The sequence below is a fragment of the Mustelus asterias genome, chromosome 9, assembly GCF_964213995.1.
Source record: "Mustelus asterias chromosome 9, sMusAst1.hap1.1, whole genome shotgun sequence".
Classification (NCBI taxonomy): Eukaryota; Metazoa; Chordata; class Chondrichthyes; order Carcharhiniformes; family Triakidae; genus Mustelus; species Mustelus asterias.
The window spans coordinates 69681244-69753332 of record NC_135809.1 but is presented as its reverse complement, the minus strand read 5'-3'; the positions used below and the strand labels follow the sequence as shown (position 1 = coordinate 69753332).

The 72089-nt window shown below is 45.8% G+C and overlaps 1 protein-coding gene across 4 annotated transcripts; it reads left to right on the top strand.

Annotated features, from left to right (window-relative positions):
• The first annotated feature begins 12817 nt into the window (after positions 1-12817).
• Positions 12818-69216, top strand: spi1b (Spi-1 proto-oncogene b). 4 transcript variants are annotated; one of them, XM_078220342.1, is made up of 6 exons: positions 12818-13069; positions 13179-13272; positions 14113-14193; positions 20991-21229; positions 64492-64648; positions 66959-69216. In XM_078220342.1, exons 1-6 carry the CDS (start codon positions 13046-13048, stop codon positions 67267-67269), a joined length of 906 nt encoding a protein of 301 aa, XP_078076468.1. In that variant the 5' UTR covers positions 12818-13045; the 3' UTR covers positions 67270-69216. The 4 variants fall into 4 exon arrangements, with proteins under 4 accessions (XP_078076468.1, XP_078076471.1, XP_078076470.1 ...); XM_078220345.1 differs by having other exon boundaries at positions 66956-69216; XM_078220344.1 differs by lacking the exon at positions 14113-14193.
• The last annotated feature ends 2873 nt before the right edge of the window (positions 69217-72089 follow it).

Sequence of the window (72089 nt, the reverse complement as noted above, 5' to 3'; positions counted from 1 at the left end):
GGATTATAGATTGAAGTGCCAGTGCAGGAAGACCAAGGATGGGAAAAGCTCTGTGGTTCTAAAAAGGCAATTTATTCTGATCAGAGAAGGGTGAGATTCCAGGCAGTATCCGGCATACTTAAGAAGAAGGGATGCTTTCTTGTATGGCTGGGTCATTTGGAAAAAAAATTAAGTCAACCATCTCTAGGGTGAAAAGAGGAGTACTGGGAAGACAGTAAAAATAATATACTGAGCAGTCTCGAGTTCCTAGTGCCTGCAAGAGAAATGATGGGTTAATTAGGATCCATGGGGCCTTGCAATGAAGAAAATGAATCTTGATGTTTTTATGCTGAGTGGTTTCAGTGCTTTGTACAAGGATATAAAATTGCAAACGAGTTGTTTGTACCAGTTTTTCTCAGTACAATAGGAAGTCATAGAATCATACAGTGCAGAAGAGGCCATTCAGCCCATCAAGTCTGCACCAACTTTCAATTTGCTCCAGAACTTGATTCATTCAGCAAAGTACGAAGTCTCACAACACCAGGTTAAAGTCCAACAGGTTTATTTGGTAGCAGATACCATAAGCTTTCGGAGCGCTGCTCCTTCGTCAGATGGACACTTGCTCCGAAAGCTTATGGTATTTGCTACCAAATAAACCTGTTGGACTGCTCAGCGACTCTGCGCTGTCGTGTGTCGCGAAGGCCGCCTTGGAGAACGCTTACTCGAATATCAGAGGACGAATGCCCGTGAAAACTACCACAGGTCACGGGCATTCGGCCTCTGATATTCGAGTAAGCGTTCTCCAAGGCGGCCTTCGCGACACACGACAGCGCAGAGTCGCTGAGCAGAAACTGATAGCCAAGTTCCGCACACACGAGGACGGCCTCAACCGGGATATTGGGTTCATGTCACACTATTTGTAACTCCCACAGTTGTGTGGACCTGCAGAGTTTCACTGGCTGTCTTGTCTGGAGACAATACACATCTTTTTAGCCTGTCTTGATGCTCTCTCCACTCACATTGTTTCGTTTCTTAAAGACTTGATTAGTTGTAAGTATTCGCATTCCAACCATTATTCATGTAAATTGAGTCTGTGTCTTTATAAGCTCTGTTTGTGAACAGAATTCCCACTCACCTGAAGAAGGGGCTAAGAGCTCCAAAAGCTTGTGTGGCTTTTGCTACCAAATAAACCTGTTGGACTTTAACCTGGTGTTGTTAAACTTCTTACTGTGTTTACCCCAGTCCAACTCCGGCATCTCCACATCATGGAGGGTATTAGTCATGAGGAGAGATTGAATAAACTGGGATTGTTCTCCCTGGAAAGATGGAGGCTGAGGGGCGACATAATAGAAGTTTAAAAAATTGAGGGGTGATGATAGGGTAAACAGTTGGAAGCTTTTTCCCAGGGTAGAAATGACAATTACAAGGGGGCACAAGTTCAAGGTAAGGGGGGAAAGTTTCAATAGAGTTGATTGGGGGAAGTGTTTTACGCAGAGGGTGGTGGGGGCCTGGAGTGCACTGCCAAGTGAGATGGTTGAGGCAGATACTTTAGTGACATTTAAGACACATGAGCAGACGGGGAATAGAGGAATACAAGCGGTTGGTCTAGCTAGGACGACATGATCGGCACAGGCTTGGAGGGCCGAAGGGCCTGGTCCTGTGCTGTACTGTTCTTTGTGGGTGCTGCTTTATCTTTAATTCCTTAGACTACATACTAACAAAAGCTGAACCATCGTCCTTTAAAACCAGCTGATGTGATTTTAAGGACATACACAGAAGAAATCATGCCGTTACATGGTTACATCATGGTCAAAGTAAAATTGAGTGGACAAACAGTGGGGTTGCCTCTCTATTTGGTCCGTGGTAGTTTTCCAGCATGGTTGGAGAAGATAAAACTTAACTGGAGTGCTGTCAACAGATTGGTCATGATGTGGAGATGCCGGCGTTGGACTGGGGTAAACACAGTAAGAAGTTTAACAACACCAGGTTAAAGTCCAACAGGTTTATTTGGTAGCAAAAGCCACACAAGCTTTCGGAGCTCCAAGCCCCTTCTTCAGGTGAGAGGGAATTCTGTTCACAAACAGCATATAAAGACACAAACTCAATTTACATGAATAATGGTTGGAATGCGAATACTTACAACTAATCAAGTCTTTAAGAAACAAAACAACGTGAGTGGTCGACAGCACCTTGATAAATACCAGACTGTATTTATTTATGCAAATTTGCCCAGTTAAAAGGCTTCATTTTAAGGTGTGATAAGTGTCAACAGTGCATTGACAATGGAGCAATGAATGAGTGTCCATTACCTCCAGTGGGCTATAGTTTTATAAATATCTGAATTCTTGGATCTCTGAAGTTGAAGCAGGAGTAACACAATTTCCTTCAATGTACCAAGAAGTGGGAAGCGGAAGATCTGGTGTCAAGGAGTGGTAAGCCCAAAACACTACATTAGTGTGTTTCTGTCCCTCCTCCTCTGACCAAAAAAAAAAGGCCACAGTGAGGAGGTAAAAGTGAAGATAAGAGTTTTATAAATTTTCTCAAATAATTGGTGCTCGAAATGTCGGTCAGTGGGGAAAGTAGAAAGAAAATTAAGCAAGGAGTAAGAAGGGCTAAAAGGGGTCACGAAAAAGCATTGGCCAGCAGGATTAAGGAAAATCCAAAGAGCAAGACGGTAGCCAGGGAGAGGGTTGGCCCACTCAAGGACAAGGGAGGGAATCTATGCGTGGAGCCAGAGGAAATGGGCAAGGTATTAAATGAGTACTTTGCATCAGTATTCACCAAAGAGAAGGACTTGGTGGATGAGGAGTCTGGGAAAGGATGTGTAGATAGTTTGAGTCATGTTGAAATCAAAAAGGAGGAGATATTGCGGTTTTTGAGAAACATTAAGGTGGACAAGTCCCCAGGGCCTGATGAGATATGCCCCAGAATACTGAGAGAGGCAAGGGAGTAAATTGCTGGGGCCTTGACAGAAATCTTTGTATCCTCACTGGCTACAGGGGAGATCCCAGAGGATTGGAGAATAGCCAATGTTGTTCCTTTGTTTAAGAAGGGTAGCAAGAATAATCCAGGTAATTACAGGCCGGTGAGCCTTACATCAGTGGTAGGGAAATTACTGGAGGGAATTCTTCGAGACAGGATTTACTCCCACTTGGAAATAAGTGGACGTATTAGTGAGAGGCAACATGGTTTTGTGAAGTGGAGGTCGTGTCTCACTAACCTGATTGAGTTTTTCGAGGAAGTGACAAAGATGATTGATGTGGGTAGGGCAGTGGATGTTGTCTACATGGACTTCAGTAAGGCCTTTGACAAGGTCCCTCATGGCAGACTGGTGCAGAAGGTGAAATCGCATGGGATCAGAGGTGAGCTGGCAAGGTGGATATAAAACTGGCTCAGTCAAAGAAGACAGAGGGTAGCAGTGGAAGGTGCATTTCTGAATGGAGGGCTGTGACAAGTGGCGTTCCTCAGGGATCAGTGCTGGGACCTTTGCTGTTTGTAATATATATAAATGATTTGGAGGAAAATGTAACTGGTTTGATTAGTAAGTTTGCGGACGACACAAAAGTTGGTGGATTTGCAGATAGCGATGAGGACCATCAGAGGATACAGCAGGATATAGGTCGGTTGGAGATTTGGGCGGAGAGATGGCAGATGGAGTTTAATCCGGACAAATGTGAGGTAATGCATTTTGGAAGGTCTAATACAGATGGGAAATATACAGTAAATGGCAGAACCCTTAATAGTATTGATAGGCAAAGGGATCTGGGTGTACGGGTACACAGGTCACTGAAAGTGTCAATGCAGGTGGAGAAGGTAGTCAAGAAGGCATATGGCACGCTTGCCTTCATCAGCCGGGGCACTGAGTTTAAAAATTGGCAAGTCATGCTGCAGCTTTATAGAACCATAGTTAGGTCGCACTTGGAATATAGTGTTCAATTCTGGTCGCAACGCTACCAGAAGGATGTGGAGGCTTTAGAGAGGGTGCAGAAAAGATTTACCAGGATGTTGCCTGGTATGGAGGGCATTAGCTATGAGGAGAGGTTGGAGAAACTTGGTTTGTTCTCACTGGAACGACGGAGGTTGAGGGGCGACCTGATAGAAGTCTACAAGGTTATGAGAGGCATGGACAGAGTAGATAGTCAGAAGCTTTTTCCCAGGGTGGAAGAGTCAATTACTAGGGGGCACAGCTTTAAGGTGCGAGGGGCAAGGTTTGAAGAAGATGTACGAGGCAGATTTTTTAGACAGACGGTGGTGGGTGCCTGGAACTCATTGCCGGGGGAGTAGTGGAAGCGGATACGGTTGTGACTTTTAAGGGGCATCTTGACAAATACATGAGTAGGATGGGAATAGAGGGATATGGTCCCCAGAAGGGTAGGGGGTTTTAGTTCAGTTGGGCAGCATGGTCGGTGCAGGCTTGGAGGGCTGAAGGGTCTGTTCCTGTGCTGTAATTTTCTTTGTTCTTTGTATTTGAAGAGACACATGGCTCAGTGAAGAGAGTTCAAGTAAAACTCAAGATAAATAGCTATATAAAACCCTCGTCAGACCCCACTTGGAGTACTATGCTCAGTTCTGGTCGCCTCATTACAGGAAGGATGTGGAAAAGGTTGAAAGGGTGCAGAGGCGATTTACAAGGATGTTGCCTGGATTGAGTGGCATGCCTTATGAGGATAGGCTGAGGGAGCTCGGTCTTTTCTCCTTGGAGAGACGTAGGATGAGAGGAGACCTAATAGAGGTATATAAGATGTTGAGAGGCATAGATCGGGTGGACTCTCAGAGGCTTTTTCCCAGGGTGGAAATGGCTGCTATGAGAGGACACAGGTTTAAGGTGCTGGGGTGTAGGTACAGGGGAAATGTTAGGGGGAAGTTTTTCCACACAGAGGGTGGTGGGTGAGTGGAATCGGCTGCCATCAGTGGTGGTGGAGGCGAACTCAATAGGGTCTTTTAGAGACTCCTGGATGAGTACATGGGACTTAATAGGATGGAGGGTTATATGTAGGCCTAAAAGGTAGGGATATGTTCGGCACAACTTGTGGGGCCGAAGGGCCTGTTTTGTGCTGTAGGTTTCTATGTTTCTATGTTTCTATAAAGCCTAATAATTAACCAAATGTCTCAAAGCAAAAACAGTGCCATTTGCAATTTGTCCCTAGGTTGAAGAAAAATTAGTATGATTTTGTTAACACTAGTGTGTTGGAGCCAGTTACAGTGAATGACTGCGCTACCCCCGTTGTACCTCTCATGAAATCAGATGTTTTAGTTCATATGTGGTGATTTTAAAACAACCATAAATCCTGTGTTGTGTGCTGATCAATATCTGCTTTCTTTAATTGAAGATTTGTATACTGTGTAATCAGGTGGGCACAAATTTTTCAAGATTTATCTTTCACAAACAGATTTACAGATGAATGTAGTTGCTTAATCTCAACCATTGCTTACCATTGTTACTCATAAAGGTCTTTTTTGTAATAAAAGATTGCCTTATGGAATGACATCTGCACCAGCCCCATTCCAAAGATCCATGGATCAGATTTTAAGTAGTTTCTCTGGTGTACAATGTTACCTGAATGATATTCTAATTACAGGATCCAGTGAACAGGGATACTTGAATAACTTAGAAACAACATTAGTAGGTCTTCAAGAACATAGTCTGCATATCAAGAAATAAAGTGTGACTTTCTCCAGCAGTCAGTCCAGTATTTGGGTCAATATTGATAGTAAAGCATCTAAAAAGATGGAAGCTATTTTAGAAGCACCACGTCCGATGATTGTGCTGCAATTCACATCCTTTCTAAGATAAGTAAATGATTCTGGCAAATTGGTTTCTAATGTAGCTACATTATGAAACAATTGTATAATTTACCATGTGTGAAACAGTCATGGGACTGAACAACAGACTGTGAGAAAGCATACAAGGATGCTTTGCAGAAGTATGAAGTTATGGTTCATTTTAATTCGAAGTTACCATTACTGCTTGCTTGTGATATACTTCACCTTATGGAGTAGGGGCAGTAGTTTCACATATTATGCCTTTGGGAGAAGAATGACCAATAAATTTTGATTTGCATACTCTGGTGCTGAATCTAACTATACCCGGCTAGAAAAAGAAACTTTGAGTATAATTTTTGGCGTTTCATCATTATTTATATGGTTGGCATTTCACATTATTGTCTGATCATCAACCCCTAACTACTTTTGGGCTGTATAAAGGAATTCCATTGTTAGCTGCTAGTCAATTGCAAAGATCATCACTGACCTTATCTGCACATTCTTATAAAGTATCATCAATTAGAGTGCATGCACGGTAGCGCAGTGGTTAGCACTGCTGCTTCACAGCTCAAGGGTCCTGGGTTCGATTCCTGGCTCGGGTCACTGTCTGTGTGGAGTTTGCACATTCTCCTCGTGTCTGCGTGGGTTTCCTCCGGGTGCTCCGGTTTCCTCCCACAGTCCAAAGATGTGCGGGTTAGGTTGATTGGCCAGGTTAAAAATTGCCCCTTAGAATCCTGAGATGCGTAGGTTAGAGGGATTAGCGGGTAAATATGTGGGTGTAGGGCCTGGGTGGGATTGTGGTCGGTGCAGACTCGATGGGCCGAATGACCTCCTTCTGCATTGTAGGGTTTCTATGATTTCTAATGCTGATGCATTATCATGCTTACCTTAACCTATTGAGCAGATGCCACTGTGGAAATTAGGTTACAACGATTGTGAAAATTGAAGTTCTATAATTGTCAAAAAAAAATCTATCAAGTAATAGAAAATGATTATTAGCCAAACACGGCCTTTAGTCAGGCCGTCAGTAAGGCCAACACTGACGTACGCAGGATAAGCGAGTATATCTAAAACCTTGTTCCGTAAAAACTGCATTCCAGGTTAGGACAGCAGGATGAAAACAAAGAACAAGTTACCATGGCGATTACCAAATAGCAAGATATGGGGACATATTATGTTAATGAAGGATTGGTTTTCTATTGGATAAGAAAGGGCAAAAGGCTTTGCTATGATTGGTGGAGTATGTATGTCAATGAAAGATGTGAAAAAATCTCTTGTTCCTGATTTGCTGTACTTGACTATAACTGCTGAGCTGTTTTTCTGTAACCTCAGAACTGCTCTGGCCATTCCATGTTGTGACGTGGAGATGCCGGCGTTGGACTGGGGTAAACACAGTAAGGAGTCTAACAACATCAGGTTAAAGTCCAACAGGTTTATTTGGTAGCAAACGCCACTAGCTTTCGGAGCGCTGTTCCTTCGTCAGGTGAGTGGGAGATCCATTGTGACGAGGAGTGCTCCTGGTTCAACTGCTCCATGTGTGCTGAGTTTCTGTAGGAAGTCCGTAGTGGACAATGGGTTTCAGGATGCCCTCGACATAGCCGGAGAGGTTCTCGCACAGGGTCCCACTGCCCGATACAATATGTCGAGGGCATCCTGAAACCCATTGTACAAAGAACCCCCAGCTTTTGTCGCGACACTACGGACTTCCTACAGAAACTCAGCACACATGGAGCAGTTGAACCAGGAGCACTCCTCGTAACAATGGATGTCTCGGCACTCTACACCAACACCCCCCATGATGATGGCATTTCTGCAACTGCCTCAGTGCTCAGCGCCAACAACTGCCAGTTTCCAGATGCAATTTTACAACTCATCCGCTTCATCCTGGACCACAATGTCTTCACCTTCAACAACCAGTTCTTCATCCAGACACACGGAACAGCCATGGGGACCAAATTCGCACCTCAATATGCCAACATCTTCATGCACAGGTTCGAACCAAGACTTCTTCACCGCACAGGACCTTCAACCGATGCTGTACACTAGATACATCGATGACATTTTGTTCCTTTGGACTCATGGCGAACAATCACTGAAACAACTATATGATGACATCAACAAGTTCCATCCCACCATCAGACTCACCATGGACTACTCTCCGGAATCGGTTGCATTCTTGGACACACGCATCTCCATTAAGGACGGTCACCTCAGCACCTCACTGTACAGCAAGCCCATGGATAACCTCATGATGCTCCACTTCTCCAGCTTCCACCTTAAACACGTTAAAGAAGCCATCCCCTACGGACGAGCCCTCCGTATACACTGGATCTGCTCGGATGAGGAGGATCGCAACAGACACCTCCAGACGCTGAAAGATGCCCTCATAAGAACAGGATATGGCGCTCGACTCATCGATCGACAGTTCCGACGCGCCACAGCGAAAAACCGCACCGTCCTCCTCAGAAGACAAACACGGGACATGGTGGACAGAGTACCCTTCGTTGTCCAGTACTTCCTCGGAGCGGAGAAGTTACGACATCTCCTCCGGAGTCTTCAACATGTCATTGATGAAGACGAACATCTCGCCAAGGCCATCCCCACACCTCCACTTCTTGCCTTCAAACAACCGCACAACCTCAAACAGACCATTGTCCACAGCAAACTACCCAGCCTTCAGGAGAACAGTGACCACAACACCACACAACCCTGCCACAGCAACCGTTGCAAGACATGCTGGATCATCGACACGGATGCCATCATCTCACGTGAGAACACCATCCACCAGGTACATGGTACATACTCTTGCAACTCGGCCAACATTGTCTACCTGATACGCTACAGGAAAGGATGTCCCGAGGCATGGTACATTGGAGAAACCATGCAGACGCTACAACAATGGATGAATGAACACCGCTTGACAATCACCAGGCAAGACTGTTCTCTTCCTGTTGGGGAGCACTTCAGCGGTCACAGGCATTCGGCCTCTGATATTTGGGTAAGCGTTCTCCAAGGCGGCCTTCACGACACACGACAGCGCAGAGTCGTTGAGCAGAGACTGATAGCCAGGTTCCGCACACATGAGGACAGCCTCAACTGGGATCTTGGGTTCATGTCACACTAGCTGTAACTCCCACAACTTGCCTGGACTTGCAAAGTCTCACTGGCTGTCCTGTCTGGAGACAATACACATCTCTTTAACCTGTGCTAATGCTCCCTCCATTCACATTGTCTGTACCTTTAAGACTTGATTAGCTGTAAAGATTCGCATTCCAATCATTATTTCATTGTTCTGTAAATTGAGTTTGTGTCTTTATATGCCCTGTTTGCTGTGTATGAGCAGATCTCCCACTCACCTGGCGAAGGAGCAGTGCTCCTAAAGCTAGTGGCGTTTGCTACCAAATAAACCTGTTGGACTTTAACCTGGTGTTGTTAGACCCCTTACTGCATTCCATGTTGGCCATAGAGAGTTCTCCTTATGCACAAGTAATTAAAGACCTTGCATTGGATGCATGGTACCCAGCGCTGTTTGTGTTAAGAGTCGACTGAGTATGCCTTTAGATTGCTGTTACCCAAGAGAACTCTAACAGTTTTTGGAGTTTCTGCCAAGATTGCAAACCCCTGGAGTGTCGACATGGGAAGGAAGTGTGGTGCCTCACTGACCAAGGGCTTGGAGACCGTGGCTGCCTGATTTTTGGGTATTGAGCCAACTTGACCAGGGGAATGCACATGCTGTCCTGTGTGGACAACTTGTTTAGCTAATAATCTTTATTTTTTGTCGTAGAATATTTGTCTGTGAGAGCTGTTCGAGTTCAGAGACATACAGAAACAATCCTGTGATGGAGAAGGTGATGGGTGTGGTATTGAAAGGAATGATAGCTGGAATGCATCGTATGCATCCTGATTTGAAATGTGGCAGGAAAGCTTGAGTTGACCATGGGAAATCTGAGTGATCATTCCTCCAAGTCTGCATGAATGAGTTCTTGATCAACTACATGAAGGACATCCTGGTATAGTCTAGATGAAGGAATTAGGGCAGGTAGTTATTTTTGAGGCCGGGTTTGGATGCCCAGATTAACAAAAAGGTGGGAGAGCATCAATCCTGTGCACAAATAAAAAATACATCACTGTTGTCTCCTTTACACCCTTAGGCAACAATTGCATGTAAATTTTGCAGCTCTATTTAAGGGTTACATATTCTTGGTCATAGTTGATGCACACTCAAAGTGGTGGCCAGAAGTAGTTATCATGAGGTCTGGACAAACCATTGAAAAGCTTGATGAATTATTTTGCAAACTTGGTACCCAGACAGATTGTTAACAACAATGATTCAGAGTTTACTTCAAGAGTTTAAGGATTATCTCAAAGTGAATGATTTTCAGTATATAAAATCCATACTTTATCATCCATCAACCAATGGATTAGCTAAATGTTTCAAGGATTGTATGAATCCTTCTTTAAAAGCTTCAAGAGAGCAAGGTTCATTATCAAATTGTTTGAATAGTTTGTTGCCATCTTATAGAAATACTACTACCCAAAGTTCACCTGCATTACTACTCTTAGAGAAAGTTGAGAACACTGTTTTATTTGTTATTTCCTCCAGAAACTTCAGAGATAGTAGAGCGCCAACAATAATCTCAACTTGCTAGATGAGAAATGAAGGCAAAACAATGCTCATTTCAACAAGGAGATTGAGTGTTAGCATGTAATTCTGTCACAAGTGAGAAATGGGTACCTGCCATCGTTTTAGGTCCAATTTCTTACATGGTTCAAACCAAAGATGAACTAGTTTGGTGAAGCTTTGCTAACCAATTATTGTTATCACAAAATGATTTCTCCGAATTATGTCCAGAAGTGCCAACTCCTTTAGTCCCTAGCGTTGTGAACACTCCTACAGAAAACTTTGTTGAATCTGAATTGCCTGATGATTGAGTCTTTGCTGCTATACCACAGGAGAATGATGCAGAATTGGTTCGAAAAGAAGAAATGTCTACTGAAGTAGCAAATCATACTTCTAGGGTCAGGACAGCTAAATTACAAAACGTCGTATACCAAAGATGAATAGATGACCTCCTGATCAACTTTCTTATTGACTGTGTATAATCAATAATGATGTATTGTACTGTGTCTAGAGTATTATTGATCCAATGTAAAACATTGTAATTTATTGTCATGACAACAAGGGGAGGGATGTTGTATATATAACACCTGGACTAGCCCAACAAGCTTTTGCAATGTGACCCTTTTTGCCACAATTCTAAAGTGTCACAAGTTCGCTTACATTAACACTGCAATGAAGTTACTGTGAAAATCCCCTAGTCGCCTGGTGCCTGTTCGGGTACATTGAGGGAGTGATCCAAGCCAGGAATCAAAGCTGGATCCCTGGCACTGTGAGGCAGCAGTGCTAACCACTGTGTCACTGTGCAAAATTGTCGGTAGTAACAGGTGTGTAATAATGAGGGGACTGTGAAACTGTAATAACAGATGTGTAATAACAGGAGGAGCGTATGAAATTGTCTGTAATAATGTGTAATCATGATGTGGAGATGCCGGCATTGGACTGGGGTGAACACAGTAAGAAGTCTCACAACACCAGGTTAAAGTCCAACAGTCCTGGGCTTGCAAAATCTCACTAACTGTCTTGGCTGGAGACAATACACATCTCCTTACCCTGTGCTTAACCCTCTCTCCACTCACATTGTCTGTACCTTTAAGACTTGATTACCTGTAAAGACTCGCATTCCAACCATTATTTTGTAAATTGAGTTTGTGTCTTTATATGCCCTGTTTGTGAACAGAACTCCCACTCACCCGATGAAGGGGCAGCGCTCCGAAAGTTAGTGGCTTGTGCTACCAAATAAACCTGTTGGACTTTAACCTGGTGTTGTGAGACTTCTTATAATGTGTAATAACAGCAGGAGCAATTGCTGAGGTCCTTCAAAAACCTGTGGCACCCAAGAGTGGGTCAGAATACAGACAATATGACAGCTCCCTGAGAACTGAGCACAAACATGCAGGATTTATCTTCTGTGACCATGTATCAACTGAGTGTTCAAAGAATAGAGACCTTTCCTATTGATGAATGTGACTGGCTGTTTCCAGGGAGCTTTTGAGGCCACAGGTGTAGTCAATAGCACCTTATACTTGTGGGAAACCTGTGTTTGACCAAAACCAAATGTTCTAGCAACCTGGCTTTCAGCATCCAAGTGGAATTTGAAAAATTGGTATGCTTTCCTGAACAGGACATGTATTACCTGCCAGGTACATTGACTGGGAGATGCCACAGAGGTCCCCTGTGGAACCTTGGCAGGAACCACTGGTAATGATGTTTAAGGCAGTAGCAATGTTTAATGCTACAAACATGGGGTTGCTTCTAATTCCTTGCTGTTTGTCATGGAGAAGCTGCAGATGTGAGCAACCACATTCTGGCGCATTTTAAGTTGGAGCGGGACAAGTTGAGTTGTGCCTGCAGACAGCTAGCACAAACACAATGGTCGGAACGCTACCACCTCGCCCGCCACGGAATCGGCGTTGGCGAGGCTCCAACAACAGAAATCTCTGTTGACCTCGGGTGGGGAATTTCCACTCTCTCCCGAGCGAGGCCATAAAATCTCGTCCATTAATCGGTTGAATGGTCTCCTACTTTGCTGGATCTGCCATCCTCTCTCTGGCGCACCCTTTGGGCAATGGAATAACAGGTGACAATGGTGTCATTTTCGAAAAGCAACTCTCCCTGGAAACCATCCAGGAAGGGACATCTGCTCCTTTCTCTCTCCCACCCTTAGCCCAGGGGAAAGAGCTATGGGAAGGGTATCTATCTGACCAAGCTTTGAGAAAGAAGCTGCTGGTGAAGAAACATGGTCCCCAGCCTGACAAACTAGCTGGAATAGCATCCATAGATACCCCTGACACTCAGGTCCCTGGCCAGGCTGTTTGGGGCTGGCTGCTGCCTCCCCTGTGCAGGAGTGAAGTACACTCCGAGAGAGAGGTGGAGTCTGATGACACCAACCCTGATCTCAAGAGGTTCCTGTTTCTCTGCTGGCTGGCTACTAGCACTTTAAGGCAGCGGGTTCCAGCTAATGTGACAGAGGCGCGCCCAACACTTCCAAAGTAAACTTAACTCCTCACTATTTGTGCAGCAAATCCCTCATCCAGATCTACAGTGGAAACATTGGAATAGCAATTGGAACAGGTGTGGCCGCCTTTTCTGCTGCTGGGGAACTCTTGGGGATAAAAAAGTATGTTCCTGGCTGTCTGAACCTGCTCAGCTGCCCAGAGGAATTGTCCGAGAAGCCCGGTCGCTATGGAAGGCTATCTCATCGCTCCTGTAAGTAAAGACTACCCTTCTTTGGGTACTAGCACTGAATCTCTTTGGGATTTTGGTGACCTGCTCCTCGGTTATTGGTTGTGAGTGTGTTTCTTTGAATTAATTGCAGTATCCCGAGGATATTGTTGCTTACGATAGCGACGTTTGCAGACAGCCACATGAATACTACACCTACCTGAGCAGCGATGCAGAGAGCCAGGGCGGTGAGTAAGCTCCTTGTCTTAGTTTTGTAACTTTCCTGGGACAGGGTTTGTCTCAAATCGGCCAGTGCGAGCCGACAGGGCCACTCTGTTTAATAAGTCATGTGAGATATGGCCACACGTTAACACTGACCCTTTCCCCTCTTGAATCTGCTGGTCCTGCTGGGAAGTTGAGATCCTTTAGGAGTTGGGGTCCACAGCTCTCTGAGAGTGTGCCGGTTATCAGACTCCATATTAAAGGAAGCGGTTTGAGGTTAACATGACCACCGTGCACAGGGAGATCACCACACAGAGCCCCGCTCCCTGACATAAAGGAACATTTACAGTCATGTCCATAGCTAAAAGCAAGTTTCTTTCAAGCAGGTCAATGTCTGCTGCCAACTGGAGCTTGTTCCCTTTGGCATGAGATAGCATGGAATAATTCTCCTTTGGTATAATTAACACAATGCACATCACTTGGAATGCTCAGCACATTGCCTATAGCCCCCAAAAGGCAGTGCAAACCAAACTGGCAGAGCACCACATTCAGGCTCAAATTGCCAGTGAGATTTATCTACACACGATAACTATGTGGAAGCGGACAAATAAAGCTGCAGTCTAGCAGTGCAATACTTCACCTGTGGCAGATCTGAAACATACTGCCTGAAAGAGCAGTGGAAGCAGATTGGACAGTCATTTTCAAAAAGGGATTAGATAAATGAAAAATATGCAGGGCTATGGGGAAAGAGCAGGAGAATGGGGTTAATGGGGCTTTCAGATAGCCAGTGTGGGCAGAATGGTCTGATCTGTGCTGTGTCACTCTGATTCTATATAAACTCATTGACGTGTACAAAACTCTTACAGGGATCGACAGGGTAGATGCAGGAAGGATGTTTCCCCTGGCTGGGGCATCTAGAACCAGGGAACACTGTCCCAGAATAAGAGGTAGGCCATTTAAGACTGAGATGAGGAGTTTCTTCACTCGGACAATGGTAAATGTTTGAAATTCCTTATCCCAGAGGACTGTGGAGGTTCAGACATTGAACATGTTGAAAACAGAGACCAATGGATTTCTAGATACAAATTACATTTAGGGATATGGGGACAGTGCGAGGAAAATGGTGTCGAGTGGAAGCCATGAATTAGTTCAAAGGAAGAGGGGCTGAATGGCCGGTTCTTGTTTCTCACTGCTCCAAAACAAAAAGAGAGGTGTATCATTTGTGTGAATGTTGCGCTAGGCACACTAATGCAGGGTTTCTATCAGTCCAGCTCAAATCCAGGCTGGAACATGTAAGACATAGTCAGGCATTCAGGATATTAATCACTTCCACCTCTCAGGCAGATATGGGGACAGAAACAGCTTTGTGGTTGTCCAGAGTTTTATTTCCTTTTGACATCTGTTGGTAAATTTTGCAAGTCAGAATTGGTGGTGAGAAATGAGTGTACAGCTGCCAAGCTGTGTGTGTGTGTGTGAGACAGACCCACAATCATATGGTCAGATAGGATGGAGCAATTTTGGGTTTGACCTCCAGAGATACATAAAGCCAGCTTAATGCGGGACAGGAGTCTTGAGACTTCATATATCATCACGGATATCCAATTGAGCCAAATGTGCAAACTGGATGTGAACTGATTCTTTCTGCCTTCCCCACTGCACTGCATTGCACTGTTGGAAACTGTGCAGGAATGTACTTCCTCATATTCCAGTCAATATTTACATCTCAAAAACTTTAAAAAAAATAGGGGATTATTGCTGTTTGTGGGATCTTGCTGTGCATGCATTGGCTGCTGTTTCAAATGCAACACACACTTTGAAATGATTTCATTGGCTGCACCGCACTCTGGTTACTGTTTGTGGAAGTGAAAGGTGTTAGATAAATGCAAGTCTTTCTTTGAATTTGATTTCATGTCAGTGGCACCAGGGTCTTTAGCATTTTCGATCAGAATACCATCTGAAACAAAGGCTTAAAGAGTTACCAATGTGTTACTACTAAAACAATGCTATCAAGGAGAGTCAGTGGTGTAGTAGTACTGTCACTGGACTAGTAATCAAAAGACCCAGGTTAATGCTCTGGAGACCTAGGTTTGAATCCCACCAAGTCAATACAAATTTGGAATTGAAAGTCCAAGAAACAGTTGTCGATTGTCTTAGAAACCTATCTGTTCTGGTTCACTACAGTCCCCTTAGGATAAGAAATCTGCTGTCCTTACCCGGTCTGACACCAGACCCACTCTAATGCAAGACACTCAATTCAAGGGCAATTAGGGATGAGCATTAAATGCTGGCCTTGCTAGTGACGCCCACATCCCATGAATATAAAAAAATCTTCAGCTTATGTAGCACCTTTCTCAGAAACGTTAGCACACAACCTCGCGTCGAATGAGTTTCTTTGGAAGGCAGGTTGTCCATCTGCTGGGCAATTTAACAATCAGAAAAATCCCAGGAACAACAGATAAATGAGCAGTTAACAACATCGGAAGATATTAGTCGAAGGAGGAAAATTATTTGAGGTCCTGGAAAACTCTCCAAAAGTACGAGTGGGATTGGTCATAATGAGCTGATCTACCAGTGTGTGCTGTTGGCACTCAGTATGTCGTGTTATCCTAAGCAGGACTGATCACAAGGCAGCACAGCCTTCATTGTTCAAAGCAACACCAGCTTAGAGATTGTGAAAAACACAGGGCAGCAATAGAGGAAAGGAGCAGTTGGCTCCATAGCTGAGTGGTTAGAGTACTGCTCTCGTAAACCAGGAGTCATGAGTTCAATTCTTGGGGCCCATTAGAGACCAAAGGGGCAATCTATGCATGGAGCCAGATGATTTGGGCAAGGTCTTAAATTAATATTTTCCATCTGTATTCGCAAACAAAGCACAGTACAGCACAGGAACAGGCCCTTCGGCCCACCAGGTCTGTACCAACGCAGATGCCTCACTAATATTTTCTAGCCTCTATGTGATCCATATCCCTCTAATCGCTGCCTATTCATGTATCTATCCAGCTGTCTCTTAAACGCTTTTCTGGAATCTGCTTCCACCACTTCCTCCACCAGCGCGTTCCAGACATTCACCACCTTCTGTGTGGAAAAACCTGCCTCTTGCTTTTCGCCCCTCATTCTCAATCTATGCCCCCAAGTAATTGACCCTTCGACCCTGGGAAAAAGACTCTGACTATCCACTCTAATCAAGCCTGTCATAACCTTGTAAACCTCTATCAAGCCCCCCTCATCCTCCGACCCTCCAATGAAAACAATCCAAGTTTGTTCAACCTTTCTTCATAGTCCATATCCTCCAAATCAGGCAACATCCTGGTAAATCTCTTCTACACCCTTTCCAATGCATCAACATCCTTCCGGTAGTGTGGTGACCAGAATTGTACATAATTCTTCAAATGCAGCCTAACCAAAGTCTTATACAGCTGCAACATGATTTTTCAATTCCTATACGCAACGCCCCAACCAATGAAGGCCAGCATTCCATGCGCCTTCTTGACCACCTTGTCCACCTGAGTTGCCACCTTCAGGGTATTGTGGATCTGACGCCTAGATCCCTCTGTATGCTAAAATTTCTAAGGGTTCTACCATTTACTGTATACTTTCCTTCTGCAGTAGACCTTCCAAATTGCATCACCTCACATTTTCGGGGTTAACTTCCAGTTGTCATCTTTTGGCCCAGGTCTCCAGCCGATTTATATCTTGCTGTACCCTCTGACAATCCTCCTCACTATCTGCTACTCCCCCAATTTTTGTATAATCTGCAAATTTACTAATCAGACTACCTACATTTTCCCCCAAATCATATTACAAACAACAAAGGCCCAGCACTGATCCTTATGGAACACCGTTTGTCACAGACCTCCAGCTAGAAAAGTACCCTTGCACTACTACTCTCTGCTTTCTACGTCCAAGCCAGTTTTGTATCCATCTTACCAGCTCACCTTGTATCCCATGTGACTTCGCCTTCTGTATCAGCCTGCCATGAGGAACCTTCTCTAAGGCTTTACTAAAGTCCATGTATACAACATCCACTGCCCCGCTCTGGTCAATTTTCCTTGTCACTTCCTCAAAGAACTCAATCAAGTTTGTGAGACACAACCTCCCCTTCACAAAACCACCCTGCCTATCGCTAATAAGCTTATTCTCTTCCAGATGTGAGTACATCCTGCCCCGAAGAGTCTTCTCCAATAATTTCCCCACCACTGATGTAAGACTCATAGGCCTGTAATTTCCCAGATTGTTCCTCTGTTTAAGAAGGACAGAAAAGACAATGTTAGCTATGTTAGATAGAACAGGAAAGACATTGTAGCTGAAGATTTCAGTTGGGACGGTGAAGATCTAGAGCACGTTAAGCTTAATAAGGAGAAGGTATTCAATGTTTTAATGGGCATAAAGGTGCATAAATCCCCAGGGCCTGATGAGATGTATCCTAGACTGCTGTGGGAGGCAAGGGAGGAGATTGCAGGGATCCTGACAGAGATATTTAAATCTTTGCTGGGCACAGGTGAAGTGTCAGATGACCAGAGGATGGCTAATGTGGTACCTTTAGTCAAGAAGGGCAGCAGGGATAAGCCAAGTAATTCAGGCCAGTTAATGTAATGTCAGTGGTAGGGAAATTATTGGAAAAAATGTTGAGCGAGAGGATTAATCAACATTTAGAAAGGCAGGGATTGATTAGGGATAGTCAGTCCGGATTTGTTGGTGGGGATGCTGTCTAACTAATTTAATTGAAGCTTTTGAAAAGGTAACTAGGTATATGATGAGGCTAGCGTAGTTGATGTGGTTACATGGACTTCGGTAAGACCTTTGACAAGGTCCCAGATATAAAGCTGGCCTAAAAGGTTAGAGTCCATACGATCCAAGGCAAGTTGACAAATTGGATCCAAAGTTGGCTTGTTAATAGGAGGCAAAGTGGAGGGCTGTTTCTGTGATTGGAAGCCTATGACTAACGCTGTACCACAGGGATCAGTGCTGAAACTCTTGCTGTTTGTTATATACAGTGATGACTTGTATTGAATGTAGAAGGTATAATTAGCAAATTTACAGAGGACAAGAAAATAGGTGGTGTTGTTGATAGTGAGGAGGATAGTCTGAGGCTATGGGCTGATATTGATCGGCTGGTAAATTGGGCAGAGTAATGGCAGATGGAATTTAATCGAGGAAATAGATGTTCGGAGGGAGGATGTATTGGCAGTTTTGAATAAACTGAAGGTCGATAAGTCCCCTGGGCCTGATGAAATGTATCCTAGGATTCTTTGGGAGGCGAGGGATGAGATTGCAGAGCCTTTGGCTTTGATCTTTGGGTCCTCGCTGTCCACGGGGATGGTGCCAGAGGACTGGAGAGTGGCAAATGTTGTTCCTCTGTTTAAGAAAGGGAATAGAAATGACCCTGGTAATTATAGACCGGTTAGTCTGACTTCGGTGGTTGGTAAATTGATGGAAAAGGTCCTTAGGGATGGGATTTACGACCATTTAGAAAGATGCGGATTAATCCGGGATAGTCAGCACGGATTTGTGAAGGGCAAATCGTGCCTCACAAATTTGATAGAATTTTTTGAGGAGGTAACTAGGTGTGTTGATGAAGGTAGGGCGGTTGATGTCATATACATGGATTTTAGTAAGGCGTTTGATAAGGTCCCCCATGGTCGGCTTATGATGAAAGTAAGGAGGTGTGGGATAGAGGGAAAGTTGGCCGATTGGATAGGTAACTGGCTGTCTGATCGAAGACAGAGGGTGGTGGTGGATGGAAAATTTTCGGACTGGAGGCAGGTTGCTAGCGGAGTGCCGCAGGGATCGGTGCTTGGTCCTCTGCTCTTTGTGATTTTTATTAATGACTTAGAGGAGGGGGCTGAAGGGTGGATCAGTAAATTTGCTGATGACACCAAGATTGGTGGAGTAGTGGATGAGGTGGAGGGCTGTTGTAGGCTGCAAAGAGACATAGATAGGATGCAAAGCTGGGCTGAAAAATGGCAAATGGAGTTTAACCCTGATAAATGTGAGGTGATTCATTTTGGTAGGACAAATTTAAATGTGGATTACAGGGTCAAAGGTAGGGTTCTGAAGACTGTGGAGGAACAGAGAGATCTTGGGGTCCATATCCACAGATCTCTAAAGGTTGCCACTCAAGTGGATAGAGCTGTGAAGAAGGCATATAGTGTGTTAGCTTTTATTAACAGGGGGTTGGAGTTTAAGAGCCGTGGGGTTATGCTGCAACTGTACAGGACCTTGGTGAGACCGCATTTGGAATATTGCGTGCAGTTCTGGTCACCTCACTATAAGAAGGATGTGGAAGCACTGGAAAGAGTGCAGAGGAGATTTACCAGGATGCTGCCTGGTTTGGAGTGTCGGTCTTATGAGGAAAGGTTGAGGGAGCTGGGGCTGTTCTCTCTGGAGCGGAGGAGATTGAGGGGAGACTTAATAGAGGTTTATAAAATGATGAAGGGGATAGATCGAGTGAACGTTCAAAGACTATTTCCTCGGGTGGATGGAGCTATTACGAGGGGGCATAACTATAGGGTTCATGGTGGGAGATATAGGAAGGATATCAGAGGTAGGTTCTTCACGCAGAGAGTGGTTGGGGTGTGGAATGGACTGCCTGCAGTGATAGTGGAGTCAGACACTTTAGGAACATTTAAGCGGTTATTGGATAGGCACATGGAGCACACCAGGATGGTAGGGAGTGGGATAGCTTGATCTTGGTTTCAGATGAAGGTCGGCACAACATCGTGGGCCGAAGGGCCTGTTCTGTGCTGTACTGTTCTATGTTCTAAGTGTGAGGTGATGCATTTTGGAAGGTCTAACAAGGGTAGGACATACACAATGAATGGTAGGTCCCTAGTGAGTATTGAGGAACAAAGGGACTTGGTGTACAAGTCCATTGGTCACCACGCTATTGGAAGGACGTGATTCCACTGGAGAGGATGCAGAGGAGATTCACCAGGATGTTGCCTGAGATGGAATGTTTCAGCTATGGGGAGAGACTGGATAGGCTGGGTTTGTTTTCCCGGAGCAGAGGAGGCTGAGGGGAGATCTTGCAGAGGTGGTACAAAATTATGAGAGTTGTAGATAGGTTAGATTGTAAGAATCTTTTCCCCACGACAGAGGTGTCTAAAACCAGAGGGCATGGGTTTAAGGTGAGGAGTAAGTGGTTTAGAGGGGGGATCTGAGGAAAAGTTCTTTCATGCAGAGGATGAGGATGGGTGTGGGATGGGGAAACACATGACCGAGGATGGATGGATGAAGGAAGTGGGGGGGTGGGGGGACACAGGGCAGGACAGCATTATTCATATTTTCATATGTTCGTAACAGGATGTAGAGGATGCTAGGCTCTATTTTGACCTTTCTCTCTCTCTCTCTCTGTGTCAATTGCTCTCACTCTCCTTTTCTTTGTCATTCATTGTCTCTCTCCTTCTTCCTTTCTACATTTCTATCTCCGTTTTTCTCTCTTTCTGTCTCTTGCACTCTTTCTCTCTCTCTCCATCTCATTCTTTCCCCCCCCCCCCCCTCTCACTCTCTCTCTCCCCTTCTCATTCTCTCCCCATCTATTGTGTATCTGTCTCTGGGTCTCCATCTCACTCGCTCACCCTCTTGCTTTGTCTCTTGGTCCCATCTGTATGTCCCTTGGTCTATCTTTATCTGTCTATCTCTCCTACCTTCATCTCTCTCTCTCTTTGTGTCTCTGGCACTTCTCCCCACTCTCACTCTCATTATTTAATTTGTCTTCCTCTCATTTTCCTGCTCTCACTCACAGACCATTACTGGGATTATTCCAGCAACCACATCCATGGAGACTTTGAGGCCTTTGGTGATCATCACTTCACTGAATTACAGAGTGTTCAGCCCCCACAGCTGCAGCAACTCTACCGGCACATGGAGCTCGAACAACTGCACGGCTTGGAATCTTTACCTGCGGCCAGTATTCCCATCGGCACAGCACTTCATTACAACAAAGCACAGCCTTCGGCAACCAGCAGCTTCACGGCCACTTCGGTAAGTCACATATCCAATACCGAGTGCACCCATTTCTTGTCTGTTCTTTCTGATGGCAGCTGTTGGCAATGGTTCTGCTTTCACCATTCCTATCTCCTCTTCACCCTCGATACTCAGTGTTGCTCACCACCCTTGCTACCCACTTGGTGTTGCTCACTACCCACGGTACTACAATGGCTAGATGTAATAATGGAAGATAACACAGACTGGAGTGTTATAATGAATAATATATAGGCTGGAGTGTGTTATGAAGGATAGTACACAGTCTGGAGTATGTGAGAATGGATAATGCATAAACTGGTCTGTGTAATAAAGGATTAAAGGATAATATACAGGCTGTTGTAATGGATAATAGATAGACTGGAGTGTGATATAATGGATATTACACAGACTGGAGTATGTTAACATGGATGATACACAGGCTGGAGTGTGTTAAAATGGATGATACTCAGGGTGCCGGGTGTTATAATGGTTAATACACAGGCCACAATGTATTATTGGATATTACACAGACTGGAGGATAATACACACACTGTACTATGTTAGAATGACTAATATACAACGTAGTGTGTGTTATAATGGATAATACACAGGATGGAATACATTACAATGGGACTCTCAGGCTGAGTGAGTTATAATAGGAACTACACATGCTAGCATGTGCTAGAATGGATAATACACGGATTGGAATGTGTTAGAATGGATAATACAAAGGCCAGAGTGTGTTAGAATGGATAGGATACAGGCTCAAGTATAATATAATGGATAATACACAGGCTGGGTGTGTTAGAATGGATAATATGCAGGCTGGAGTATATTATGAGTAAAATACAGACTGGTGAATGTTAGAATGGAATCTACATAGGCTAGCGTGTGTTAGAATGGATTGGCTGAAGTGAATTTGAGTGCATAAGATGCAGGCTGGAGTGTGTTATAATGGATGATATGCATGTTGGATATGTTAGAATGGATAATGCACTGACTGGATTGTTTTATAATGGATAATACAGAGGCTGGAGTGTTTAAGAATGCATATTACACATGCTGAAGTGTTTTAGAATGGATAATACACTGGTTGGGGTGTGTTAGAATGGATTACGCACTGGTTGGGGCGTGATAGAATGGATTACGCACTGGTTGGGGTGTGTTGTAATGGGTTACGCACTGGTTGGGGTGTGTTGTAATGGGTTACGCACTGGTTGGGGTGTGTTGTAATGGGTTACGCACTGGTTGGGGTGTGTTGTAATGGGTTACGCACTGGTTGGGGTGTGTTGTAATGGGTTACGCACTGGTTGGGGTGTGTTCTAATGGGTTACGCACTGGTTGGGGTGTGTTGTAATGGGTCACGCACTGGTTGGGGTGTGTTGTAATGGGTTACGCACTGGTTGGGGTGTGTTCTAATGGGTTACGCACTGGTTGGGGTGTGTTGTATTGGGCTACGCACTGGTTGGGGTGTGTTGTAATGGGTTACGCACTGGTTGGGGTGTGTTGTAATGGGTTACACACTGGTTGGGGTGTGTTGTAATGGGTTATGCACTGGTTGGGGTGTGTTGTAATGGGTCACGCACTGGTTGGGGTGTGTTGTAATAAATAATGCATAGTCTGAAGTGAGCTATTGTGGATAATACACAGTCTGATGCGCATTATAATGGATGATAAACCAGCTGTAGTAAGCTATAATGTATAATATACAGTTTGGAATGTGCTTATAATGCATAATACACAGGCCATAATGTGTTACATTAGATATTACACAGACTGGAGGATAATACACAGGCTGGAGTGTCCTAATAGATCTTACATGGTCTGGAGTGTGTTATAATGGATAATACAGTCTGGCATGTGTAAGAATGCATATTACACATGGAGTGTGTTAGAATAGATAATACACAGGCCATAATGTGGTACATTGGATATAACATACATTGGAAGATAATATGCAGGCAGGTCTGTGTTAGAATGGATATCACACAGACTGGAGTCATATAATGAGTGATACACAGGCTGGAGTGTGTCATAATTTATAATAGAGCATGGTGTATGTTATAATACAGAGCGTGGAGTGTATTTACGGATACTACACAGTCTGCATTGTGTTATGTTGCCTGATATACAGTCTGTAGTATAGTGCATAATACACAATATACAGTGTGTTATAAAGGATACTAAACCGGCCTTAATGTGTTACATTGGATACTACACAGAATGAAGGATAATATGCACTGGAGTGTTTTATAATAATATAGAGTGTACTATAATGGATAATGCACAGGCTGGAATGTGTTATGATGTATATAACACACTGGCTGTAATATGTGATAATAGATAATACAAAGAAAATTACAGCACAGGAACAAGCCCTTCGGCCCTCCAAGCCTGCACCGAACATGCTCCCTGACTGAACTAAAACGCCCTGCCCTTCCGGGGACCATATCCCTCTATTCCCATCCTATTCATGGATTTGTCTAGATGCCCCTTCAAAGTCACTATCGTATCTGCTTCCACTACCTCCCCCAGCAGTAGTTCCAGGCATCCACCACCCTCTGTGTAAAAAAAAAAACTTGCCTCGTAGATCTCCTTTAAAACTTGCCCCTCACCTTAAACCTATGCCCCCTAATAATTGACTCTTGCACCCTGGGAAAAAGCTTCTGACTATCCACTCTGTCCATGCCCCTCATAATCTTGTAGACTTCTATCAGGTTGCCCCTCAACATCTGTCGTCCAAGTTTCTCCAACCTCTCCTCATAACTAATGCCCTCCGTACCAGGCAACATCCTGTTATATTGGATGACGCACCAACTGTAGTAAGTGAAAATGGATAATATACAGCCTGGACTGTGGTAATAAAGCATAATACACAGAACAAAATGTGTTACATTGGCTATTACACAGCCTGGAGGGTATTTGAATGGATAATATACAATATGGAGTGTGTCCTAACGTTTCACACACAGGCTGCAGTGTGTCCTAACAAAGAACAAAGAAAATTACAGCACAGGAACAGGCCCTTCGGCCCTCCAAGCCTGCACCGACCATGCTGCCCGACTTAACAAAAACCCCCTATCCTTCCGGGGACCATATCCCTCTATTCCCATCTCATTCATATACTTGTCAAGATGCCCCTTAAAAGTCACTACCGTATCCGCTTCCACTACCTCCCCCGGCAACGAGTTCCAGGCACCCACCACTCTCTGTGTGAAAAATCTGCCTCGTACATCTCCTTTAAACCTTGCCCCTCGCACCTTAAACCTGTGCCCCCTAGTAATTGACTCTTCCACCCTGGGAAAAAGCATCTGACTATCCACTCTGTCCATACCTCTCATAATTTTATAGACTTATATCAGGTCTCCCCTCAACCTCCGTCGCTCCAATGAGAACAAACCAGGTTTCTCCAACCTCTTCTCATAGCTAATGCCCTCCATACCAGGCAACATCCTGGTAAATCTTTTCTGTACCCTCTCCAAAGCCTCCACATCCTTCTGGTAGTGTGGCGACCAGAATTGAACAGTATATTCCAAGTGCGGCCTAACTAAGGTTCTATAAAGCTGCAACATGACTTGCCAATTTTTAAACTCAATGCCCCGGCCGATGAAGGCAAGCATGCCGTATGCCTTCTTGACTACCTTCTCTACCTTCATTGCCACTTTCAGTGTCCTGTGTACCTGTACACCCAGATCCCTTTGCCCATCAATATTCTTAAGGGTTCTGCCATTTACTGTGTATTTCCCATCTGTATTAGATCTTCCAAAATGCATTACCTCACATTTGTCCGGATTAAACTCCATCTGCCATCTCTCCACCCAAGTTTCCAACGTTTCACACACAGGCTGCAGTGTGTCCTAATGTTTCACTGTTGCGAAGTTAAAATATGATAATGATAAAATTGTAAAAAAAATGTCAAAAGGGCGAGAGGGAAAAAAACATTGCATGGTTCCTTTAAAAGCTGGTATCCTTGTTTCAGTGCTTGAGGGTTTAAAATGCAAAGTACATCCAAACTGACATATCTGTATCCAAAAGTCAAGCAGTAGTCTTGACAAGACAACCTGTTATTGTTTGAATTTTGTCCAATCATTTTAAAGCAGGCACTCAGCTATCAGGAACCTATAACATTTGAATTTTATGTTGCTGACAAAATCAGACCAATCTTGTTGTAGGAACATTGATAGGTCATCGCAGATATAAAAGAGAGTGCAAGGGGGAAACACAGGAGTCAGCAACTGCCACCTCTCAGGTCTCAAGAGGGAGCGAGCAGCTCTCCACCCTGCCAGCTTCAGATATCTCTTAAGAGATGCACCATCTAACCAGCGAAAGGTACCAAATCAGAAAAGAAATTAGACCGAGAAATCAACCGAGAAACTCCCGAAGGTCCAAAAGACACAAAATTGGTTGTATATTGTTTTGAGAGTGACTAAATTCTGTTATTAGTTTTTTTGGTTAATGAATGGATATTGTATAGCATTCCATTAGAAACTTATTTTTATTTGATGTGTTACTTGTTCAGTTAAGGTTCCCTGTTAAATAAATCAATTAAGCGTTAATTTTAAAGTGAGTGTCAGGTATTTCTGTTAGTTAACCACTAAACGTTACTGAAGAACAGTTCACAGCTTCCCACACATTTTTAACAGATTACGAGGCGAGGTATTTCTCTTTGGGGGATTCGGCGTTCCGTCTAAAAAGGGGAACAACCTCTCTGTCGTAACAATCATACACAGGTTGGAGTGTGTTATAAAGGATAGCGCACAGGCTGGAGTGCATTTTAATGGATAGCGCACAGGCTGCAGTGCGTCACAATGAATAGCACACAGGCTGGAGTGCATCATTATGCATGGCGGCCGGGCCACAGCGCGTCACTATGCATAATATAGAGCCTGGAGTGTGTTACATTTGATATTACACAGCCTGAAGGATACTATGCAGACTGGAGTATGTTAGAATGCATAGTATACAATATAGCGTGTGTTACATTGGATCATGCACAGGTATCCTAAGAAATAATGCAGTCTAGTGTGTGTTATAAAGGATAATGCACAATTTGTTGTGTGTTATGATGAAGAATATACCAGTTGTAGTAAGTGATAATGGCTAATATAGGCCGGGATTCTTCCAAAAAAAATGAAGTGCCCAACAGGTGGGAAAACAGGAGTATGTTCTGTAGTTTTTCTATGTTCTTTCTATGGATGAGTACATGGGACTTAATAGGATGGAGGGTTATAGGTAGGCCTAAAAGGTAGGGATATGTTCGGTACAACTTGTGGGGCCGAAGGGCCTGTTTTGTGCTGTAGTTTTTCTATGTTCTATTTCCCGCCCATTTTTGGGGCATATTTACCAGAACGAATCTTCAACGCTCGGAGCATTGCAGGGCAGCATGATCCACTCTGGTAAATAGGGGGCGGGGCCTATTCCCACCCGAGAGGCTGGCAGAATAGTGCTGAGTGGGCCACTGCGCATGCACTGAACTGTCAGTGCGGTGATAGGTGCATACACACTGCTTCCCCCCACCCTATCGTCAGCCTCCCGATTGCTGGCCAGACCTACAACCCCTCCCACCCGATCGCTGGCCTTCCAGACCAACCTCACCCCCCCCCGCCACCTTGATGACCAGACCCGATCATCCTCCCCCCTCCCTCCCCCAGCGCTCCAACTGCAGAGTGGCAGCGGGTTTTCCCCCACCCAGTATGTCCCATCCCTTGGCACTGCCCACTGGGCACCTAACTCCCACCCCTGACCTCCTGGTGGTGTGCGGGATCAGGACACCTATTCCCTGTAGTGTGGAGCAGTCGAGAACCCCGGCAAGGGGGTTGGGGGGGAAGGGAGGCAAGGGAGGTGGCTAGTGGGCCTGAGGACGACTGTCCCAGGCTTGCTAATCATATTGAAATTGTTATTTCCATATCATCAACAAATTGGCGTGGAGCTGATTGCTGTATAAAAAAAAAAGGCGCTTAGTAGACTCATAGAATCTCGACATGTAAAGAAGGAGGGTGTGATGACTTCAGCCAGGCTAATGAGGTTGACTTGCTAGAGTATGAGATCCCTGATGAGTCCTAATTGATGGTTAAATCAGGGAGCCTCATGCTCCCTATTCAAAGCAGGTGTGTCAGACTCCCCGCCTGCATTCAGCAGGAAGCAACTGTAGAGCTGGCTGTGTACAGATATATGGTGTAAATGAAGTAGCTTGGTGACGGGACTTTCGCCTCCGTGGAGTTATTACAGTGGCAACGAGGATAAAGGAGTGACCTGAAGGAACTTGCTGAACCACCGCACATATTGAAGCTGGACTTGCGGATAGCGATGAACATTGTCGGACAATACAGCAGGATATAGATAGGCTGGAAAATTGGGCGGAGAAATGGCAGATGGAATTAAATCCAGATAAATGCGAAGTGATGCATTTTGGAAGAACTAATGTAGAGGGGAGTTATACAATAAATGGCAGAGCCATCAAGAGTATAGAAACACAGAGGGACCTAGGTGTGCAAGTCCACAAATCTTTGAAGGTGGCAGCACAGGTGGAGAAGGTGGTGAAGAAGGCATATGGTATGCTTGCCTTTATAGGATGGGGTATAGAGTATAAAAGCTGGAGTCTGATGATGCAGCTGTATAGAATGCTGGTTAGGCCACATTTGGAGTACTGTGTCCAGTTCTGGTCGCCGCACTATCAGAAGGACGTGGAGGCTTTAGAGAGAGTGCAGAGAAGGTTTGCCAGGATGTTGCCTGGTATGGAGGGTAATAGCTATGAGGAGAGATTGGATAAACTGGGCTTGTTCTCCCTGGAAAGACGGAGAATGAGGGGAGAGCTAATACAGGTGTACAAAATTATGAAGGGTATAGATAGGGTGAACAGTGGGAAGCTTTTTCCCAGGTCGGAGGTGACGATCACGAGGGGTCACAGGCTCAAGGTGAGAGGGGCGAGGTATAACTCCGATATCAGAGGGACGTTTTTTACACAGAGAGTGGTGGGGGCCTGGAATGCGCTGCCAAGTAGGGTGGTGGAGGCAAACACGCTGACATCGTTTAAGACTTACCTGGATAGTCACATGAGCAGTCTGGGAATGGAGGGATACAAACGAATGGTCTAGTTGGACCAATGAGCGGCACAGGCTTGGAGGGCTGAAGGGCCTGTTTCCTGTGCTGTACTGTTCTTTGTTCTTTGTAAGCCATTGTTGAGAAAACATGCCGCTGTTTGGGAAATTGGACTCTTTTGACCACGCAGTGGAGGATTGGGCCCAATATGTGGAAAGGATGAAGTATTTCTTCAGGGCAAGCAACATAACTTCAGATGAGAAGCAAAGGGTTATCCTGCTGACTGCGTGTGGACCAGCAGCTTTTGCGATTATGCGCAGTTTAACTTTCCCGGAGGCACCGGACACAAAGTCCTTCCAAGAGTTCTCAAACTTAGTTCAAGAATATTATGACCCTAAGCCACCCCTGATTCTGTGGAAGTATCATTTTTACTCCACATTTAAAGAAGTGGGGGAATGAATCACCAGTTTCCTAACAAGGCTGAGACATCTGGCGAAGGCTTGCAAATTCGGGGGGAACACTAAATGAGATGCTTCGAGACCGGTTGGTGTGCAGGATTAACAATATGACTATACAAAAACGCCTGTTGGCGGAGGCCCAGCTGGACTGTAAACAGGCATTAGAGCTGGCCTTGTCGTTAGAAAAAGTGGCAAGTGGAGCGCATGAGCCCCAAGGTATCCCGATGGAGATGGAGACCAACACCAGGGAGACTGGGTTAGGGGACTACCATTACGGGGCAGGCCACTACATAGTGGCCCTCTGGAAGGATTCGGATACGAGGGAGCCCAAGTCCACCTATAGAACCGCACCGAGACAAGGTCAGGTTAAGTCCAGAGTGACAGCAGAGATCCACCCAACATGACATTGCTATGGTTGCCAGTGTCAGGATGCATAGAGGAAAAGCAAATCTCCTAAACCAACATGGCTGAAAAGGACACCTGGCAGAGGGACAGGAGAATGCACAACCTGAAAGCTTCCCCTACCTCCTGAGGAACAGCTACTGTGCGTAGCGATAACAAAATCAGAACCCATCAAATTGGCAGAGAGACTGAATGGACATCCAATTTTAATGGAGGTCGACACGGGCGCAGCCGTATCGATCACAGGGGAGACAGTGTTTAACAAGATACGCACTGGACTCCAACCCTTAGCCCTGACCAAAACTTTGCAAGGCTGAGGGCCTATACAGGGAGACCACTGAAAGTGACCGGTACAACCCATGTGCCAGTTGCTTACAAGAAATAATTAGTTAGGCTCCCATTAATGGGAGTGGAAGATTCGGGACTGAGCCTATTAGGGCGAAATTGACTAAAAGAGATCCAGCTAGATTGGACAAATATCTTCCAGCTGGAAAATGGTCACCTGAGTGAGGCCCTAAGCAAATATCCGGAGGTTTTCCGGGAAGGTCTAGGGACAATCAAAGGAGTCAAGGCAAAATTGCACATTGATCTGGAGGCTGTCCCAAAGTTCTGCAAAGCCCGACCGGTACCATTTGCGTTAAGGGAAAAGTTCGATGTGGAAATCAAAAGATTACAGCATGAAGGGATAATAAAACCGGTCCAGTTCGCGAACCCGTGGTTCCTATCTTAAAGCCGGATGGCTCAGTGCGCCTTTGTGGCGATTTCAAACAGATGATAAATCGTTACGCTCAGCTAGACAAATACCCAATTCACAGGATTGAGGACCTGTACGCAAAGGTGGTAGGAGGACTCCTATTCACAAACCTGGACATCAACCACAGCTGGACGAGGATTCGCAAACATTCGCTACAATAAATATGCTGAAAGGCCCCTCCTAGCATAAAAGATTGCCCTTCGGGGTTTTGTCAGCTTGTGCCATATTCCAAAGGACCATGGAGAGCATCCTACAGGGATTATCACAGGTTGCAATTTACCTAGACGATGTCCTCATTGCAGGTAAAACAAGGGCGGAACTTTCCTGGAGGAAGTTCTCAGGAGACTTGCAGCAACGGGAATGCGTCTGAAAAGGGAGAAATGCGTCTTTTTAGCACCACAAGTAACCTATCTCGGGTACAAAGTGACAAGTCGGGCCTACATCCTCTGGATGATCGGGTGCGAACAATAAAAGACCCCCCAGCTCCCACAACCATCCAGGAGCTACGGTCGTGTTTAGGACTGGTAACATACTACGGGAAATTCATACAGAATAGGGCCTCCATTCTGGATCCCCTCCACCAGTTGCTAAAAAAGGGACAAACTTGGGAATGGTCAGCCCACCAGGACAGGGCCTTCAAGAAAATTAAACAACAGCTCTCATCCGAAAATGTATTGGAACATTATGACCCCAAGGAGGAATTGGTACTCACCTGTGACATGTCCCCATATGGAGTGGGCACAGTCTTGGCACACAGGTGGCAGAACAGACAAGAGCAGCCAATAGCGTGCGCCTCCAGGACCTTGGCAATGGCAGAGCGAAGATCTGCCCAGACTGAAAAGGAAGGACTGGCGGTAATCTTCGCAGTTAAAAAATTTCACCAGTATTTATATGGGTGAAAATTTACGATCGTAACAGATCATAAACCCTTGCTGGGCCTACTGAAGGAAGACAAAGCAGTGCCGCTGATAGCGTCAGCCCGGATCCAGCGTTGGGCATTATTGCTGGCGGCATATCAGTATCGATTGGAGCACCAACCAGGGACTAGAGTGGTAAATGCCGATGCCTTAAGCCGGCTACTGTTACCGGACACCCCACCATTGGTACCCAGAATGGAGGAGACCGTGATGATGTTAAACTTTATGGATACCCTCCTGGTGGATGTACACAATATACGCCAGTGGACGCAGAAAGACCCTGTATTGGCGAAGGTAAAGCACCTGGTGCTAACAGGGCAGCTGGAAAGACCAGTCCATCCACAGTTCCACCCATACTGGAGCAGGAGGGAGCAGATCACGGTGGAAGACAGGGTACTGCTGTGGGGAGCACGGGTCATCGTCCCAAGGCAGGGCCGTCGGGACAAACTGGCTGAGCTACACCATGGGGGCACCCTGGAGTATTAAAAATGAAGGTGCTGGCCAGGAGATAAGTCTGGTGGCCAGGTCTGGATGCAGACATAACGAGACTGGTAGGACAGTGCCAAAAGTGCCAACAGGGGCAGAAGGCACCACCCGCAGCCCCGCTGCACCCGTGGGAATGGCCAGGCAGACCATGGTCACGACTCCATGTCGATTTTGCAGTCCCGTTTATGGGGTCCATGTTGGATGCTTATTCCAAGTGGTTAGACTAAACTCGGCAAACACGATGGCAACCATTGAGAAACTGCTCACCTCGTTCGCAACGCATGGGATCTCAGCGGTATTAGTTTCCGATAATGGTTCAGTATTCACCAGCCTAGAGTTCACAACATTTATGAAATCAAATGGGATCCAGCACATCAAGACGGCACCTTCTCACCTGGTATCAAATGGGCTAGCGGAGAGAACAGTCCAGACGTTAAAGGCCGGGTTGAAAAAAACAGCCAGCGGCCTCATTAGAGATGAAACTCTCGAGGTGATTATTTGACTATAGGACCACGCCACACGCCACCACGGGAACTGCTCCAGCAGTTACTGATGGACAGACGGCCCCGCACCAGACTGAGCCTGTTGTTGCCAAACATGGGAGGAAAGGTGGAAAGACACCAGGAAGCCAATGCAGGGGCCATAACAACACTCGCCGAGAGAGGCACTTTGAAGCGGGAGAGAGAGTTTGGGTCAGAAATTATGCAAATGGACCTGCCTGGATAACCGGAACAGTTGAGTCCAGGACCGGACCGGTATCCTACCGAGTACGCGTAGGAGAGGCAGTGGTAAGGAAACACCTGGACCAGGTCCTGGCCTCAAGCTCTCCACCTGTTCCGGAGCCGAGTCTGCCCTGCAGCCCTAGGGATGAGCAGAGTCCCCCTCGACAAGCCAGTACCGCCTCCCCTGCACTTTTGATGGGGACCTCGGGGTCCGAAATGGACACGGGAGATGAAGCTGCAGCAATTCCCCTACCACCCGAAGTGGATGAGGAACCAGACCTTTGGCATTCGCAGAGGAAGAGATGGGTGCCTAACCGTTCCACACCGCCGACACCAGAGGCCGAGTTGGAGGAATCTGATCTGGCGCTCAAGCAGAGGAAAAGACCCCTGAGGGAAGCAAACCGAGGGGATTCCTCAGACTTTGGTGGGGAGGGTTGTGATGACTTCAGCCAAACTAAAGAGGTTGGCTTGCTAGAGTATGAATTACCTAATGAGTCCTCGGGCGCAGTTGGCGCCTTCCGTGCCCGCTGGGTACCGCAGGGGCTGGGGTGTATTATTGACCCCGATAATCACCTTTTGGTTTGATGTTTTAAGTTTCCTTTCGACTTTGTTTTTGGTTCGGGCTGTTCCCCCCTTCCTTTTGGGGAGCTGCCCCTTTTACTTTGTCCCTAAGTTAATTTGAGTTCGTTTACTTGATTGGTGTCGAAAGAGCTACCTGATGAGTTCTAATTGATGGTTAAATCAGGGCGCCTCATGCTCCCTATTTAAAGCAGGTGTGTCAGACTCCCAGCCTGCATTCAGCAGGGAGCAACTGGAGAGCTGGCTGTGTACAGATGTATGGTGTAAATAAAGTAACTTGGTGACGGGACTTTCGCCTCTGTGGAGTTATTACAGAGGACATTCAGCCCATTGAATCTACACCCAGGGCCTATGACTATTACCCCACTAATCCCTCCAACTCTAACGGGCAATTTAGCATAGCCAATCAACCTAACCCACAAATGTTTGGACTGTGGGAGGAAACCGGAGCACCCGGAGGAAACCCACACAGACATGGGGAAAATGTGCAAACTCCACACAGACAGTGATCCGAGCCAGAATTGAACGCGGGTCCCTGGTGCTGTAAGGCAGCAGCGCTAACCACTGTGCTACCGTGCTGCCCTGATGTCCCCGACCCCCACCCCGAGCAGCTCAAGCAGCACAGCGGGCTGGGAGAATCCTGCCAATACAGTTTGGAGTGTGTTTATAGTGCATCATACTCAGGCTATTATATGGAGATTACAGACTGGAGGATAATATGCAGACTGAAGCGTGTTAGAATGGATAATATAAAATACAGCCTGTGTTTATAATAGCTTATATACAGGCTGGAGTGTGCCCTACCAGACAATACAGTCTGGTGTGTGTTATAATGGATAATACACAGGTTGGGTTGTGTAATAATGGATAATGTACAGGCTGGAGTGTGTTGTAATGGTTAGTACACAGGCTGGAGTATGCAATAATTGGTAGCTCACAGGCTGGAGTGTGTTTATAATGCATAATACACAGGCCATAATTTGATTTTTTTTGATTTGGTTTATTATTGTCATGTGTTAACATACAGTGAAAAGTATTGTTACTTGCGCGCTATACAGACAAAAACATACCGTTCATAGAGAAGGAAACGAGAGAGTGCAGAATGTAGTGTTACAGGGTGTAGAGAAAGATCAACTTAATGCAAGGTAAGTTCATTCAAAAGTCTGAGAGCAGCATGGAAGAAGCTGTTCTTGAGTCAGTTGGTATGTGAACTCAGACTGTTGTATCTTTTTCCCGAAGGAAGGTGGAAGAGAGAATGTCCGTGGTGTGTGGGGTCCTTAATTATGCTGGCTGCTTTGCCGAGGCAGCGGGAAGTGTAGACAGAGTCAGTGGATGGGAGGCTGGTTTGCCTGATGGATTGAGCTACATTCACGACCTTTTGTAGTTCCTTGCAGTCTTGGGCAGAGCAGGAACCATACCAGCTATGTTACATTGTGTGTTACATAATGTGTTACATTGGCTATTACACAGACTGGAGGGTAATACATAGACTAAAGTATGTTATAATGGATACTACACAGGCTAGAGTGTGCACAAAATAATAATACAGTGGCTAGAGTGTGCTATAATGGATAAAGGTTGGAATGTGTGAGAATAGACACTATACAGGCTGGGATGTGTAAGAATGAATAATACACAGGCTAGAGTGTGTATTTCTGGATAATACCCAGGCTGGGGTATGTTATAATGGATAATACACAGGTTGGAGCACGTGAGGATGCATAATACACAGACTGGAGTGTGTTAGAATGAACAGTATACAGGCTGGAGTGTGTTAGAATGCACAGTATACAGGCTGGAGTGTGTTAGAATGCACAGTATACAGGCTGGAGTGTGTTAGAATGCACAGTATACAGGCTGGAGTGTGTTAGAATGAACAGTATACAGGCTGGAGTGTGTTAGAATGCACAGTATGCAGGCTGGAGTGTGTTAGAATGCACAGTATACAGGCTGGAGTGTGTTATATAATGGAAAGTACACAGGCTGTGGTACATTTTATTGGAGCCTCTCTGTTACAATCCAGAACAAAGAACAGTACAGCACAGGAACAGGCCCTTCGGCCCACCAAGCCTGCGCTGATCACGTTGTACTATCTACTATCTGGACCAACCATCTGTATCCCTCTATTCCCTGCCTGTTCATGTGTCTATCCAGAAAAGTTTTGAATGTCACGAACATATCTGCCTCAACCGCCTCACTTGGCAGTGCGTTCCAGGCCCCCCCACCCCACCCTCTGTGTAAAACATTTCCCCCGCACATCTACTGAACATTTTCCCCCCGCCCCCCCTTACCTTGATCTTGTGCCCCCTTATAATTGTCATTTCTGCCCTTGGAAAAAGCTTACAACTGTTCACCTTATCTATGCCTATCAGGTCGTCCCTTAACCTTCATCTTTCCAGGGAGAACAATCCCAGTTTATTCACAAGTCCTGCTTCTTCATAAACTCCCTTTATTTTCTGATTAAACTCCACGTAGACATCTCCAACACCCAGTGCCACCTGTAACCCCTTTATATATCCCGGTGAGTACTATTAAATAATAAACATAACAAACTAGGTCTAACGTGGAGGTTGCATTTTTACCCATTCCTTACAATATACAGGCCAGAGTGCATTTTATTGGATAATACATAGGCTAGAATGTGTTATAATAAATGATACACAATCGGGTGTGTTTTATAGTGGGTAATATACAAGCTTTACTTTGTTCAAATGGAGAGCAGCACTTATAGAATCCTACAGTGCAGAAGGAAACCATTCGGCCCATCAAGTCTGCACCGACCACAGTCCCACCCAGGCCCTATCCGCACAACCCCATACACTTACCCTAGCTAGCCCCCTTGACACAAAGGGGCAATTTAGCATGGCCAATCCACCTAACCCCCAGAGGTTTGGAGGGTGGGAGGAAACTGGAGCACCCGGAGAAAACCCACGCAGAAATAGGGAGAATGTGTAAACTCCACACAGACAGTGACCCAAGCTGGGAATCGAACCCGGGTCCCTGGTGCTGTGAGGCAGCAGTGCTAACCACTGTGCCGCCCCAAACTATTTTCCAATACAGCCCCATTTTAACATTTCCAAATTAAAGTGTTCCCTGAAATCAGCAAAACAAAGCAGCAATATGCAGCTTGTAATATGTGTACACCTTTCTGACTGCGTCACATACATCCTATCATATCCTAAAATGTACTCCTTTCATTTTCACCCACATATTTTGTGTATTGCAAGTGAGACAACAATGTCATATTTCTGCTGGGTCTTTGTCTTCGGACAGAAGGCAAAGTAAAAAAAAATGGCAAGTGCTGGAAATCCTCAGCAGTCTGGCAGCGTCTGCGGAGAGAGAAACCGAGTGAACATTTTCAGTCTAATATAACATCTTGGGAACTAGTTCAGTTCCAATCATTTGAGAAAGCAACCACTGAGATTGGTTCAGTGAAAACAATGATCAAATTAAGGAACTGTTACAAGAAAAAAATGCGACATCAGCAGCATGGCTGGAAAACAACTGCATCAGTTGTGAAGAAATCATTTCAGGAAAGTGAAAGGAACCTGCGACGGAAGCTGTGGAGGAGCCAAGATGCATGGTAGGCCAAACAAGCCAGAGAACCTCAAATTAAAGCTGATTAACATGACTTGAGGAACTTCTATAAAGCCCTGAAGACTGTGTATGATCTGTTGTGATGTTGCTTTGAGAGAATATTCGAATATGTAGCCAGGATGTAAACCATATGACCAACAGACATTATTGAGAGAAGCTTTCAATTATACAGGGCATTAGTGAGACCACATCTCGAATACTGTATGCAGATTTGGCTTCCTTATTGAAGGAAGGATGTAATTGTATTGGAGATGGCTCAGAGAATGTTTACCAGATTAATACCTGAATTGAATGGGTTGTCTTGTGAGGAAAGATTAGGCAGACTGGGCTTGTTTCCACCAGCATTTAGAAGAGTGAGGGGTGACATAATTGATACTTATAATATCCTGAAAGATCTTGACAAGGTGGACATGGAAAGGATGTTTCCTCTTGTGGAAGACTCCAGAACTCGGGGGTCACTGTTTTAAAATGTGGGTCATGTAATGTGAACGTGCGAATAGCTGTGTTTTTGTGAGCTCTGGCACTGCTCATCCTTTAAGCCTTCCATTTATCAGCTCACACAGTCCATACTTACTTAATCCTGGAGTGAAAGCTCTGTATTATGTATCTGGAAGATTTTTGGTTAAGTATTGATGACAAAATGCTGAGAAATGTCAAGAAAATCCTCAAGAAAAAGGAGCAGTCATAGGTAACTGAATCCTCAACATGGTAACCTGGTTACTGAGTAGGCTCTTGATCCAGCAATGTCTAAGGCATTGCAGATGATGACATACTCCAAGGGTTGCCTCAGGTAGTTGTAAGCTTGCCTGGATGATGTCCTGGTCACAGAAACTCAATGTGAACATCTAGCGAACCTAGAAGAGGTTTTACAGCGATCCTTGGAGGTCAGGGGGTCAGCCTGAAAAGGGAAAAATGTGTCTTCCAAACAAGTGCCATCACCTATTTGGGCTACTGGGTGGATGGGAAGGATCTTCATTCAGTTGAAGACAAGATAAGGACCAATAAGGAAGAACCAACTCCAAGGAACCTCACAGAATTGAAATCCTTCCTGGCATTAGTGAATTATTACGTTTATTCCTAATTAGGCTTCTTTACTGACCTCCTGTATGCCCTGCTATGGAAACATCAAAGGAGGTGTTTGGAGGCACTGCAGCTGGAGACTTTCAACAGAGATAAACAGAAACTTTTGTCCTCTAATTTATTGACTCATTTTGACCCCAAAAAGGACCTTGTTTTGATATACGATGCCTCCCTTTATGGCTTGCGGCAGTACTAGCACATCGCTGGAGAGATGGAACAGAGAAGCCTATTGCGTGCACATCTAGGACCCTCTTGGATGCTGACCTGAGGTATTCCCAGATTGAGAATGAAGGATTGGCAGTGGTCTTCAGCATTAGAAAGTTACATCAATACGTCTATAGTAGAAGTTTCAGGGACTGTTTAAAGAAGACAAGACAATACCCTGCATAACCTCTGTTCAGGTACAGCATTGGCCCTTGAGTGTTGAGGATGACATCATTCTCTGGGGTTCCCGTGTAGTTGTCCCTCACCAAGGGCAATGACTGATTCTTAGGGAATGACACCATAGCTATTCTGGGAATGGCCCGGCCTTGACACAGACTTACTGACTTTGTTACTCCGTGTGAGTCGTGCCAAGAGAATCAAAATCTCCCCCCTTCAGCCTCCCTACATCCACGGGAGTGGCCTGGTAGGTCCTGGGTGCGAGTGCATGTGGATTTTGCGGGGCCTTTCTTTGGGCTCCGTGTTCTTGATTATGGCCAGTGCGCATTCCAAATGGCTGGAGATATGTCCCATGGGTTCCACTTCACCTGTGACAGTGACAAAGTTTCTGCACACACAGAATACCTGCAGTCCTGGTCTCTGACAATGGCACTGCCTTTACTAGCACCGAGTTTCAGACCTTCATGCTTTACAATGGAATCAAACACATTTGAGGCCCAGGAACACTCCGGCACCATGTTCGGGTGCACTAAGGGAGAATTCGGCATAGCCAATGCACCTAGCCAGCACGTCTTTCGGACTGTGGGAGGAAACTGGAGTACCCGGAGGAAACCCACGCAGACACAGGGAGAATATGCAGACTCCACACAGACAGTGACTCAAACTGGGAATCAAACCCAGGTCCCTGGCACTGAGGCAGCCATGCTCACCATTGTGCCACAGTGCCAACTCTTTATGGTATCCTTTACTTTAATCATGGTTAGTATGAGTAGTGCCAATGCAGGGAGGTGTGCAAGTGGCTTCGTGTACAGGTTGTGGGTACGGCCCTATGAGTTCTCAGTCAGTGAAGAAAACCCCTGTGGTAAACCACTGTTAGCTTATTACCTGTATATGTGACATGCCTGGACACATCCCTGCCAGCCCTACCCGAGACTCCTCTCCCCTCCACCCCCCCGCCCCCCCCCCCGAACTCCCCGGTCCACGTATAAAGGCGACTGCTCCCCACTCCCCCTGCCTCAGTCTGGACCAGTTCATTGGCATGGGTGTGCTCCAACTCTTTTGCTAATAAAAGCCTATTTGTTCTTGCATACAAACTAGTCTTTGCTCGATTGATGGTGCATCAACCCCCTAAAACAGTGTTGTGCATTTTTTGTATTTCTGTTATTTTGTTGATAAAGAATCTTTGACTTACTCCTGTAAAGAAACAGAGAGGTCACATATCCTGGGAAAATACATTGTTTTGTATCAATGATGCTCCTGTGTAGTTGGAGACTCGGGAGATATAGAACAAAGAAAATTACAGCACAGGAACAGGCCCTTCGGCCCTGCAAACCTGCACCGACCATGCTGCCCGACTTAACTAAAACCCCCTACCCTCCCGGGGACCATATCCCTCTATTCCCATCCTATTCATGTATATGTCAAGACGCCCCTTAAAAGTCACTACCGTATCCACTTCCACTACCTCCCCCGGCAACGAGTTCCAGGCATCCACTACGCTGTGTAAAAAAAATCTGCCTCGTACATCTCCTTTAAACCTTGCCCCTCGCACCTTAAACCTATGCCCCCTAGTAATTGACTCTTCCACCCTGGGATAAAGCTTCTGACTATCCACTCTGTCCATGCCTCTCATAATCTTGTAGGCTTCCATCAGGTCTCCCCTCAACCTCCGTCGCTCCAGTGAGAACAAACCAAGTTTCTCCAACCTTTTCTCATAGTTAATGCCCTCCATACCAGGCAACATCCTGGTAAATCTTTTCTGTACCCTCTCCAAAGCCTCCACATCCTTCTGGTAGTGTGGCGACCAGAATTGAACACTATATTCCAAGTGCGGCCTAACTAAGGTTCTATAAAGCTGCAACATGACTTGCCAATTTTTAAACTCAATACCCCGGCCGATGAAGGCAAGCATGCCGTATGCCTTCTTGACTACCTTCTCCACCTGTGTTGCCACTTTCAGTGTTCTGGTGCATGCCCAAACGAGGTGTGATAATCTCTCACTGATCATCCTTTCATTACGTATGTCAATATCTCGTATTCTCTTGAATAAACAATGGCAGCAGCTACTTAAAAAATATACTCCTGGAATGTGCAGGGAATACATCATCCTTTGTCTTTTCTTTAAAAGAGAAAGTTGACATAGCTTTGAAAGAACAGCACAGCACAGGATCAGGCCCTACAGCCCTTCAAGCCTGTGCCCATCATGATGTTGTAACTAAACTTAAAAGGAACACCGTCTGCCTTTACTCAGTCTGTATCCCTCTATTCCCTCCTTATCCATAATCCCATCCGGATGCCTCTTAAATGTTGCTAATGTGCCTGCTTCCACCACCTCCTCTGGAAACGCATTCCAGTCACCCACCACACTGTGTAAAAAAAACTTCCCCGCACATCTCCCTTAAACTTTCCCCCTCTGACCTTGAACCTGTGTCCCCTTGTAATTGACACTTTCACCCTGGGAAAAAGCCTTTGACTATCCACCCTGTCCATGCCTCTCATAATTTTGTAGACCTCAATCAGGTCTCCCCTCAGCCTCTGTCTTTCCAGTGAAAACAATCCTAGTTTATTCAACCTCTCCTCAGAGTCAATGCCCTCAAGCCCAGCAACATCCTGGTGAGCCTTATTTGCGTTCTCTCTAAAGCTTCCACGTCCTATTAGTGTGGTGACCAGATCTGCACGTAATACTCCAAATGCAGCCGAAGCAATATGATTTGCCAACTCTTGTACTCAATGTTCCAGCCAATGAAGGGAGCAGACCATATGCCTTCTTAATCACCTTGACCGTTTATGTTGCCAGTTTTAAGGAATTGTGGACCTCATAGAGTCATAGAGGTCTACAGCATGGAAATAGGCCCTTCGGCCCAACTTGTCCATGCCGCCCTTTTTTTTTATACAAACAAAGAACAAAGAACAATACAGCACAGGAACAGGCCCTTCGGCCCTCCAAGCCCGCGCCGCTCCCCGGTCCAGGATTGAATCCTGAATCCAGGATCCCCGCCCAATTTTCCAGCCTATCTACATCCTAATATCCTATCCACCGAGCTGTCCCTCACAGCTACGATGCTTTGTTCATCACAACCTATTAACTCACCCCCACCCCCCCATTCCAGACCATGTGATCTCCAGGGAGAGGCGAAAACCCAGAGTGAAAACCCCAGGGCCAATATGGGGGAAAAAAAAATCTGGGAAATTCCTCTCCGACCCCCTGTGGCGATCGAAACGAGTCCAGGAGATCACACTGGCCCTGATCAGAAAATGCTTCCCAACCCTATTCATTTCCACTTCTGCTTTACGAACACCATCTGAATTCCCTGCCCCCGAGACAGGTTCCCAACTATCCGCAGTCTCGCTCTGTACTGGCACCAGCAAGATGATCATAGAATGAAGCCTTGAAACGAGAAACAAAGAACAATTAGCCCGCGCCGCTCCCTGGTCCAAACTAGACCACTCTTTTGTTTCCCTCCATTCCCACTCCGTTCATATAGCTGTCTAGATAAGTCTTAAACGTTCCCAGTGTGTCCGCCTCCACCACCTTGCCCGGCAACACATTCCAGGCCCCCACGACCCTCTGTGTAAAATATGTCCTTCTGATATCTGTGTTAAACCTCCCCCCCTTCACCTTGAACCTATGACCCCTCGTGAACGTCACCACCGACCCGGGGAAAAGCTTCCCACCGTTCACCCTATCTATGCCTTTCATAATTTTATACACCTCTATTAAGTCTCCCCTCATCCTCCGTCTTTCCAAGGAGAACAACCCCAGTTTCCCCAATCTCTCCTCATAACCAAGCCCCTCCATGCCAGGCAACATCCTGGTAAACCTCCTCTGTACTCTCTCCAAAGCCTCCACGTCCTTCTGGTACCCTAAACTAATCCAAATTGCCTGCATTTGGCCCATATCCCTCTATACCCATCATACCCATGTAACTATCTAAATGCTTTCTAAAAGATAAAATTGTACCCGCCTCTACTACTGCCTCTGGCAGCTTGTTCCAGACACTCACCACCCTCTGTGAAAAAATTGCCACTCTGGACACTTTTTTGTATCTCTCCCCTCTCACCTTAGACCTATGCCCTCTAGTTTTAGACTCCCCTGGCTTTGGGAAAAGATATTGACTATCTACCTTGTCTATGCCCCTCATTATTTTATAGACCTCTATAAGGTCACCCCTCAGCCTCCTACGCGTCAGAGAAAAAAGTCCCAGTCTATTCAGCCTCTCCTTATAACTCAATCCATCAAGGACTGCAGATCCCTCTGGATGTTAATGTTCCTAAAGGTTTGGCCATTTACAGTATAATTCACACCTAAATTTGATCCTCCAAAATGCATCACCTCATATTTGTCCAGATTAAACTCCATCTGCCATTTCTGTGCCCAAGTCTCCAATCTATCTTTATCCTGTTGTGTCATCTGACAATCCCCAGCACTATCAGCAACTCCACCAATCTTTGTGTCATCCGCAAACTTGCTATCAATTATGTTAGTTTATCTACAGCTCAGGGAGCACCTCAAACTGAAGTGGGACTAGTTGAGGTAGGTGTTCTTTACTTCTTTCTGAATCAGTGGTAGTTATTAAACTACCTTCGACCACTGGTTGAGAAAGTGCTGTTTAATAAAAATGTGCCTTTTAGCCGAGAGAATTGTGTGAAGGACAAGGGGGGAAGGTATGTGATCGTCAAGGGGCTCGTGTATGAGAAAAATGTTTTATTAATGAATGCCTATGGTCCTCCAAATTATTTCCCTGATTTTGTCACTAAAGGCTTCAAGGTGTTTGCTGAACTGGCTTGTACTAACTCCTTTATTGATGTGGATTTTAATTTCCATCTTAACCTGTTGTTGGCCAAACTCCCTATAACAAGGGACCCCCTCTACTCCGCAGGTAAGGGCATTGGCTTCGGTCTGTGAAGAGGTAGGGCACTTGGATGTGTGGAGAACTCCACATCCGAAGGATAAGGAGTTCACTTCCATCTCTGCTCCTCATCCTGCGGCACGGTAGCACAGTGGTTAGCACTGCTGCTTCACAGCTCCAGGGTCCCGGGTTCGATTCCCGGCTCGGGTCACTGTCTGTGTGGAGTTTGCACATTCTCCTCGTGTCTGCGTGGGTTTCCTCCGGGTGCTCCGGTTTCCTCCCACAGTCCAAAGATGTGCGGGTTAGGTTGATTGGCCAGGTTAAAAAAAAAATTGCCCCTTAGAGTCCTGGGATGTGTAGGTTAGAGGGATTAGCGGGTAAATATGTGGGGGTAGGGCCTGGGTGGGATGGTGGTCAGTGCAGACTCGATGGGCTGAATGGCCTCCTTCTGCACTGTAGGGTTTCTATGATTTCTATGAAACCAGGATTGATTATTTTTCGTGCCTAAAGCGATCTTGCACTCGGTGTCCTCCTGGACTACAAGTAGTATTGTGATCTCTAATCGTGCTCCTGTTTTCTTAGAATTATTACTCAAGGGGGCCTGCCCTTGGTTTGGATTCTAGAGAATTGATGCGTTTCTGCTTGGGAACCACAATTTTATCTCGTTCTTTAAGACCGAATTTGATCCTTTTTACAAGGGTTAACTCTTTTTCTGAAGTAAGACCCTCAATCCTTTGGGAAACCTGTAAGGCTTTTGCTAGAGGTTTGTTCATGTAGGGCAGCAGGTGTCAGTTGGAATCTGGCTGGCTGAGCTGGAGAGAGAGTATGGCAAGAATCCTAACCACTCAATGTTGAAGGAAGTGAGTGTAATCCGGACAGCGCTAGACGTTTTGTTAACTCAGCATGCTGAGAGGAGTTTGAGCTTTGCCAAACAGAAATTGTATGAATTTGAGAATGAACTGAGTAGATGGCCTTTCTTACCAGGAAGAAAGCTGACTCCAGGATGACTTCCTCGATGCTAGACTCTAAGGGTCGTAGGAGGACTAGGGTTGAGGATATAAATGGGCTTTTGAGGGTTTTATGCTGACATACGTAAAACAGATCAAACTGATGACAAGCTGGCACTTGTGGAACATTTTTTCTCTTCTCTCGAACTCCCCACTATCTGGGATGACCTGAGTTCAACATTGAGTCCCCCTGTTTCTAAAGAGGAAGTGGCTTCTACCCTGAAGGAGCTTCAATCCACTCAGGCTCTGGGGCCTGATGGTTTTGGATGTGAATTTTACAAGAAATTTAAAGACTTGCTAATGGATCTGTTAATTGCTGTATATAATCATTCATCTGAATCAGGACTGCTGCCACAGCCACTTTGTGAAGCGAATATTTCCTTAATCCTGAAATCAGGCATTATTAACATAAAATGATCCTGTGACCATCTCGCTTTTGAATATTGATTTGAAGTTGTTGTCCAAGGTCCTGGCAATGTGCTGAGAGAAAATCCTTGATATAATTATCCAGGGGCATCAGCCCAGATTCATAAAGGGCTAAAACCTGTGCAATAATGTTATTTTGCTTTGATTTATTATTGTCACATGCATTAGTATACAGTGAAAAGCATTGTTTCTTGCGCGCTATGCAGACAAAGCATACCGTTCATAGAAGAAATGGAGAAGGTGCAGAATGTAATGTTATAGTCATAGCTAGGGTATAGAGAAAGATCAACTTAATACAAGGTAGGTTCATTCAAAAGTCTGGCAGCAGGGAAGAAGTTGTTCTTGAGTTGGTTGGTACGTGACCTCAGACGTTTGTATATTTTTCCGGATGGAAGAAGGTGGAAGAGAGAATGTCCAAGGTGCGTGGGGTCCTTGATTATGCTGGCTGCTTTTCTGAGGCAGTGCAAAGTGTAGACGAAGTCAATGGATGGGAGGCTGTTTGTGTGATGGACTGGGTTTCATTCACGACTCTTTGTAGTTTCTTGCGGTCTTGGACAGAGCAGGAGCCATACAATGCTGTGATACAGGATGCTTTCTATGGTGCATCTGTGAAATGAGAGTCGTAGCTGACGTGCCGAATTTCTTCAGCCTCCTGAAAAATAGATACATTGGTGGGCTTTCTTAACTGTAGCATTGGCGTGGAGGGACCAGGGCAGGTTATTGGTGATCTGGACACCTAGAAACTTGAAGCTTTCGACCATTTCCACTTCATCCCCTTTGATGTAGACAGGGGCATGTCCTCCACTACGCTTCCTGAAATCGATGACTATCTCCTTCATTTTGTTGACATTGAGGGAGAGATGATTGTCATCGCACCAGTTCACCAGATTCTCTATCTCTTTCCTGTACTCCTTCTCGGCATTGTTTGAGATTCGATCCACTATGGTGGGGCTGAGGACACAGCCTTATGTTGAAGATGACCGGGGGGAGGTGTTGTTGCCTATCTTTATTGATTGCATCCTAGACTGACTTACCCACAGATTGCAGTCGCAAAGGGAGGAGCCGAGCCCCAGGCCATGGAGTTTGGAGATGAATCTCGTTGGCATAATGGTGTTGAAGGCTGAGCTGTAGTCAATAAATCGGAGTCTGAAATTGGTGTCTTTGTCATCTAGGTGTTCCAGGGTTGAGTCTAGGGCCAAGGAGATGGTGTTTACTGTGGACCTGTTGTGGTGAAAGATAAAATGCAGTGGACCCAGGCAGTCTGGGAGGCCAGAATCGATTTGTGCCATGACTAACCTTTCGAAGCACTTAATAATGATGGATGTCAGAACCACCGGATGATAGTCATTAAAGCACACTGCCTGGTTTTCTTTGGTACAGGAGACTACTTTTACTTTTGAAATTGTGCTGTAGATGGACTGCTGATTTCCTTGGATGCAGAGAAAACTTTTGATAGGATGGAATGGAGTTATCTATTCTACATGCTATGAAAGTTTGGGTTGGGAAGGGACTTTGTGAAGTGGATACAGGTACTCTACAAGAGCCTACTGGCAGTGGTCCTTACTAATGATTATAGATCTGATCATTTTAGCCTTCAGATGGAGACTAGGCAGGGATGTCCCTTATCCCCTCCTTTATTTTCAGTAACTATCAAACCCCAAGCGGAGACAATTAGACATGACCCCAGATATTTGGGTTCCTTAGTGGAGATAAGCTGCATAAAATTAGGCTTTACACGAATGATGTGTTGTTTATATTCAAACCAGGCTCTCGGTTCCCAGTAATATTGATGTGGTGGCCAGATTTAGGCTTTTTTGGGATATGAGCTTATCTTTATAAAATCAGAGGCCATGCCTTTGGGTAAGTTCATAGGTAGATTTCGCCCCCCCCCCCCCATATCGCCCCCTCTTTCAGGCATTTGTGGGATGAATCAGTGGGATGCTCAGTTCCTTTATATGGAATAAGAAGAAATCTCGCTTCAAGCTCGTGAAGCGGTAGCTTCCCAGTTCTAAGAGAGGGTTAGGAATGCCAAAATTAAAATGTATCAGTTCGCCTCCCACCTCGTATTAGTACCAGAATGGGTTAGAGGGGACCCCTCCTCCTTATTGCTTGCTATTGAAGCTGGCCAGTCTTCATACTCCTTAGAGACTTTTTGTTTCTCAGAGATCCCAAGGCTGTGTTGGACAAGTGTGGTAATCCTATTGGTATTAATACTATGAAAACATGAAGGGTGGTCCGCGGGCTAGAGGGAAGATCTAACCTAACTTCCATTCTGTCTCCCATTCAGGGTAATCCAGATCTCCTGCCGGGTCTCATGGACCATGATTTTGATATCTGGAGAGATAGAGGTCTCAGTAGGTTGGGTAATGTGTTTGATGATGCCTCCCTGTTATCTTTTGAGCAACTATGTCAGCAGTTTGATATCCAAAATTCTCCTTCTATAGATATTTGCAACTTAGGGATTTTATCCTTCATAACTCTTCTTGATGCTAATATTTCCGCAGTGGAAAAATCCTGTTGTCTGCGGAGCCTAAGCAACTAATCAGCAGATTTTATGGTTCTTTATATTTGAGATCCCGTGTGAATACTTTGGACACTCTGTGGTCTTGGGAAAAAGAACAGGCAGTGAATATTGACGATGAGACATGGAGTAATATTTGGAATGTGCCAATAAAATCTCAGTTTGTAATAGAACAAAGGTGTCAGCTTAAGATATTACACCATCTGTAATTACCCTAAACTTAAGACACAGATCTGATCTGAGGATATACTCGTTGTGTTAGAGGTGCGAAGTGGTCATGGGGAACTGCTATTGATCCTGTGTCAAAATCAAATCCTACTGATTTAGTATGATTAAAGAAGATATTCTTAAACAGTGGTTAGCTAACAGTGGTCAGCACTGCTGCCTCACAGCGCCAGGGACCTGGGTTCAATTCCGGCCTCAGGTCATTGTTTGTGTGGAGTTTGCACGTTCTCTCCGTGTCTGCGTGGGTTTCCTCCAGGTGCTCCGGTTTCCTCCCACAGTCCAAAGACATGTGGGTTAGGTTGATTGCCATGCTAAATTGCTCCTCAGTGTCAGGGGGGATTAGCAGGGTAAATACATGGGGTTACAGGGATAGGGCCTGGGTGGGGTTGTTGTCGATGCAGGCTCAATGGACCAAATGGCTGCCTTCTGCGCTGTAGGGATTCTATTATTCTATATTCAATAAGCCCTTAGAGTTTAATCCTTTACTCTTTATTCTGGGTCTCCCTGATAAAAAGATAATTGATACTAATGGAAAAAGGCTGCATAATATCTTAACGTTTGCATTGCAAAAAAAAAAATCCTTTGTTCATGGATTAGCGATAAGTCTCCTTCAATTCAGAATTGGCATAAAATTATTATGGAATGTATCCCAATGGAATTCCTGACTTGTATACTCCAAGTCAAATCGGTATGGGACCTCTATTTCAAATATTTAGGCTCTGCATTGTTTGATTTACTCCTACAAAGTTTTCCTTAAGTTATGTAGCTTTGTCTTTGTTCCCCTGTCAGTGAGGGTGTGTACCTCATGGCTTATACTCATGGCCTTATCCTAGTATTTGATTTATTATTGTCACATGTACTGGGATACAGTGAAAAGTATTTCTTGCGCTACGCAGTCAAAACATACTGTTCATAGAGTACATAGATAGGGGAGAAGGAAAGGATAAGATGCAGATGATAGTATTGCAGTTACAGGGAGGATGAAGAGAAAGATCAGCTTAATATATGCTAGGACCATTCAAAAGTCTGATGACAGTGGGGAAGAATCTGTTCTTGAATCTGTTCGTAAGTATTTTCAGACTCTTGTATCTTTTTCCCAATGGAAGAAAGTGGAAGAGAATATATCCAGGGTGCATGGGGTCCTTGATTATTGATGGCTGCTTTCCTAAGGCAGCGGGAAGTGTAGACAGAGTGAATGGTTGGCAGGCTGGTTTGGATGATGGGTTAAGCTACGTTCATAACCTTTTGCAGTTTCTTGCGGTCTTGGTCAGAGCAGGACCCATACCAAGCTGAGATACGTCCAGATAGAATGCTTTCTGAGGTGCATCTGTAAATATTGGGGAGAGTCGTAGTGGACATGCTGAATTTCCTTATCTTTCTCAAAGTAGAGGGGTTTTCTTAATTATAGCATCAGTGTAGAGGGACCAGGACAGATTGTTGGTGATTTGGATACCTAGAAACTTGAAGCTCTTGACCATCTCCACTTCATCACTGTTAATGTAGACAGGAGCTTGTCCTCCATTATGTTTCCTGAAGTCAATGACTATCTCTTTCATTTTACTGACATTGAGGGAGATTTCTTTGAAATATACTTTCATTATTTATATGGTGGGAACCACAAACTACAATGAATAATCCTAACCAATTGTGTTGTTGTTTTCCTATCTTTTTCTGTATGTATATAGAGTCATAGAGGTTTACAGCATGGAAACAGGCCCTTCGGCCCAACTTGTCCATACCGCTCTTTCTTTTAAAAACCCCTAAGCTAATCCCAATTGCCCGCATTTGGCCCATATCCCTCTATACCCATCGTACCCATGTAACTATCTAAATGCTTTTTAAAAGACAAAATTGTACCCGTCTCTACTACTACCTCGGGCAGCTTGTTCCAGACACTCACCACCCTGTGTATGAAAAAATTGCCCCTCTGGACACTTTTGTATCTCTCCCCTCTCACCTTAAACCTATGCCCTCTAGTTTTAAACTCCCTTACCTTTGGGAAAATATATTGACTATCTAGCTGATCTGTGCCCCTCGTTATTTTATAGACCTCTATAAGATCGCTCCTCAGTCTCCTATGCTCCAGAGAAAAAAGTCTCAGTCTATCCAGCCTCTCCTTATAACTCAATCCATCAAGTCCTGGTAGCATCCTAGTAAATCTTTTCTGCACTCTTTCTAGTTTAATAATATCCTTTCTATAATAGGGTGACCAGAACTGCACACAATATTCCAAGTGTGGCCTTACCAATGTCTTGTACAACTTCAACAAGACATTCCAACTCCTGTATTCAATGTTCTGACCGATGAAACCAAGCATGCCGAATGCCTTCTTCACCACTCTGTCCACCTGTGACTCCACTTTCAAGGAGCTATGAACATGTATCCCTCGATCTCTTTGTTCTGTAACTCTCCCCAACGCCCTACCATTAACTGAGGGGGGGAATGATTAAGCTGTTCTGTACCAGTTTTTGGGGAATTGTTGCATTATTTGTAAAAATGGGAAATATCTTCAATAAAAATATATATTGTATTCTGAGCTCGCCCTATATAGGACCGAGATGAGGAGAAATATTTTCTGAGGATTGTGTGATGTTGGAACTCTCTGCAAGGTGGTGGTAGCGAAGTCACTGAATATTCTTAAGGTGGAGGTAGATAGATTGCCTTGCCTCATAAGGATCGAAGTTTATCGGTGTAGATGGGAATGTGGAACTCAATGAAAACAATCAGCCATGATCTTATTGAATGCGTAGCAGGCTTGAGGGACTGAATGGCCTACTACTGCTCCTATTTACTATGTTCATGTGTTTAGCTAATAGCATGTGATGTGAAAAAATTGCAGCTGTATTTTCATAGTTAACAATAGGAGAAGGAGAAATTTTACCACCCAGAGAGTTCTTCACTGAGAGAATGCTCTACCACAGAAAGCAGCTGAGGCCAAAACAATGTATGTTTTCAAGAAAAGATATAGCTGTTGGGGCGAAGGGAATCAAAGGTTATGGGTGGAAGGTGGGAACAGGCTAGTGAGATGGATGATCAGCCATGATTATATTGAATGGAGGAGCAGGCTCACAGGGCTGAATGGCCTACTCCTCCTATTTTTTATATTTTAAACAAGGACTTAACCTGCACCTCTACTGAAAGCTTGCCGAGCTGTACCGAGGGTCCTGGGAAATCTTTGGATTCCAGAAAGCTCCTGAATGGATTCCGTTTGGTAAAGTGATGATTTATTTTATGGGAATATCAAAAAACATTGTCAAAAATTCAGGGTGCTGGAATGCTGGATAACACAAAGCTTCCTGTAATTATTAAAGTTTGCACATTGTAGCTCAACATATAAATATGAAAATCTGTGCTTTTGAGATATTTTGTAAAAATGTTACTTACATACTCATTAGGTCTAATAAGGCACATAGGCATGCATGTTACCAAACAGACTCTCAAAACCTGACCCTGTGGTTGATACTGTGTACCCAATCTCAGACGTGACATCCAGGGTCAATCAGCATTGAGATTTGATTCCAAGAAGTGTGCTAGATTCAGCTTCACAAATATATATGCTGGAATAAGGAACTATCACTTTCAGTGCATATAAATGTGATGTCAGAATAGTTAGTCTTCACATTGAACCAGAATTCTGAAAGAAATAACTCTTTTTTTCCCCCTAAAAATCAATCGCATCAAATTTCAATAATTGGGCCAATTTCACCCAAGGGCAAATCCATGCCATCACGCTGACGTTGAAAGGCATTTTGGACCCAATCAAACTTTGTCACACCTAAATCGGGGGACAGTGTGCAGGAGGCTGAGATATTCATCACACGACTGGAACACTATTCAATTTCATGGCAGACAGAAATTTGAGGGAGGGTCAATTTCAACTCTTCCAAAATGCATGTTTCTTCATAGAATCATTGAATAGAATCCCGACAGTGCAGAAGGAGGCCATTCAGTCCATCGAGCCTGCACCAACATCAATCGCACCAAGGCCCTATCCCCATAACCCCAAGTATTTACTTTGCTAACTCCCTGACACTAAGGGGCAATTTTAGCATGGCCAAACCACCTAACCCGCACATCTTTGGACTGTGGGAGGAAACCGGAGCACCCGGAGGAAACCCACGGGGAGAACGTACAAACTCTGCACAGACAATCACCCGAGGCCGGACTTGTACCCGGGTCCCTAGCACTGTGAAGCAGCAGTGCGAAAAACTGTGCCACCATGCCATCCATTCGTGAATCCTGTGATTCGATCACTCGGTTGAAAACAACTTTGTATTTTGTCCTTGCATATTCCCATTCAATTAATTTAGTTTCTCAGTGAATGGTCGCCTCCCAAAGGCAACAAAGAGTTAAGGGCAGGGTTGAATTATATTTATGTTAATGCACAGGGTATAGTGAACACAGTTGGGGAACTGGAAGCATAAAGTGCTCTGGGGAATGTGACATAGTAGCATTGACAGAAACGTGACTCCAGCCAGAACAGGACTGGATACTTAACATCCCAGGTTAGGAGGTTTTTAGTGGAAACAGGGTGAGTAAAAAGGCAGGTGGTGTAGTAGTCTTGGTCAAAGATGGTATCATAGCTCTTGAGTGAGATACAGTTCCTGATTTAGAATCTATATGGTTGAAGGTGAGAAACAGGAAGGGAGTGATGACCTTGTTTGGTATTTATTATAGACCTCTAGCTAGTGGGGAGAAAGTAGAAGAGAGCATTTGTAGGCAGATTAGGGTAGGGTTGTAATTGGGGATTTCAATTACCCTGAGGTAGACTGGAATGTGGGGCATGGAAGGGGAGAAATTCCTGCAGTGTGTGCAGGAGAACTTTGTGGAACAATACATTTCCAGTCCTACCAGGATGGAAGCTGTGCTATATCTGGTCCTAGGAAATGACAGTAAGAAGTTTAACAACACCAGGTTAAAGTCCAACAGGTTTATTTGGTAGCAAAAGCCACACAAGCTTTCGGAGCTGCAAGCCCCTTCTTCAGGTGAGTGGGAATTCTGTTCACAAACAGAGCATATAAAGACACAAACTCAATTTACATGAATAATGGTTGGAATGCGAATACTTACAACTAATCAAGTCTTTAAGAAACAAAACAACATGAGTGGAGAGAGCATCAAGACAGGCTAAAAAGATGTGTATTGTCTCCAGACAAGACAGCCAGTGAAACTCTGTGGGGGTTACAAATAGTGGGACATGAACCCAATATCCCGGTTGAGGCCGTCCTCGTGTGTGCGGAACTTGGCTATCAGTTTCTGCTCAGCGACTCTGCGCGTCGTGTGTCGCGAAGGCCACCTTGGAGAACGCTTACCCGAATATCAGAGGCCGAATGCCCGTGACCGCTGAAGTGCTCCCCAACAGGAAGAGAACAGTCTTGCCTGGTGATTGTCGAGCGGTGTTCATTCATCCGTTGTCGCAGCGTCTGCATAGTTTCCCCAATGTACCATGCCTCGGATGGTCACGGGCATTCGGCCTCTGATATTCGGGTAAGCGTTCTCCAAGGCGGCCTTCGCGACACACGACGGCGCAGAGTCGCTGAGCAGAAACTGATAGCCAAGTTCCGCACACACGAGGACGGCCTCAACCGAGATATTGGGTTCATGTCCCACTATTTGTAACCCCCACAGAGTTTCACTGGCTGTCTTGTCTGGAGACAATACACATCTTTTTAGCCTGTCTTGATGCTCTCTCCACTCATGTTGTTTTGTTTCTTAAAGACTTGATTAGTTGTAAGTATTCGCATTCCAACCATTATTCATGTAAATTGAGTTTGTGTCTTTATATGCTCTGTTTGTGAACAGAATTCCCACTCACCTGAAGAAGGGGCTTGCAGCGCCGAAAGCTTGTGTGGCTTTTGCTACCAAATAAACCTGTTGGACTTTAACCTGGTGTTGTTAAACTTCTTACTGTGTTTACCCCAGTCCAACGCCGGCATCTCCACATCATGACTACCTAGGAAATGAGGCAGGCCAAGTGCAGAATGTCAGAGTGGGAAAGCAGTTAGGAAATAGTGATCATAATATAATGTTCAATATTAAGTTGGAAAAGAATAAAGATCAGTCATGGATTAAGATCCCAGACTGGAAAAGGGCAAATTTTAGGGGTCTAAAAGTTGAATTGGAGCAGGTTGATTGGCAACGCATTTTGGTGGATAAAACAGTGGATGAAAAATGGAATTCTCTCAACAAGGAGAGGTGAATTGGGTGCAAGCTAGGTACATACCCGTGAGAAATAAATCTAAGGTATCCAAAGCTAGGATATCCTGGATAACTAAGGATATTAATGAGAAAATAAGGAAGAAGAAAAGAGGTATATGATGCATACCGGAATAATAATAGCAATATAAATCAGGAAGAGTATCTCAAATGAAGGAGCAAGGCTAAGGCTGGGAATAAGGAAGGCAAAGAGGAAGCAAAGAGGAACAGTAAAATGTTCTTCAAACACATTCATAGTAAAAGATTAGTGAAGGATAGATTGGGGCCTGTAAGGGACAAGCAGGGTAAACTGATCACTGAAGCAGAGAGTATGGCAGAGGTACGAAATTAGTACTTTGCTTTACCAAATTAGAAGATGGTGACAATGACCCAATTGAGCAACTGAGCAGTTTAGTGATAGTTAAAGAAGAGGTGCTAAAACAGCTGGCAGCATTCCGGGGGTAACGAAGTCACCAGGCCCGGATGGGATACATCCTAGATTGCTGAGAGAGGAAGGGAGCAAATTGTGGAGCCATTGACAGAAATTTTCCAGGCCCCACTGAACACAGGATTAGTCTTGGGGGACTAGAGGATTGCAAATGTGACATCTTTGTTTAAGAATGGGGCAAAGGATAACTCGGGGAAACTACAGACCTGTCAACTTGACATCAATAGTGGGAAAACTAATGGAAGCCAGAATACGGATAACAGAAATATACACTCGGAGAAAAATAAGTTAATGCTAGACAATCAACATGGCTTTGCCAAAGGCAGGTCATATCTGACACAATTAATTGCGTCCTTTGACAAGGTGACACAGGCAGTGGATGAGGATATGAATGTTTTATATTTGGACTTCCAGAAAGCGTTTAATACAGTGCCACATGACAGATTGGTTAGTAAATGTTTGTGATTGATGGGTCCTTGGTAGCATGGATTAGAAGTTAGCTAATAGATCGGAAACAGAAGGTAGGTATAGATGGACATTTCTCAGACTGGAGACAAGTTGAATGTGATGTTCCCCACGGAACAGTGTTGGGACACTTGTTTTTTTCTGATTTATATAAACGATTTGGAGATGCGTGTTGAGGGTAAAATCTCTAAATTTGCAGATGGTACAAAGCTAGGGAGAAGAGCGAATTGTGAGGATGACACTGAGTGACTTCAGGAAAACATTGACAGGTTGGCCAAATGGGCAGACAACTGGCAGATGAATTTCAATGCAGCGAAATGTGAGGTAATACATTTTGGTGGAAGAAACATGGGGAGACAATACAGGCTCAATAATACAACTTTGAGGAGTGCGCAGAGCAAAGGCTCCTCAGGGTTTAAGTGCATCATTCTCTGAAGTTGGCTAGGCATGTTGAAACAGTTGTTAAGAAGGCTCTTGGATCCTTGGGTTTGTGAATAAAGGCATAGAGTATAAAAGCAGGAAGTGATGCTACACATTGAGAAATCATTGGTCAGACCACATTTGGAGTATTGTGTTCAGTTCTGGGCATCTTATTTAAGGAAAATGTTAAAGCCCTAGAGAGAGTACAAAGGAGATTTACTAGAATGATACCAGGAATGAGGAGTTTTAGGTTCAAGAAAAGATTAGAGAAATTAAGCTTATTTACTTTGGAGCAGATAAGATTAAGAGGTCACCTTATTGAGATGTTAAAGTCATGAGCAATTTTGACAGGGTAAAGAAGGATACTCTGTTTTCACTAGTTGGTATGTCAGTGACTAGGGGGTCACAAAGATGGCCAGGCAGAGAGCTAGGAATGAGATGAGGAGAAACTTCTTTAGCCAGAGTTATTGGGATTTGGAATGTGCTGTCTGGGAGAGTGGTGAGGTTCCAAAAGAGAGCTGGATATGTATTTGAAATTGATGAATTCAGAGGGCTTCAGAGCTAGGGCTGGAGAATGGGACTAGCTGGGTAGCTCTTTCGGGAGCCAGTGCAAACATGATGGGATGAATGGCCTCCTTCTGTGCTGTAAAATTCCATGATTCTGTTTTGTAACCATCCTATGGTTGTATGACCCATGATGAGGTCACATTAATTACCAACGTGAGGTTCTCTCTAATGAGAGTTTACCTTTAACCGGCTCAATATTTGATATGAATCCTGAATCAGAAATCATTCAAATGGTTGAAAATATTTGCTGGACTGTTTCATAAGAGGCAGCAGTGCCAGGAGGAGGTCAGGCATTTCCTATTACAACGGTAATATTGCCCCAAGTCAGGAAGTGTTTCACCTCAGGCTGAGCCCAGGACATTGCAAAGCCCAGGAAGTGCTCACCAACAGAGTGTGTTATCATCAGCTCAAACTTCCAGAGTGCGATGTGAAATATGCACATTACAACAGAGAATCTGCCGGCATATATACCCTCTCCATGTCGGCATTTATCCTCAACGTGAACAAACCGTTCTAATCACCTTTTCCCACCATCTCCCACACCCTCTTTCTCCACCCACCTAACCCTGAATGTTGATATAAAACACTGCTCCCAGTGTCAATTGCACAGCTTCACAAGTCTGTGGGGGAATCAGTCGCTCATGCCCCCTCACATTTTACCATGTGCCAATGTCTTGACCTCTCCACTACCCGAAGTCTACTTCTGTCGCTGTTTTCATGGCGTTAAACACATTGTATTGCTCACTATTCCATATTCTTCCCTCAGAAAACAGCCCATTTTTCTATATTTCCTCATAGTCCTCAGTGACTTGGTGAGTCTGTACCCACTCAAAACTCTCAATATCCTTCCCACAGCAACTAGTACAATGCTGCACATGGTCTTCACCTGGTATCTTATTCTGGTTTTATATAGACCCATGTATATTCTATTTCATTAGATAAACCCTTTGAGCTTCCTTTATAACCTCTTCAGCCTAATGTGGTGCTTTCAAAGCTCAGTTCCCATTATATGCTGATTCCCCCTCAGAGGTGAATTGCTCTTTTGGAGAGCTAGTTTAGATGTGATGGGCTGAATGGCCTCATTCTGGACTACAACAGAGTTTTTCTATTCATTCGGGGGTTGTGGATGTCGCTGGCTTGGCCAACATTTTTATTGCCCATCCCAAGTTGCCCGTCAGAAGGTGATGGTGAGCTGCTTTCTAAACCGCTGCAGTCCCTGTGGTGTAGGTACTCCCACAGTGCTGTGATTTTATAATTTACTGCTGTTATTTTTACCAGAATGCACGACCTAACCTTTACTGACAATCTATCAATCACTTTTGAACCTATTTCCTCAGTTTTGTCAATGTCCCTTTGGTGTTCCACAGAATTCACTTTCCCTGCACTTTCAGCAACCTTTCCAAACCATCACAGCAGCAATATGCAGTAAGTGGTCCCATACAGAACCCTCCTTCAATCACTGAGAAATTGCTCCATTCTCCTCTCTGTTTCCACTTTCTATGATCCACTTCCAACTTCATTTCCCCACCTTGTCAAAACCTCCCTATGTACAGACACTGCAATTCACCTGTCTGACATATCTGTTAACTCTTCAAATAACTCCGCAAACTTAGTTAAGCACAGTCATTCCTTTTGAAATCGGCACTGGCTATTTCCAACTTTGTCTGGATATGTGGTCATTTCATCCTGAACTAAAGGTTTAAACCTGTTCTCTCCAAGCTAACTGATATATAGTTTGTGTCTCTCGCGTTCAACATGGAACCTCCACAATCCCCTCTCCAGTGCTTCAATACCATCCATTGAGGTCCCACCAGTCTCCTCCCTTGGGTTCCAGGACACATTCCATAACCTTTATCATCCTTTAACTTGATTTATCTAATAGAGTTCCCACAATTTGTACTGGGTGTGTTCAACTGCATGTGATTAGCCTGCTATACAGAATAGTGAGATTGACTATTTATTTATTTAGCCAATGCAAATCCCTGTCGCTAAGTGATAGCCTCCTCATTTGCATAGTCTGAGGTGATTAATCTGTGGAAGAGATGCTCCTTGGAAATATACAGCATTCTTTGTGTCTTTCCAAAGTACATAAATGCACCCCCAGAAAGGAAAAGCAGTTTGGACCAGTATTCTGATTTCATCCTTTTACAGTTTTTTACCCTCTGAGCCAGTGGTGGAGGCCGCCTCAGGGCCCTGACCTGTCCTGAACCCGCTTAGCAAGGACCTCTCACTGTGGGAGTTCTAAACCTGCCATTCAACAGACAGTGTTTTGTCACGAGGAACTTGTTAGCGACTTTCCAGTTTTCCATTCCTTCATCCAAAAGGTGTCCTCTGGGTGATCTTACTCAGGAAGATTGCTCCATATGTGGCACTGAGATGGAATGCAGGCAATAGGTGGATTTTACAGGTCATTATGGAATGGGTAAGTGCTGACCCTCTGACAGTGCCGCACTCCCTCAGTACTGACCCTCTGACAGTGTATCACTCCCTCAGTGCTGACCCTCTGACAGTGCCGCACTCCCTCAGTACTGACCCTCTGACAGTGCAGCACTCCCTCAATACTGACACTCTGACAGTGCAGCACTCCCTCAGTACTGACCCTCTGACAGTGCAGCACTCCCTCAATACTGACCCTCTGACAGTGCCGCACTCCCTCAGTACTGACCCTCTGACAGTGCAGCACTCCCTCAGTACTGACCCTCTGACAGTGCAGCACGCCCTCAGTACTGATCCTCTGACAGTGCAGCGGTCCCTCAGTACTGACCCTCTGACAGTGCCGCACTCCCTCAGTACTGACCCTCTGACAGTGCCGCACTCCCTCAGTACTGACCCTCTGACCGTACAGCACTCCCTCAGTACTGACCCTCTGACAGTGCCGCACTCCCTCAGTACTGACCCTCTGACAGTGCCGCACTCCCTCAGTACTGACCCTCTGACAGTGCCGCACTCCCTCAGTACTGACCCTCTGACAGTGCAGCACTGCCTCAGTACTGACCCTCTGACAGTGCAGCACTGCCTCAGTACTGACCCTCTGACAGTGCCGCACTCCCTCAGTACTGACCCTCTGACAGTGCAGCACTCCCTCAGCACTGACCCTCTGACAGTGCCGCACTCCCTCAGTACTGACCCTCTGACAGTGCCGCACTCCCTCAGTACTGACCCTCTGACAGTGCCGCACTCCCTCAGTACTGACCCTCTGACAGTGCAGCACTGCCTCAGTACTGACCCTCTGACAGTGCAGCACTGCCTCAGTACTGACCCTCTGACAGTGCAGCACTCCCTCAGTACTGACCCTCTGACAGTGCCGCACTCCCTCAGTACTGACCCTCTGACAGTGCCGCACTCCCTCAGTACTGACCCTCTGACAGTGCCGCACTCCCTCAGTACTGACCCTCTGACAGTGCAGCACTGCCTCAGTACTGACCCTCTGACAGTGCCGCACTCCCTCAGTACTGACCCTCTGACAGTGCAGCACTCCCTCAGCACTGACCCTCTGACAGTGCAGCACACGCTCAGTACTGACCCTCTGACAGTGCCGCACTCCCTCAGTACTGACCCTCTGACAGTGCCGCACTCCCTCAGTACTGACCCTCTGACAGTGCCGCACTCCCTCAGTACTGACCCTCTGACAGTGCCGCACTCCCTCAGTACTGACCCTCTCACAGTGCCGCACTCCCTCAGTACTGACCCTCTGACAGTGCAGCACTCCCTCAGTACTGACCCTCTGACAGTGCCGCACTCCCTCAGTACTGACCCTCTGACAGTGCAGCATTCACTCTATACTGACCCTCTGACAGTGCAGTGCTCCCAGAGGGCTGACCCTCTGACCCCAGCACTGACCCTCTGACACTGCAGCACTCCCCCAGTACTGATCTTCTGACCATGCAGCGATCCTACTAATGCTCTGACAGTGCCGCACTCCCTCAGTACTGACCCTGTGACAGTGCAGCACTCCCTCAGTACTGACCCTCTGACAGTGCAGCACTCCCTCAGTACTGACCCTCTGACAGTGCAGCACTCCCTCAGTACTGACCCTCTGACAGTGCAGTGCTCCCAGAGGGCTGACCCTCTGACCCCAGCACTGACCCTCTGACACTGCAGCACTCCCCCAGTACTGATCTTCTGACCATGCAGCGATCCTACTAATGCTCTGACAGTGCCGCACTCCCTCAGTACTGACCCTGTGACAGTGCAGCACTCCCTCAGTACTGACCCTCTGACAGTGCAGCACTCCCTCAGTACTGACCCTCTGACAGTGCAGCACTCCCTCAGTACTGACCCTCTGACAGTGCAGCACTCCCTCAGTACTGACCCTCTGACAGTGCAGCACTCCCTCAGTACTGACCCTCTGACAGTGCAGCACTCCCTCAGTACTGACCCTCTGACAGTGCAGCACTCCCTCAGTACTGACCCTCTGACTGTACAGCATTCCCTCAGTACTGACCCTCTGACTGTACAGCACTCCCTCAGTACTGACCCTCTGACAGTGCAGCACTCCCTCAGTACTGACCCTCTGACAGTGCAGCACTCCCTCAGTACTGACCCTCTGACAGTGCAGCACTCCCTCAGTACTGACCCTCTGACAGTGCAGCACTCCCTCAGTACTGACCCTCTGACCGTACAGCATTCCCTCAGTGCTGACCCTCTGACAGTGCAGCACTCCCTCAGTACTGACCCTCTGACAGTGCCGCACTCCCTCAGTACTGACCCTCTGACCGTACAGCATTCCCTCAGTACTGACCCTCTGACCGTACAGCATTCCCTCAGTGCTGACCCTCTGACAGTGCCGCACTCCCTCGGTGCTGACCCTCTGACAGTGCAGCACTCCCTCAGTACTGACCCTCTGACAGTGCCGCACTCCCTCAGTACTGACCCTCTGACCGTCCAGCACTCCCTCAGTACTGACCCTCTGACAGTGCAGCACTCCCTCAGTACTGACCCTCTGACCGTACAGCACTCCCTCAGTACTGACCCTGTGACAGTGCAGCACTCCCTCAGTACTGACCCTCTGACAGTGCAGCACTCCCTCAGTACTGACCCTCTGACCGTACAGCACTCCCTCAGTACTGACCCTCTGATAGTGCCGCACTCCCTCAGTACTGACCCTCTGACAGTGCAGCATTTCCCTCAGTATTGACCCTCTGACAGTGCAGCACTCCCTCAGTACTGACCCTCTGATAGCGCAGCACTCCCTCAGTGCTGACCCTCTGACCGTACAGCACTCCCTCAGTGCTGACCCTCTGACCGTACAGCACTCCCTCAGTGCTGACCCTCTGACCGTACAGCACTCCCTCAGTACTGACCCTCTGACAGTGCAGCACTCCCTCAGTACTGACCCTCTGACAGCGCAGCACTCCCTCAGTGCTGACCCTCTGACCGTACAGCACTCCCTCAGTACTGACCCTCTGACCGTACAGCACTCCCTCAGTGCTGACCCTCTGACCGTACAGCACTCCCTCAGTACTGACCCTCTGACAGCGCAGCACTCCCTCAGTACTGACCCTCTGACAGCGCAGCACTCCCTTAGTACTGACCCTCTGACAGCGCAGCACTCCCTCAGTACTGACCCTCTGACAGTGCCGCACTCCCTCGGTGCTGACCCTCTGACAGTGCAGCACTCCCTCAGTACTGACCCTCTGACAGTGCCGCACTCCCTCAGTACTGACCCTCTGACCGTACAGCACTCCCTCAGTACTGACCCTCTGACAGTGCAGCACTCCCTCAGTACTGACCCTGTGACAGTGCAGCACTCCCTCAGTACTGACCCTCTGACAGTGCAGCACTCCCTCAGTACTGACCCTCTGACCGTACAGCATTCCCTCAGTACTGACCCTCTGATAGTGCCGCACTCCCTCAGTACTGACCCTCTGACAGTGCAGCATTTCCCTCAGTATTGACCCTCTGACAGTGCAGCACTCCCTCAGTACTGACCCTCTGACAGTGCAGCATTTCCCTCAGTATTGACCCTCTGACAGTGCCGCACTCCCTCAGTACTGACCCTCTGACAGTGCAGCATTTCCCTCAGTATTGACCCTCTGACCGTACAGCACTCCCTCAGTGCTGACCCTCTGACCGTACAGCACTCCCTCAGTACTGACTCTCTGACAGTGCCGCACTCCCTCAGTACTGACCCTCTGACAGTGCAGCACTCCCTCAGTACTGACCCTCTGACAGTGCAGCACTCCCTCAGTACTGACCCTCTGACAGCGCAGCACTCCCTCAGTACTGACCCTCTGACAGTGCAGCACTCCCTCAGTACTGACCCTCTGACCGTGCAGCACTCCCTCAGTACTGACCCTCTGACAGCGCAGCACTCCCTCAGTACTGACCCTCTGACCGTACAGCACTCCCTCAGTGCTGACCCTCTGACAGCGCAGCACTCCCTCAGTACTGACCCTCTGACAGTGCAGCATTCCCTCAGTACTGACCCTCTGACCGTACAGCACTCCCTCAGTGCTGACCCTCTGACAGCGCAGCACTCCCTCAGTGCTGACCCTCTGACAGCGCAGCACTCCCTCAGTGCTGACCCTCTGACAGCGCAGCACTGCCTCAGTACTGACCCTCTGACAGCGCAGCACTCCCTCAGTGCTGACCCTCTGACCGTACAGCACTCCCTCAGTACTGACCCTCTGACCGTACAGCACTCCCTCAGTGCTGACCCTCTGACCGTACAGCACTCCCTCAGTACTGACCCTCTGACAGCGCAGCACTCCCTCAGTACTGACCCTCTGACAGTGCAGCACTCCCTCAGTGCTGACCCTCTGACAGTGCAGCACTCCCTCAGTGCTGCACTGAAGTGCTAGCTTGTATTATGTTCTCACGTCTCTGCTGTAGAACTGAGGCTCTGACCTCCGGCTTGGAGGGAAGATTGTGACCAGTGATATACACTGGACACTTTCTTCAACATGTAATCCTCTACCTTCACTTTATCAGTTATTGTCATTGACTTGCTGGGCATGTGTCCAGGCATTCTGTGACCGCAATTTACACTTTGACCAAATGAGAAACTCTTGGGAGAGCAGTGGTCCAATGCTTCAATATTCAATATTCAGATTGGTGTAAGCTTGTATCCAACTCGTACTGAATCCTATTCCCCTATCACCTCTGTCCTTGCTGGCCTAATTTGCCTCCTGATCCGCCAACAGCTCAATTTAAAAATTCTCATCTTTATTTTTATTTATTCATTTATGGGATGTGGGTGTCGCTGGCTGATCAGCATTTATTGCCCATCCCTAGTTGCCCATGAGAAAGTGGTGATGAGCTGCCTTCTTGAACTGCTGCAGTCCGTGTGGTGTAGGTACACCCACAGTGCTGTTGGGGACGGAGTTTCAGGATTTTGACCCAGCGACAGTGAAGGAAAGATGATATATTTCCAAGTCAGGATGGTGAGTGACTTGGAAGGGAACCTCCAGGTGGTGAACATAGAATCATAGAACCCCTACAGCGCAGAAGGAGGATGGTCCCAAGTATCTGCTGCTCTTATCCTTCATGATGATAGTGGTCATGGATTTGGAAGGTGCTGACTAAGGAACCTTGGTGAGTTCCTGCAGTGCATCTTGTAGGTGGTACACTTGGCTGTCACTGTGCATTGGTGATGGAGGGATTGAATGTTTGTGGAAGAGTTGCAATCAAGTGGGCTGCTTTGTCCTGGATGGTGTTGAGCTTTGAGTGTTGTTGGAGCTACATTCACCCAAGCAAATGAAGAGTTTTCCATCACACTCCTGACTGGGGAGTCCAGAGGTGAGTTCCTCAGTGCAGAATTTCTACCCTTTGACCTGCTCTGATAGCAACAGTATTTATTTGGCTCGTCCAGTCCAGTCCAGTTTCTAGTCAATGGTAACCTCCAGGATGTTGATTATGGGGGATTCAGTGATGGTAATGCCATTGATTGTCAAAGGTCGATGGTTAGATACTCTGTTGTTGGAGATGGCCATTGCCTACGACTTGTGTGGCGCAAATGTTACTTGCCACTTGCTAGCCCAAGCCTGAATATTGTCCAGGTCTTGCTGCATTTGGACATGGACTGCTTCCGTTTGTTAGGAGTTGCGAATGGTGCTGAACATTGTGCAATCATCAGCAAACATCCCCACTTCTGACCTTATGATGGAAGGAAGGTCATTGATGAAGCAGCAAGATGGTTGGGCCTAGGATGCTACCCGGAGGAACTCCTGCAGTGATGCCCTGGAGCTGAGATGACTGACCCTCCAACTACCACAACTATCTTCCTTTGTGCCAGGTATGACTCCAACCAGTGGAGAGCTTTCCTCCTGATTCCCATTGATTCCAGTTCTGCTAAGGCTCCTTGATGCCACACTCGGTCAAATGCTGCTTTAATGTCAAGAGCTGTCACTCTCACCTCACCTCTGGAATTCAGCTCTTTTGTCCATGTTTGAACCAAGGCTGTAATGAGGTCAGGAGCTGAGTGACTAGCAGAATCCAAACTGAGTCTCACTGAGCAGGTTATTGCTGATTAAGTGCTGCTTGATTGTATTGTTGATGACCTCTTCAATCACTTGACTGATAATTAAGAGTAGACTGATGGGGTTATAATGGGGATTTGTTCTGTTTCTTGTGTACAGGACATACCTGCGCAATTTGACACATTGTCAGTGTTGTAGCTGTACTGAAACAGCTTGGTATGGGGCACGGCAAGTTCTGGAGCACAAGTCTTCAGTACTATTGCTGGAATGTTGTCAGGACCCTTTGCCTTTGCTTATCCAGTGCCTCCAACCATTTCTTGATATCACGTTGAGTGAATTGAATTGACTGAAGACTGACATCTGAGATGTGGGGGACCACTGAAGGAGGCCGAGATGGATCATCCACTTGGCACTTCTGGCTGAAGATTGTTGCAAATGCTTCAGCCTTATCTTTTGCACTGATCTGGGCTCCTCCATCATTGAGGATGAGGATATTTGTGAAGCCTCATCCTCGAGTGAAATGTTTAATTGTCCACCACTATTCACTGCTGGACGTGGCAGGATTGCAGAGCTTAGATCTGATCCATTGCCTGGTATTGCTCCTGGCATCACCTCCTGCACTCTTCAATGAACCAGAGTTGACCCCCCCCCCCGGCTTAGACTGGAGTATATGCCGGACCATGAGGTTACAGATTATGGTTGAGTACAATTCTGCTGATGGTCCACAGTGCCTCATGAATGCCCAGGTTTGAACTGCTCAATTTTTTTTGAAGTCGATCCCATTTAGCGTGGTGATAATGCCACACAACACATTTTTATTTGATCCATGTTTTCCTGTCCATTCTCGATCTCTGTAACTCCTCTGGTCTTATAAACCATGGAGATATCTGCACTCATCCAACACCGGCCTCTTCAGCATTCCGAATTGAAACGCTCCACCATTGATGGCAATGCTGTCGGCTGCCAAGACGGTCAGTTCTGAAATCCCCCCTCTACCCATCTGTCTGCTCTCAGATCACTGAAATAATATCACCTTCTGTGGTTCAGTCAATCACAGAAGCAGCTTGACAAGTGTTAGTGTGTCAGAAGAATCTTAGAATCCTACAGTGCAGAAGGAAGCCATTTGGCCATCAAGTCTGCACCGATCACAATCCCACCCAGGCCCTATCCTCATAACTCTGTGCATTTACCCTAACTAGTCTCTGAGGGTTTTGAATGTTGCTGTGACAGGCTGGAGATGTGATATTTCTTAGATGAGTTGATATGTCACACTCGATCAGTGTCTTGTACTGTCTACTTCATGGTTTGTCTCATTGATGCAGGTTCCCTATGTGCCACACTGGTGCCCACAGTACACATCCTCGGCTGAGCGTAGTTCTGATGAGGAAGAGTTGGAGAGGCCAAGTCCACCATTGGAAGTTTCTGATGGAGAGACGGAGACTGCGGAACCTATTCCCCACGTGGCCAGTGCAGATTCAGGTGGGTCCAAGGTGCTGGTAGTGGGATTGAAGAGAGAGCAACTGAAGCAGCAATGAGCAAAATGGCTCGGGTAGATATGGGAATGATGGGATTGAATGAAGCCAAAACTAAAGACGTCTGGGATTAAAAGCAAAATACTGCGGATGCTGGAATCTGAAACAAACAAAAGAATGCTGTAAAATCTCAGCAGGTCTGACAGAATCTGTGGAGTGAGAATAGAGCCAACATTTCAAGTCTGGATGACCCTTCTTCAGCTCTTCTCACACACTTCTCTGTTAAAATCTGTCTGCCACTTTACCGCCCACTCCAGAGTATGGTATCAGAGCTAAAAGTCACATGCTTCATGATGCTGTGCAACATGTCACCAAACAGATGGTGAAGATATCAACTAACGCAGGAGAAGGCTGGGGGCATTTTGAAAGGAGAGAGGTAAATTCAGATGGACTGTTGTGTATTATTATAAGTTCATTCCTGACTTGATTAATATGTTCACTCAGTGTATCAACTACTGAACGATGGAGCAGATTGGGAGTGATCTGTGGAAACCATTTGAAGAAGTGAAAAAAGTGACGCTGTTTTGACCCACAATGACCCTCACCACAAGGGGTCACGTGTAGTATTATCTCACACATCAGAAGGTGGTGTGGACTAGCCTGTGACATATACTTCATGTTGTTTAACCATATCCAGCAAAATTACTCCAGCTGAGAGAGGCGATCATGATCATATATGGTTTTACTAAGTCCTGCTAACCCTTACAATTATGCTTCGTTCAAATAAGGGAGTACCATCCCGAGCAAAAGCACAGCTCCAGTGATGAGCTTTGAGTGTGATTTTTAAATATTATAGATCAACTGATCATGGTTTTGTATTTAAACACATTCCTAGCACAAGGTTTAGTTTGCTCAGGTCTGACCTCACTAGCAAAGTATGAGAAAAGGGAGAATGAAGCATGAGTTTAGTGCTGGTCAGAAGGTTGTAGTGAAAAAGCACTTGGGTGATCAGGAGAAGTTTGTGATTGGAGTTTTTGTAAAGAAACTAGGTAAATTTCACATATCTAGAGAAGATTGGAGAGAGACTCCTTCAGTGTCCGGTGGATCATTTGCTTGAAATATGAAATCTGACAAAGAGAAAGCATGAGAAACCTCCTATAGTCCAAACTCCTCTTACAATCCAAACTGAAAGTCTAAAGAAAGTGAAACGCATGAAGAAACTGCAAGTTTGCCAGTTTCACAGAATTCACTGATAAAGTGAGCCCAGGTCTTTAATTCAGATAAATCAATCAAGGATTAAGTGGAATCAAAATCAAAGTTCAGGGTTGACATAGTCAGAAAGTCACAGAGGCAAACTGCACAGAATAGGCCCATTGGGTCTGCACCGACAATTACTACCACTAAAGTTGCACTAATCCCATTTGCAAGCTCTTGTGCCATATCCTTGAATGTTATGATATTTCAGGTGCTCGGCTAAATATTTTTTAAAGGTTGTAAGGTTTCCAGCCTCCACGACCTTCCCAGGCAGTATATTCCAAATTCTCTCAACCCTCTGAGTGAAAAAAACATTTTCCCAAATTGCCTCTAAATCTCCTGCCTCTTACCCTAAAACTGTGCCCCCTTGTGATTGACCCCTCAACCAAGGGGAACAACTGCTTCCTATTCATCCTGTCCATACCCCTCAATCTAATACACCTCAGTCATGTCCCCCCCCCCTCAGCCTTCTCTGCTCTGGAGAAAACAATCCAAGCCTATCCAGTCTCTCCTTATAATCAGACGGTGAGAGAGCAGAGTCAAGCTAATGGAAATAGAAGGAGAGATCACGACAGGAAAATGAAGAAGCCATATAGGTGAATTATATGTGGGAAAGAATTAGAAAAAAAATGTTCCTTTCATTATTTCGTGTCAAATGATGATTTTGTCAAATGCATTTTCTAACGTTTAAATTAATATGGCAGTATTAATCATATATATTTCAGTCATGAGTACAGTAAAGGCAAATAAAGTTAACAAAACAACATAACCTGTTAAATTTTCAAGTGTTTCTGATATTGGTTTAATCATATGTTCTGGAAAATTAGAAAGATGTGCATTTTACATTTGAGTGTATACATTTTTGAAGTAGGGAGGAGTGTAGTAAATTGTAAAAGCTGCACATTTTGTTATTCTGCCCTTTCTGTTGGGGAGGCGTCAATAAAGTGAGCTTAATGGCTGTCTGCAGTAGTGCATGTGTTAATCTTTACAGTGGAGAGGAAGGGTTGTGGTTTAACTCTTATTCTGACATTGACAATCCACCTTGTGATAATTCCCCCAGCAGGGAACAAGAAGAAAATCCGTCTTTACCAGTTCCTGTTGAACCTCCTACGCAGTGGGGATATGAAGGAGAGTGTTTGGTGGGTGGATAAGGACAAGGGAACATTCCAGTTCTCCTCCAAACACAAGGAGGCGTTAGCGAATCGCTGGGGGATACAGAAGGGCAACCGCAAGAAGATGACATACCAGAAAATGGCCAGAGCGCTCAGAAACTATGGCAAGACGGGTGAAGTGCGGAAAATCAAGAAGAAGCTCACGTACCAGTTCAGTGGTGAGGTGATGGGGAGAGGGGAGTGGAAACATTATACCCAATGAATGGTCCTCCCCACCTCCCACCGCATCAACTCTCCATCCCTCTGTATGGACATTTTTCGAAGGTTGGGGGGGAGGGGAGTGCGGGGGGGAGTCAGCATTCACAGTCAATCAGGAGCATTACAAGCGAGGCAGAATGTCATAACCAGCTACAAATGCTGTAGAACCAGAATACATCACATTTGTCCAAACTGCCTCCTCCCTATCTCCTTTCCTTCCCCTACCTCTCCCACCTCCCCTTCCTCCCTCCCCCACCTCCTCCTCTCTCTCCCACCTCCCCTCCCTCCCTCCCCACCACCTCCACCCCTTCCTTGCCGCCTCCGCCCCTCCCGTCCCCTCCACTGTAAGAAACCCATTTTCTAAGCTCAGCACAATGCATTGCTGAGTGCATTCAAGCCTCTCACTGTGTCACTGATCTACAGGGAGAGCTCTCTGATTCTGACCCACTTCTTTCAACCTCTCCCAATAATGCCCACAGACACCTGACTCCAGGAACATCACAACTAGGTCTCAGGCCAGGAACCATAGAATCCCTACATTTGCAGAAAGAGGCTGTTCGGCCCATCAACTCTCCGAAAGAGCATCCTATCCAGGCCCACCCCTTAGCTCTATCCCTGTGACCCCATGCATTCACCATGGTTAATCCGCCTAGCCTGAACATCTTTTGGATTGTGAGAGGAAACCAGAGGAGACCCATGCAGACACGCAAACCTCTATATTTTGGCACCACACCCTTCCCAAAATGCCAAGCAATGACCATGTCCAACAAGAGAGGATCTAACCATTGCCCCTTGACATTCAATGGCATTGCCATCACTGAATCCCCCACTATCAACATCCTGCAGGTTACCATTGACCAGAAACTCAACTGGACTCGCCATGTAAATACTGTGGTTACCAGAGCAGGTCAAAGGCTAGGAATTCTGTGGTGAGTAACTCACTTCCTGACTCCCCAAAACTTCTTCACCATCTACACGGTATGAGTCAGGAGTATGATGGAAAACTCCCCACTTGTCTGAATGGGTGCAGCTCTAACAACACTGAAGAAGCTCGACACCATGCAGGACAAAGCAGCTGCTTGATTGCTATCCCATCCACGAACATTCAATCCCTCCCACTATCTCTGAACAGTGGCAATTGTGTGTACAATCTACAAGAAGCACCGTAGGAACTCACCAAGGTTCCTTGGCCATCACCTTCCAAACTCTCAAGCTGTACCATCTAGAAGGACAAAGCAGCAGAGACCTGGGAATACCATCACCTGCAGGTTCCCCACCAAGTCACTCACCATCCTCACTTGGAAATAGATTGCCATTCCTTTACTGTCATGAGAACAAAATCTTGGAATTCCCTCCCTAACAGCATTGTAGGTGTACCTACACCTCAGGGACTGCAGCAGTTTAAGAAAGCAGCTCACCATCACCTTCTCAAGGGCAATTAAGGATGGGCAAGAAATGCTGGAATAGCCAACATCCCATGAATTAATTTTAAAAATCTTGTGTTTCTGCACCATTATATACAGTGGGGTTAGTTTGCAATTCCCAACCAAGACCTAAACACTACTGGTCTTGAGATCACTGCTCTGTATGTCCTTCTATAGGAGTCACTTCACTGCAGCAGATTCATTTCAGAGATTGAAAGATGAGAGAGCAAAGGGAAAGTTAGTGCTTTTCTCCCAGGACCAGGAGTTGTGTCACAATTTTCCATTGAGTGGAACCCCCAAAAACTGGGCTCAAAATCCAGTGGAGCCAAAGGCTGCTGGGAGGACGATCCTCTTCTGTGGAGGCTGGAGACAGTTAACCCTTTCCTGGTTTAATAACCCCTCAGAAAGGAAATGCTTTCGCTTTTTCACTGTAATAATGGATATTTTCTGTTTGAAATAAATTGCTGTAAGTCTGTGTGGCCAATGTTTGTTAATCTGAGAGTTAACAGGAGTGTTTTTAATCAGAGGTGCCTGTCCCAGCAGTAACTTAAAATTTAAATAAATTGAAAACAAACAATTCTGTGATGAAGCATGTCTTTGACTTGTCTATTTTTTTCCAAAGGCAAGACGTTATCATATCAGAATTTTTTCTGTAGGCTAAAGATATTAACTGGATTTATTTATATGGAAGAAAATTATACCAAGATTAAGGTGAAGCATAAATGCCTAAAATTAAAAAATAAGGCTTAAAAAAGCACTCTCCATAGATCATTCAATTAACTTTGAAACTGCTTTCTTATAGAAACTGGATGTATATTAGTAACAGTTTATTGCGGAGGTGTAAATATCATTCCTCGATCTGGTTTGGTGAAACTCCAGCGCATTACATGGAACCCAAGCAATAATTTAAAAAGATGCAGTGGAACAAAAAAAATCTGAATTTGATCGTTAACCGCAATTAAAGAAACATCAAAATATTCAACTTCTCCAAATAAAGTTAGATAGGAGCAATTTATATTTCTTGCTGATCAGGAACTGTGATTTCCACCCACTCTCTCCGCTCAATGCTTTTATTGTCAACTATAACTCACAGCTATCACTGCCCACTCCAGAGACTAGAGACCAAAACACAGGTCAACACCCTGATGCACAACCAGAGGTAACGCGTACAATCAGAGGGTCAATACTGCCAGAGTGCTGCACTGTCAGAGGGTCAGTACTGAAGGAGAGCAGCACTGTCAGAGGGTCAGTACTGAGGGAGAGCAGCACTGTCAGAGGGTCAGTACTGAGGGAGTGCTGCACTGTCAGAGGGTCAGTACTGAGGGAGTGCAGCACTGTCACGAGGTCAGTACTGAGGGAGTGCTGCACTGTCAGAGGGTCAGTACTGAGGGAGAGCTACATTGTCAGACGGTCAGGACTGAGGGAGCACTGCACTGTCACGAGGTCAGTACTGAGGGAGTGCTGCACTGTCACGAGGTCAGTACTGAGGGAGTGCTGCACTGTCAGAGGGTCAGTACTGAGGGAGTGCTGCACTGTCAGAGGGTCAGTACTGAGGGAGCACTGCACTGTCAGAGGGTCAGTACTGAGGGAGTGCTGCACTGTCAGAGGGTCAGTACTGAGGGAGTGCTGCACTGTCAGAGGGTCAGTACTGAGGGAGTGCTGCACTGTCAGAGGGTCAGCACTGAGGGAGTGCGGCACTGTCAGAGGGTCAGTCCCGAGGGAGTGCGGCACTGTCAGAGGGTCAGTCCCAAGGGAGTGCGGCACTGTCACGAGGTCAGTACTGAGGGAGCGCTGCACTGTCAGAGGGTCAGTCCCGAGGGAGTGCGGCACTGTCAGAGGGTCAGTCCCGAGGGAGTGCGGCACTGTCAGAGGGTCAGTCCCGAGGGAGTGCGGCACTGTCAGAGGATCAGTGCTGAGGGAGTGCTCCACTTAAGATCTTTCTAAAAGTCTAGTTCTGTTTGCATTGAGAAACAAAAAAATACAGTTGAATTGAAGTTAAAATTTCAAAATCCCATCTTAATATTCAGCTTTCTACTGGAGAACAGCTGTATTTAGTTAATGAGTTAACTAGCTTAGTTTCTGTAGCTATAGCGGAGTTGACTATTGAGTCACATCTAGCAAGGTTCTCCGAGCAGCTTGCAAATGGATTGTAGTTTGAGGGTGGGAGCGAATGAGTGATAGACCGGTTAGAGACATGGGCGGAGAAATGGCAGATGGAATTTAATCTGGACAAGTGTGATGTAATGTATTTTGGAAGGTCCAATGCATGTAGGAATTATACAGTAAATAGTAGAACCCTTCGGAGTATTGATAGGCAGAGAGATCTGGGCGTACATGTCCACCGATCACTGAAAGTGGAAACGCAGGTGGATAAGGTAGTCAAGAAGGCATACAGCATGCTTACCTTCATTGCTCGGGGCATTGAGTATAAAAATTGGCAGGTCATGCCACAGCCGTACAGAACCTACGTTAGGCCTCATTTAGAATATTGTGTACAATTCTGGTCGCCACACTACCAGAGGGATGTGGATGCTTTGGAGGGATACAGAAGAGGTTTACCAGGATGTTGCCTGGTCTGGAGGATATTAGCTTTGAGGAGAGGGTGGATAAACTCGGTTTGTTGTCACTGGAATGATGGAGGTTGAGAGGTTTACAAGATTGAGTGGCATGGACAGGGTGGATAGATGATCTTTCCTAGGGTATAAAGGTCAAGTACAAGGGGACATAGATTTAAGGTGCATGGGGAAAAGTTTAGAGGAGATGTGCAAGGCAAGTTTTTTATGCAGAGGGTGGTGAATGTCTGGAACGCGCTGCCCAGAGAGGTGGTGGGAGAGGTACGATAGTGGCATTTAAGGGGCAACTAGACGAATACATGAATAGGATGGGAATGGAAGGATACGGACTCCGTAAGTGCCTACGGTTTTAGTTTAGGCATGCGTCATGATCAGTGCAGGCTTGGAGGGCCGAAGGGCCTGTTCGTGTGCTGTACTTTGTTCTTTGATCCATAGATCCAATATTTGCTTCTCCCTTTGGTAGGGACAGGACTGGCAGCTCAATATTCCAGGGTACAGATGCTATAGGAAAGATAGAACAGGAGGTAAGAGGGGAGGGGGAGTTGCACTTTTGATTAGGGAAAACATCAGAGCAGTACTGAGAGGGGATATATCCGAGGATTCGGCCACTGAGTCTATATGGGTACAACTGAGAAATAACAAGGGGGAAATATTGAATGGCATCAAGGTTGGTAAGTCGCCGGGACCGGATGGGATGTACCCCAGGTTACTGTGGGAGGCGAGGGAGGAGATTGCGGAGCCTTTGGCGATGATCTTTGCATCGTCGATGGAGACGGGAGAGGTTCCGGAGGATTGGAGGATTGCGGATGTGGTCCCTATATTCAAGA

Coding starts and splice junctions, on each gene's coding strand:
- spi1b (XM_078220345.1), top strand. CDS start 13,046: ATGGAAGGCTATCTCATCGCTCCT. Junction 14,194..20,990: donor ACACTGTCCCAGAATAAGAG/GTAGGCCATTTA, acceptor TCTCACTCACAG/ACCATTACTGGGATTATTCC. Junction 21,230..64,491: donor GCAGCTTCACGGCCACTTCG/GTAAGTCACATA, acceptor TCATTGATGCAG/GTTCCCTATGTGCCACACTG.